This window comes from Eulemur rufifrons, chromosome 7, assembly GCF_041146395.1.
Source record: "Eulemur rufifrons isolate Redbay chromosome 7, OSU_ERuf_1, whole genome shotgun sequence".
In the NCBI taxonomy this organism is placed as follows: domain Eukaryota; kingdom Metazoa; phylum Chordata; class Mammalia; order Primates; family Lemuridae; genus Eulemur; species Eulemur rufifrons.
Window position 1 is genome coordinate 159,486,478 of NC_090989.1, and position 72,089 is coordinate 159,558,566.

Consider the following 72,089-nt stretch of genomic DNA (forward strand, 5'->3'; position numbering starts at 1 on the left):
ATAGATCATGACTTTCTAACTGCTTCTGAGTTTGGGAGATGGGAAATAATTGGTGGGAAGAAAGCTTGAGGTGAAGTTCTAAGAGGTAAGTTCTACCAAAAATCTACCAGGGATGGAGGAATAACACTCGGATTAATCAAAAAGTCACACAACAGAAGACATGGCTAAACATCCAACTCCAGAGCCCAACTACTGTGTTTCAGTCCTGGCTCTGCCACCCACGAGGTAGAAGCTTTGGGAAAGTTATGCATTATTTCTGTGCCTCAGTTTCCTTATCTGTGAAATGGGAATAATAATGGTATCCACCTCCAAAGGGCTGTTGTGGTGGTCACATGAGTTAAGAACACACGAAGCACTTCGGCCAGTGCCTAGCGTGTATTAAATACTCATTATGTCATTTTAAAAATAAAGCACAATATGTTAATTTTCTATAGCACAACTAGTAGGTAAAGGAAAATAAATCTACTTCTCCAGTTTCCAAAGATGATTTTAAACTCCTTGATCCAGAAAAATGATAAAGGAATATAAAAAATTGTATTTGAACCCTAAGTGAGCTTGGGTCTTTTACCTCCCTTCCATCACTTACTATACAGCCCAGTTCCTCGGGTAGGGCAAGAGGCAGCATCGAGCCCTGCACGGTCCCACGAGCAGGGAACATTCGCTACTTCTTCAAACTGAAAGTGACCATATTTCCACTGACACCAAGGCCCTGTGGGAGAAATACCCTGCCTGGGGGTCATTTTCTGAAGAAATGATCTAAAGTAATTGTCTAAACCTCTCAGCACCATTGGCTTCAAGGAAAGTGCCCAAATCCAGAGAGATTCGGCATTTTGAATCATTCAACAAACTGCCCCCAGAAGGCGGATTTCGACAGGAGCTATAACCGACTGTGAATTCTAACATTCATTCATCGGTGATTAATGACATCAGGGAAAACAAGCCAGCAGGCGGCAACGTTAAGAGAGAAAGCTATTTCAAATATCCCCCATTCTAATTAAATATTTCTTCTTATAACACTAGCAACCTAAAAATAGGTTTGATCTGTCCATGGGGGCCACTCAAGTCAACATGGAGAAGTTTAATTAGATTGCCTCAAGCAAGAATGTTATTCTCCAAGGTTTTTGATACTGGCATTAACTCTAGGACTGAAGTCCAACCTACACGTGTGTGTAGTGCCTGCTAAAGTGGAAGACGGCATTTTCTACAAAATCCTGACACCAGAGGAGGCTGGAGGACAGGCCTTTGTAACTGACTTCATGTTTACAACTGGTGTATCAGTATCTTAAAAGTCCAGCAACTGGTGATCATAAATATATTTAACCGTTTAACACAAAAAGCGTTTGATATGCACAGACTCCCATTCAACACAAGAAACAACAGTCGTGTGCGTGGCATACACCACTGCCTCAAGGTGACATCTTGACTAAATTAATGTCAATTTGTCAACCAATTGCCAGGTAATTCACTAAACTACTGGTCATTTGGCAACCTAGACTGTTGATATATTTAAGCCACACACTACTGACAAACTTAAATATGTTTGCATTGTTTTGCGACTCAAAATACTCTACCATCCTTGGTCTATATCTCTTCATATTCATTCAATCATCCATCCATTCATTCAACCAGCTGTTACCAAGCACCTACCGGAAGCACATGAATGATGGCTAAGTCAGACAAGGTCCCTATCCTAATGGTGATGGCAATCTAGGAAACTCTCCAAATATGGTGTGAATCTCAATTTCTAGAACTGTTGAGTCTGGGGCTTTGGATGCATGAAGCAATGCTGCTTCAACAACAGTTGGCCACGCACTGATCATCATTCTTTTTCATCTTGCAAATTTGACAGGAAGAACATGGTATCTCAGGGGTTTTTTGTGTTTTATTACTACTAAGATTAAACATTTTTTCCCCAATATTTGTTGACTAATAGTACTTACTGAGTCATCTGCTTATATCCTTTACTCATATGCCTGCTAACATATTTACAAATAGGCCTCTACATATTCTCCAGACATTTTTTCAATTGTTTTTTTTCTCATCATAGAGTTGAGCATTTTACACATTAAAGAAATTAACCTTTTGTAAGCAAATAATTCTGTCAAGTTGTGGTTTCTCATGATTTTGAGGGTTTTATTTTTTTATTTTTATTTTTATTTTTTTTGGCAGGCGGTGGCTATGCCGAAGATTTTTTTAACACATATAATCAACTTTGTCTTTATATTTATGTTGCTGCCTTCAGCAATATGTTTAGAGACATTCACATCCCCCCAACTATGTTTTTTAAGTGTTCATTAATCTTTGTTTCTTGTTTAAATCCTTATCAGGATTTTGATATGAGGCGAACAGTAGGATCTAGTTATATTTTTCCCCAAATTCAACCAGTTGCCTGAGTTTTTCTTCAACTTCCCAAATGTTTCTACTGGTGTCCAGAGACACAGCCCAAAAGGGGCCTCATTCAGCAGTCCGCAGCATCGAATGACCGCCAATGGAATGACCACAAGGCAATAAACAGGTTCCATCAGAAATGACAGAGGAGAGAGCCAAATATTTTCCCTCTGAGAGTATTATTGAGAAAAGTATTTTGCCTCAAAGCTATTGCAGAGGGGACAAATGCTATTAGAAAAATCAGAGAAATGTTTACTCTGAGCCAGGGGTCCAGAGTGGTGAGGACTAAAAGGGAGATGAGTGATACAAGCGCCAGCTGGGACTGAAAGGTTGATTCTCATTTTTAAAGATGAAGAATAATTTTCTTCATAAAAGTATTGAAATGTTAATGTATTCAGATGTTAATTCCCCATGCCAGGACACAGCGTCCATGACCTTTCCATGGGTTAGAGCTCCCCCAGCCTGGCTGAGATGCTGGTTGGGAGAACTACACACGGGGAGCTATGGCTTCTTGCTTGACTGGGAATCATCAGAGCCTGGGTGACTGATTGTTGTCCTAGATAGAGGCAGAAGGGTGGACTTGGTGTCCAGAGATTCTACTGATGGGTCTTCAGATGTCTCATCTCTAAGACTGTCCTTCCTTTGTTCTTGTTCCTTTATTCCTTGTTTTCAGAAACATGACGGGTCCATGTTTGAGATCTGTCCAATTAGCTCCATGTAGAGTCTCCTTTCTTTAATTTCTCAAATATTGAGAGAGTATCTTTTATGTGCCAAGGCTTCCAGGGTGGGGAAACTGTGGTCTCAAGGCCATATGTGGTCCTCCAGATCCCCAAGTGCGGCCTCTTTACTGAATCCAAACTTCATAGAACAAATCTCTTTATTAAAATCTGTAAAATCTGGGTTCAGTCAAAAGGCCACACTCAAGGATCCAGGCAGGACCTGATCACTTCAACTGCAGTGCTGGTAACACATCCTACAAGAGTAGGACTGGAAGCAGGGGACACCTGTCTAGTCCTGCAGTAAAGGAGAGAAATGAAGGTGGCTTAGACTGCAGTGGTGGTGTGGAAATGCAGATACTGAATGGAGTCCAGATGGATTTGGGAGGTAGAGTCCACAAAACTTGATGCTGGACTGGATGTGGGGAAACGGAAGAGTCAAGGGTAAAGGACAAATTTCTGGCTTAAACTAGGCTGATGGCACCACTGCAGACACGAGAAGGACTGGGGAGTTACGTTTGCATAGGAGTAGGGGGAGAAATCAAGAACTTTGTCTTTAGGATACCCAAGGAAAGATGTCAAATAGCGGGCTTGGGGTCTGGAACTCAGGGGTGAGGCCAGGGATAGAGACAGGAAATCCAACAAGCCTACCTTCTGAGGCTGTGCATTTAAAAAGACTCATCCTGGCGATCCTACTAGTGAACTGGCTGCTTCCCTGCCCACAGCCTATAGGGCTTCCATGGCTAACAGCAACCAGCCGCTATAAGTATGCCCCATCCTTTCCAGCCAGAGGGATGCCTGGTGCACATCCATTTGGCCATCTGACAAACATTTATGAGCATCTTTTGAGTCCCATTATCTCAAGTCACACATGTCAGTCACTGCCTGTGTCCCTAGGCGTGAAGCCATTGCTTAGGCAGGGTTCCTGGAGGGGAGATGAGTTTTTATTACAAGAGGTCACCACCCCTCATTATACAAGGCTCATGAAAAATGTTTCCTGCCCAACTTGAAGCAACCCGGGGCCTGTGAAAACCTACCTCCTACTTTTAGCAGGAAAGCTCAACTTGGAAATACCAGGGTGGTTAGGTAGACAAGAGGGTTCTGTAGACTTCTGTGAGCATTTTGACTTATTTGGGTCACGGAGAAACTATTAGGAAGGTTACCTCCCAGGCAACACTTGCACCAGCTCCCCATCTCCCTGGCAAGCCCCACCCTGCAAGTATACAAGCATAAAATTATCCAGTTTGAAACCCAGAGATCCCTGCTATGTCTTTCAAGCTGCAAGACCCTTCTAAAACCAGTTTTACAGAAGTGTTTGCCAGTTCCCAAGGTCCAGTGCAAACCCAAAGGTATTAAACCCCCACCCCATGGCACTAAGTAGAGACATCCCAAGTAACAGGGAACCATCAAGTGACTATCTTGACAAAATTTCAAGGCTTTGTGTGCTGCCTTGGAAACACCATTAGTTCAAATATAGAAGCTGGGGTTCATGTGCTGGTTCTCCTATCTGCCGGCTGTTTGGTACAGAGCATCCTCTCTGTAGCTTCATCCATAGCTTGAAGGAGCCTATTCTCTATTTCAGAAGGCATTTGATCAGCATGGCAGGTGTGAGCTGGGTCCAGGATACAGATATTGGTAGACAGGTCCCTATTCTCTAGGAGACTGGAGTTGAAGTTGGGTCCTTCCTCAAGGTGGCACAGGCAGAGGTCACATGCAGTTGGTATGCTCAGTGCCAAGCACATTAAATGAGTGGCCTTATTTCACTTAGCAATCCTATGAAAGAGGCACTTTCACTACCCCATTTTAAAAGATGGGGAAACTAAGGCTTAGAGAAAGTGACTTTTGCAATGAGGTCACAGGCAGAGCAAGTAAGATGCAAAGCAGGAGCTCAGTCCTAGGAAGGCTGACTCCTGGTGTCCTTGCCTCTTCAACACTCGAAGGGCCTCTCAGTCAGGCACAGCTTTCCAGAGAGGATATGGCCTGTGATTCCGGTGCCAACATCCAGCAAGCCCGTAACTAGAGGGCTTTCAGTGCTTTGCAAGGTCTGATGAGTACGTGCTATGTCACGTTTTCAGCCTCTCTAGACCAACCTCAGCTTCCCCAGAAGCAGCTCAGGATGGGATGTCTACTATAGGAGGACCCTCGGAAGCCATCAGGCAAATGCTCTCATTCTTACAGATGGGGAAACTGAGACGGGGAGCAATGGAATGGCTTGACCAAAGTCTCAAGAATTAGCAGGAGAGCCATGTCAGCAGAAGTCCAACCTCGGTGTCTTTCTTCTCTACTACATTTCTCAGGCTTTGTTTCTTTTTATTTTTTTATTTTTTTATTTTTTTTTTTTTTTGCGTGTGTGTGTGTGGTCTCACTGTCATTCAGGCTGCAGTGGCATGATCATAGTTCACTACAGCATCCAACTCCTGGGCTCAAGAGATCCTTCTGCCTCAGCCTCCCAAGTGGCTGGGATTACAGGCATGTGCCCCTGTGCTCAGCTAGTTTTTTGTTTGTTTGTTTGTTTGTTTGTTTGTTTTAATTTTTTGTACAGACGGGGTCTTGCTTTACTGCCCAGGCTGATCTCAAACGCCAGACCTCAAGTGATCCTCTTGCCTCAGCCTCCCAAAGTGCTAGGATTATAGGCGTGAACCACTGCGTCTGACCTGTTTTTTCTTTTAATGGAGGAGAAAACGGGGGCTCAGATAAAGTAACCAGTTTATCCAAGGTCCCCCAGCCAGAAAGTAGCTAAGCAAGTAGTGGAACCATCTAATGCTGCAGGCAATGTGGAGACTGGGTGACAGCATGGGCTTTGGCATCAGTAGGCGTTGGGTTTGGGCCTTCCTAGCCACGTGACCTCAGGCAATTGACCTGACACCTGCAAACTGGGAACAAACTGATGAGAGAAGTGGCGCCCTCAACAGGCCATCGTGAGGATAAGGGAGGGAGGCCGGCACACACAAAGGGTTGAGCACACTGCCTGGAAAACAGCAAGCACTCCGCAAATGTTAAACCCTGGTAAACATTTATTGAACACCTACTGCATGCCAGGTACAATTGCAGGTGCTTTTGTCCTTTACAACCCACTGGGTGGGTCTTCTCCTGTGGGACAACTTGTAGTAAGTAACTCATCCCAACCGCTCGGCTCATCACAGGATTCAACCCTGTCCTTGAACCCTTCCTTGCTGAGCTGTACTCCCGTCTGCACCAGCTTTCAGTGTTGTAGCAAGACAGGCCCAGGGAGGGCATGGTCAGCATCCCTTTTACTGCACAGCAAGGCTGTCCTTCAAAGCAAAGCTGTGGGGACACGCAAGGAGACAAAGCACCGACTGGAGGGTGATTCCACTTAGGGAGGTGGGAAGCGGTCGTCCCTAGGGCTGACAGAGCACTGAACCCATCCCTGCCCAGGTGAGGTCTCAACAGCCCAGAAGGCCAGAAAGACCCAGCCAGGATCCCCATTCTCACAACCCCTCTGCTCACAGTGCTTGGGCAAAGCGAGCTCACGTTCGGGCGAGTGTTGCATGTGCCCAACGTTCAGGGAGACCCCAGTTTTTGCAGATCCTGCAGCAGCAGGTTTTACAGGGTTGGAAGGGCCTGCCCTCTCCACCTAAATGACAGCTTGTCTGCTCAAGCTGAAGTGAAGCTGCAGGCCCAGACCCCCTGGAAGCAGCTGGGCTTGGCTGCCACGTGTTGTGTCACCTGTCTTCTTCCCCAGAGCCACGTGGTGTGTGGCTGTTCCTCCACTTCATCCCACTCTCAGGCTCGCAGAGCTTCCGCATGCTTTAAAGAAAGAGAACTGCAGAAGGGGCTTCTCTTTGGGGTTGAAGTACATTTGCATCACATCTCCCTGAAGTGGAAGCGAGGGGCTCAGACATTACAGTTGTACTTTTCCATCTTTATTTCTCCCTCTGGTTTCCTCACCAAGAGGGAAGGATGATCATAGTAGGTGCTCAATAAATATTCAGAAAATGAGTGAACAGAAGTCCCTCTGGTGAACATGAGGTCCACCCTGCATGCCTCAGACAAACCCACCTCACCAGGGGTGGCTGTAGATGCCATCCTGGGGAGCGGCTGCGGAAGGCTTCTCCTCAGAGAGCGAAGGGGAGGAGAAGGAGCAGAGACAACCCCTCCCTGGAATGGCATGCCCACTGGGCAAAACTGTCAGGCCCAAGATGGTGCTAAAATGTTCGACTTCCCACTTGGCTTGGCATTTTCCAGTTTCTCCAAAATGCACGTGGAACACATTAGAAAGGGGTCAGATTGGTTTGGAAAATGCTTGGGTAACTCTGGACTTGGGAGGTGGAGCTAGACACCTGTGGAGAAGAGCACAACCCCTGGCCAAGTTGACGGTTATGGGGGGAGTGCTGCTCCACGCCAGCCCAGGACAAGCTCCCGGGGCCACTCCCACACTGGCTCTACCCACCTGGGGGCCTCCACCTTCACACCTCAGACGCCTCTTCCGACTGACTGCAGCAAGGAGACCTGCTCAGCCCACCTCCACCTTCTCTCTCTCCTGCTGCCTCTCCCGACCCAAGCCACAAGCTCAGCCCAGGCCCTGCTCTGTCAATAATAATGGTAGTAACAGTAACCCATAAGTTATTATTTCCCACATACTGAGCCCTCAAATACCAGGTAAAGAGCTTCACACACATTCTTCCACTTTATCTTTTGAAAAAATCCTCAAATCCTGTCTTCACATTTCCACTTCCCAGATAAGGAAACTGAGGGGTTACCCGATTTCCCCAGGGTCGTAAAGCCGAAACTCAAACCCAGAATTATCTGGCACCAAAGTTTGCTTCGTAACCTCCACACCACACTCATGTTCCAGGGACATGCAATGATCAGTCTAGAAGCCAGTCCCTTTCCTCCCACATCAGGGAGATCCAGAAGCTAGAAGGTGGGGGAAGCTCCTGCCCATGACACCTGGTTACCTCTGACAACTAGCTGATGTGTTTTAAATTAAATCCCCTCTATTCGCAGCTGTAGCTCCCAAATCTAGTTTTCAAATTAAATTTCCAACACTCTCCCCACAAGTTACCATGAGCAGCTATAATGAACTAAAAAACCTACTTCCTCAGCTCACCCCACTTCCCAGAAGACAGGTGTCCTTACGAATAGAAAGAAGTAAATGTTTTTTAAAACAACTTTTTTCCTTTGGACTATCCCTGAGAAATCCAGGGTTAATGTTCAACCCTGGGCTAGCAGTGGAGATCAGCCCAGCCCAGCGACTCAGCAGAGCAGAGAAGAAAGAGGCCGAGGGGCACTTCCCCACTCAGGTCTGGTAGTCGGGGGAGGGCACAACTCTCTAGCCGCTGTCCACACTCCGGGGCAGTAAGAGGGGGACCAAATGGAGACTTGGGGAAAGGGCAGGACTGCAGAGAACTTCACACAAGCTTCCCCTAGGTCTAGCCCTGGGCTGTCCAATACAGCAGTCGCAAGCCACCTGAGACTCCCGGAGCGTGGCGAGTCCCCACTGAGATGTGCTGCATGAGATAGACCCTGGATCTTGAAGATTTGGTACAAGGAAAATATGAAATAGCTTAATAATTTTCACATGACCTACATGTAGAAATGATATGTATTTTTGGTATATTGGATTAAATAAAATATATTCAAATTAATTTCACCCATTTCTTATTGCTGTTTTTAAAGGGCTATTAGAAAATTTTTAAATTACATATATGGGTGGCAATAGATTTCTCTTTGACAGTGCCGCCCTGCATAAAGTGTATGGTCCCCTCTAAATTCCAGGCTCTGGACACAGCCACACCTGGGGTTTCTTCCTCCACCCCCTCAAATGCAGCTGGTTTAGTCACCAGCCCCACCTTCCTCTTCTTTGAAGCCTGCCCCTGCCTTGCTCCAGAGCTCCCCAAGGTTCCCATTACAAGTCATGTCAACCCTAAGCCACTCTCTCCAGCCTTCCAGGCCACCCTGGTGATCCATGGCCCCAGCCCTGCCCTCAGCGAATGACCCCTGGAAGCTGTCTCCATCCTCCTTTCATCCCTTCCGCCTTCCTGGCAAGTCAGGGCCCCAGGTAGAGAACAACCTCCCTCTTGCCCACACTCTTCCTGGCCTTTACCTTCAGAAGTTTGCACATAATTGTTCTTTCTCCTCCTCTTTAATGAGCGCCTGGCTCCCAGGGTGCAGGGAACATGGGTCCAGACTTGCTCCTCCATCTGCAGCCGGCTGCTGCCCAGCCACACCCACCTCACCCTAGTCCTAATGCCCAGCAGGTGTGGGCTCACTGGGCCCAGCCTCTCACCCCAAGCTGCACACCTGTCAGGCAGTGGCATTGGCAGAGCCACAGGGACTGGATGCGCCCTGCTCCTACAAATTCTCCCGAGAACTTCTTTGCTGGCGACCATCTATCTCCCTGGCTGCTCTTCCTCCAAGAATTCAGGCTCTGCTTTCTCCGGAAGCCCTCTCCCAGCCGCCAGGCTTCTCTCCCTTCAGATCTACCATGCCCATGCGTTCACCCTTAGGAACTGCAAAAGCACTTACCACCAGGGCAGAAGGAAGCCCCTATTGTCTAAGGTCATTTGATAATCACCTAGCACTTTCACCTGCAGCATTTAATCCTTGTTGCAAACCCACGTGGTAAGAATCATCCCCATTTTACAGATGGGAAAAACCAAGGAGGCTCAGCACAATGGAGGAACTTACTTGGCCCTCTATACTTCCTTGCTAGTTAGTGTCATGGGAAGAGCAAGGAGGAATGAAGGTTTGAATCCCAGCTCTACCATTTTCAAGGTCTTTGACTTTGTGCAAGCTTCTTAATTCCTGTGTGCCTCAGTTTCCTTATTTGTAAGAGGGAGTAATTATCTTGGAGTTGTTGTGAGGGTTAGTGAGTTGGTGCAGGGATTGTGTTTAAAACAGTGCCTCCAGGTACCATGCAGTAAGTGCCCAGTCAACGGTAGCATATTAACGAGTGTTCAGTCTTGTTCTCCACTCGACTGTCAGCTCCTGGACCATGAGGGACGTGCCCTGGGCCATCTCCGTCTCCCTGCCCAAGTCTCTAGTGATGGTCATGAAGGAGCTGTGACCATGACAGTGTGACAGACAGATTTGAGTGGATGTAGGTGTTATAAACTGAATGTTTTTGTTTCCCCAAAATTCATATTGCACTGAAGCTCTAACCCCTGATATGATGGTATTTGGAGGTGGGGCTTTTAAGAAGTAATTGGGGTTAGATGAGGTCATAAGGGCGGGCCTCTCGTGCTGGGGTTAGTGCTCTTGTAAGAAAAGACACTGGCAAGCTTGCTTACTCCTTCTCCACCGCCATGTGAGGACACAGCAAGAAGGCAACTGTCTAGAACCCGGGAAGACAGCCCTCACCAGAAACAATGCTGGCACCCTGATCTCAAACTTCCAGCCTCCAAAATTATGAGAAATTAACTTTCTGTTGTTTAAACCACCCAGTCTTTGGCATTCTGTTACGGCAGCCCAAGCCGACAAAGACAGTAAGTTGGCCCTGCTTTTGTCCTTGTTTAGAAAAGTTCAGAAAGTGAGGAATGGACTTCCCAGCCTCACAGGAGTCTCCAAACCTCAGAGTTCCTCAGCAGGGAGGCCCTAACGGTTAATGCAGGAAGAGTCTTTTCACCACCTCCCCTGGACCCCTTAACCAAGAAAAGAGTGGGTGGTAACAGTCTGTGTATGAGAAACAAGTCCAGGGGCCCGGCACCCTGGACACTGACCAAATACGGTGTTCTAACTGACAGCTTCACACATCACCAGACCGTGCTTTAAAAACAACCACCACAACACAATTCCATTCCTGATTACAAAAGGAATAATGCACATTGTAGAAAATATTCTTAAGTATAAAGGGAAAAACACATGTTAATCCTACCATCCAGAGACAACATGCCATTAATATTTTGTGCATTTCCCATGTTTTTAAGGTCTGTACGTAGAGAAATACCTTTCAGATTCTTCTCTAGCTGAGCTCATGCTACAGATATTCTTCTGTGGTCTGCCTTTCTCCTTCAATATTATATCAGAATTATTTTCTCTTGTCATTAAAAATTCTTTGTAAACCACATTTTAAGGGCAGAATAATATTTTATCATCTGGTTGTACCATAATTTATTTAACCATTTCCTATTGTTAGACATTTAGGTAGTTTCTAATATCACACTACCATAAATAATGCTGCAATGAACATGCTGCTACATAAATTTTTATTTACCTACCTGTCCCTGATTGTTTTATTTTTTCTCTCTTTTAAATTTTTTATTTTTAAATTTTTTTCTTTTTTATTTCAGCATATTATGGGGGTACAAATGTTTAAGTTACGTATATTCCCCTTGCCCCACCTGAGTCAGAGCTTCTTGTATCCATCCCCTAGACAGTGCGCACCGCACCCATTAGGTGTGAAAATGCTCATCCCCTCCTCCTCCCTCCCACTTGCCCCACACCCGATGAATGTTACTACAAAATGTGCACATAACTGTTGATCAGCTAATACCAATTTGATGGTGAGTACATGAGGTGCTTGTTTTTCCATTCTTGTGACATGAACAGAAACTTTTCAAAAGAAAATAGACTAAAGGCCAACAAACATATGAAAAAATGCTCAACATCTCTCATCATCAGGGAAATGCAAATCAAAACCACAATGAGATATCACTTAATACCAGTGAGAATGGCCTTTATCAAAAAGTCCCAAAACAATAAATGTTCTCATGAATGTGGAGAGATAGGAACACTCATAACTGCTGGTGGGACTGCAAACTAGTACAACCTCTGTGGAAATCAATATGGAGATACCTCAAAGAGCTAAAAGTAGAACTACCATTTGATCAAGCAGTACCATTACTGGGCATCTCCCCAAAGGAAAAAAAGACATTCTATAAAAAAGACATCTGCACTCGAATGTTTATAGCAGCACAATTCACAGTTGCAAAGATGTGGAAACAACCCAAGTGCCCATCAATACATGAGTGGATTAATAAAATGTGGTATGTGTATACCATGGAGTTCTACTCAGCCACAAAAAACAATGGTGATCTAGCAGCTCTTGTATTATCCTGGGTAGAGCTGGAGCCCATTCTAAGTGGCTGGAAAAACAAGCACCACCTGACCTTGCCAGGGAGAAGAGTACTGGTCTCAAGTCACCCACAGGGTGCCTAAGCTGGATCAATGTCTCTCCGCCTTGGGATTTGCCCTGCTCTGCTGGAGTCACCAGGCAAGCAGCACCTAGGAGGGCTGGTGGGTAGGGAGCTCACCATCTGAGTACCCCTCAGGAAAGGTCCCACTCCCTGTGGATGCCTCCAGGTGGTGGCTAAATTGCCTCTCTCAGCAGCCATGGGGAAGGGGAGAATGAAGCAATATGGTGCCTGCCTATGGGCTTGGGTCTGTGGGCCAGGAGGTGCCCTGAGGGAGCTGGGAGCCTGGTGCCCTGTCCATGAGAGGCTCACCACTTACTGGTGGCAGCATCTCTGGGCTGGTGTTAGCAGGTCTCTTCAGCAGCTCAGGAGCCCACCAGCAGGCCCAGATGCAAGGGAGGGGAAATTTAACCACTCCACCTACCCCCGTCACTGGTCTCCAAGCCTCTGGGGGTTTAGACCCTGCCAACACCTTTCTCTTTTCAATTCTGTTCCACAACTTCTTCCCATAGAGTCTCCTGTAGTTTCAGGCACCCTTCCTTCCAACCCTCATCTGATCTATGTTTGTCTGTTTGTTTGTTTTCCCTTTCATCTAAAATCTATCTTTCTTGCAGAGAGACTCTGGCTGGCAGTTTTTCTCATCAGCCATCTTCCCCTGATTATTTTCTTAAGATGGATTCCTAGAAGTAGGATTGCTAGAATTGAGTGCATGAGCCATGTTAGGGCTCATTAGCCATGCTGAGTGGCATACGTATAAGAATACCCATCTTACCACATGCTCATGAGCACTAAGAATTGTCTCTTTTTAATCTTTTGATAATATATTATACTTCGTTGCAAGTTACCTCAAATCCTAATGAGGAGTAATTGGGTTTTGATAATCTGGTTTTGGAAGAAAAACAAGTAGGAGAAATGTTCTATTGACTTTGATGTCAGCCAGGATTAGATATTTGTTTTCAAAAAGTACAATGTTATTATGTTTAACTGCAGTTTGTGACACCAACTTGTGGCTAGTAAAATAAATAAAGGACAGGTTTGAACAGCCCAGCTTTACAGAACAGAGAAGCAAAAGGGGCAGCAAATACCAATATTTATTGAGTGGGTTCAAGGAACCTGCTCTTAATGTGCAATACCGTATTTGTTCTTTAATCCCATGAAATAATATTATTCCAAGTTCCATACACAGGAAAACTGAGACTGGGTCATAATTGACCCAGATCGCTCAAGCAATAGCTGTGCAGCCAGGAGTTGAACCCAAGCCTGTTCCAGAGCAAACACCACTACCCCAGGCTGCAGTGCAACTAATGGATTGAAATAAAGGCGAAGCAGTCTGAAGGTCAGCTCTCTTGTACAGGATAAAATAGCCCCATGCAATCTGCTTATGTTACTACATTCTTCAGAACTTTCCCCCATAGAATAGGAGGAAACCTCATTTAGAAGTCACCTAAATTATCATCCACTGAAAACATCAATGAATCACAAATAACCATGCATGTTTGCATGTACTGACTTTCTAAAAACACACACAAAAATTAAATGCAAAAAAAATTCCACTGAATGACAAATATGTATTAAAGGGGAATTTTATTCACAGAGAGCTAAAACAAAAGAAATCCCATATTTTAAGGCTAGAAGTAGTTTATGAAATCCCTGATTGCTCTACAACATGGACATTATTATTTACAATATACCAAAACATAAAACGCTGGCTCATGGAAAATAAAAATAATTCTCTGAAATAATTTGGTGCTGCAAATCTGGTATTGCATTCATATAATTTAAAGTTATATTCAGAAGATGGAAAACATTGATTCTAGTGTTGAGAAGAGAGATTTGTTGGTAATGATTTAGGATGGACCGAGCAGGGACCTAACTAAAAAGTGGACCAGGAGATTGCTGACAATGGCTTTAATGATTTTTGCCAACTATTTTGAAAAATTGGTTAAGAAAAAAGGTGATTATTTATCTTTCTCCTCTCTTGATAAAGTGAGCTGTAGCAAGCTACATCTCTATCAAGAAGATCCCAGACACGGAGCTTCGATATATTCCTGGCTGCAAAATGTCAGCAGAAAGAGAAAACCTTGATAGTAAGTGCCTTGGACTTCAGGCTGGGTCTTATCCCCTCCTAGGGAATCAAGCCTATCTGCCTACCTTTCTTCTCTCCTTTCTTCAACTGTTCTACTTTGAATTACAAATAGGAATATATCATTTTGGTATAAAGTCCAAAATCTTCAATACAATTTATAAGGCTGCTGCGACCTTCAGCTGACCTTCCCAGCCTAGTTGGCCAACATTCCTTTCATTTTTGGTCATCTAGTCACATCAGCCATTTTCCAGACTCTCAAAGATGCTATCAACTACAGGGCCTTTGCACATGCCGTTTCTTATGCCTAGAATGCTCTCCCCAGCCCCGTTCCTCTCAGCCCTGCTCTTATCAAGGTAACTCCTATTTATTTATGAAGCCTCAGTTTAATCCCCAGCTCAATTTCCATTTCTTGGGGGAAAACATCCCTGTTTCCCCAGGTTGGATCAAGCTTCCTGTTATCAATTCTCAGAGAACCATGAGTCCTTCATATCAGTTACCATTGTGCTTTCATATTTATTTGTGTGATGATTTTGGTTGTTTTTCCAACCATCTGGTTAATCCCAGGATTAATCCTATGTGTCTAACACAGAGCTTGGTGACCATAATATTTGGTGAGCAAAAAGAATGGATAAATAATTGTCTATTTTATACCCAGGAAAACTTTTGTTCAAGACTGATAGTCAAATGAAAACATTTTTAATAAAACAAAAACTGAAACAATTCTCACCAACTCACTAAAGAAACTCCTAAAGGTTGCATTTCAGGTACTAAAGAAAATGAGTCCAGATCACGGAAGGTCTGAGAGACAAGATGTTGGCAAATATGTTGGAAAGTCTAAACAAACATTGACCATATAAAATAATAATTACAAAATCTATTTTAGGAGATTAAACAGATAACATTCTGGTCAAAAAAGAGCACATGCATTAGAAAAAGGATAAAAAAATTATCTAAGAATCTCACATTGCGAATAGGATCAAAATACTGATTAATATTAGACTTTGTTAAGTATAAATGTTTAGGGTAGCCATATTATAAAAAATATGTAGGAAACATGTTTTCCAAAACAAAAAGGGGGGCCATGGACTAAGAAAAAGAAAACAAAAATCCATGCAAAAAGACAAAAAAGATAAAAGAAATAAAAAATAGGACAAATAGAAAGTTCAAAATGTGAATAACAATGATCATAATCAATATAATGAACCAAACTCTTCAGTTAAAAGACAAAGATTGTCAGACTAAAACTCTGGATGTTTAAAAGAAACACTCAAAACCTAAGGACACAGAGCAATTGAATAAAAAGATCAAAAGCGATGAATACCAACCAAAAGAAGACAACAGTAGCCATATTAATGCCAAACCCAATAGATTTTGAGGTGTAAAACATTATTAGGCATGAAGAGGGATACTATTAAATATATAATAATGAATGTTTCCATTCAGCAAAAAACATATCAAGTGAACAATTGAGTGAATTGCAACCAATTCATTTGCATCTTCAAGTCCTTGGGAAACACATGCATAGAAAGGGAAAAGTTCTGTCCAATTTGGTTGAGGATGCATCACCATGCTAGGAGCATGTGATCATCCTTGACCTCCTTCCTCAAGCAGAAAGACCTCCCCAAGCTCAACATGGCTTCATTTCCCTCAGCTGCTAGCCAGACAGTCTGACTTCTGCTACTATGTCGCACAGTTCCTTAAGCACTATCACTTAATTCCCCTACTGTTTACCCAAATGCCAATGGTCTCTTGCTCTTCCAGTCCCAGGTCAGAAACCTAAAGTAACCCAAATGCTCTGTGCCAGATAACAACCTTTTGATTCTCCCTCGTCTCTGAGCTTCACCATGTGAAATCATGAGTCCAATTTAGATTCTTTAGACTCCTAGATTCTTTCTTCATTCATTTATTTATTCATTCTTTAATTCAGCAAACACTTTTGCACACTCACTAGAATCTGGGCACTATCCTAGGTACACAGGAAAAATTCCCTGAGAGTCTCCAATCTGACTCCCTGGAGCTAGCCTAGAAGACGGTTCCTATTACATCCTGGGGGTTGAGTGTGTGATACCAAATTGCCAAACTGAGCGATCCTGGACCCTTGGAAGCTAAAACTTCTCCCAGCTTCAGGCATGGAGGTAGCCCTTAATTAACAGAGATCCATTCCCAAGTTTTCAGGAGGGTAATTACAAACATGTCAATCATTATTTCATTTATACATTTTTATATTTTTAAAAAACCTTTAATTATTGCAAAAAGAATTCATGTTTGTCATAAAAACCATTAGTACAAAAGATTAATAAAATTAAAAACTAATTCTGCCACTTAGAGATAATTACTGAGAATACTTTGGTGCACTGGTTTTTGTTCATACACACACAGGAGTGATTTTACCCATTTATTTCCATTATGAAATAGGACAGTCAGTCTGAATTGAAAAAGAGGATGAAGCAGCCCTCTATTTTGCAATCTTTGCTGTTCATGGGATTAACTATATTTTCATTAAAATGTTACAAAATCAACAGCACACTAAATACTTTCAAATGATTACTCCCAAAAGAAAAGAAACTCTAGCTATTATCTATTGTCGCATAACAAATCACCAAATCATCCCTAGACATCACAAAATAAAGCAATGAGAATAAGTATTACCCCCAAAGGAGACATGTTTGCATGTCTGAATACCTCGTTAAAATTCTCCTCTCTCTCTGGTGATAAGACCACTTAACATGAGGTCTACCCCTCAACAAAATTTTAAGTGTACAATAGAGTGTTGTTAACTATTGGCACAAGGTACAGCTGATCCCTAGAAGTTACTTGTTTTGCACGACTGAAACTTTAACAGCTCCCAGGTTATGCCTCTCCCCAACCCCTGGTAACTACCATTCTACCCTCTATTTCTATGAGTTTGACTGTTTTAGATACCTTATGTAAGGGGCGTCACGCAGTATCCGACCTTCTGTGACCGGCATATTTCACTTGGCACAATGTCCTCCAGCTTCATTCACGTTTTCTCACATGGAAGGATTTTCTTCTTTTTAAAAGCTGAATAATATTCCATGGTATGTACATACCACTTTTTCTTCATCCACTCATCCCTCGATGGACGTTTAAGTTGCTTCCACATCTTCGCTGTTGTGAATAATACTGTAATGAACGTGAGAGTGCAGGCGTCTCTTTGACATCTGATTCCAGTCCCTGCGGATATGTGCCAAGTGGTGGGATTGCTGGGTCACATGGTAATTCTAGGAATAAACCCCCGCGAGTCAGTCTTGAGCTGCAAGACTCCACTCCCCTCCCCACCGCTCCCCACCTCCAAACTGTGCTGATTGGACAATCGGTAGACAGCTGGGCCAATCAGAGCCTCTCATTCAGAAACAGGTGTCCTGACTCTCAGCTCTCACGAGCAGCACGGACCGAGCGCAGGTTTTTAAATGGCTGCCTCAGTCTCACCTGAGGAGCCTGTAAAAAGAGTTCCCAGGACGCACTCCAAACACGTGTATGAATCCGAATATCCAAGGGAGGGCCTTAGAACCTCTATTTTACCAATATCCTAGTCTGAAATTCTGTCAAATTTGGAAACTACAGCAAGTGGGAATTCATGAATTCCCGACCTGAGGTGCCCAGAGCCACCCCACTTCTTCCCTTGGATTCCAGGAGACATGTCAACATTCTTCCAACTAGGTTGTGTCTTGTTTACTGGGGCTGGAGTTGGATTCCGTAACTGCAGTGTAAAAAACAAAAACCAAAAACCAAAAAAACCTTACCTAATAGGGTCCAGAAGCGTTGACACTCCGAACACCTGATGCGGTACAGCCCCCGGTTTTGCGATCCTTGCTCTTCCTGTGGTTCATCTGCCTCTCTCTGGCGTATTTTCCCTTGTTCGGGCGTTTTACATACAAGAAGAGGGGTCCACAAGAACAAGACAACTGATCTGAGAGTTTCCATTTCTAAATTCCAGGGGAAACTGCTCCCTGCATGCTGTATTTCTGACCTAGTTCAAACCACTATTGACTACAGCTGCTTGTACTAGTTAAAGACGGTGAAAGTCACAATTTCTCTTTTAGATTTGTATTGAGCCTCCAGTGGACACAAGCATGGTTCTAGGCTGGTGCTGCCCCGTAGAACTTTCCACAATGAGGGAAAATCTTATAGCTACTCTGTCATTTCAGGTGTGGCTACTGAGCGCTTCAAATGTGGCTGGTTCAACTGGGGAATATTTTATTTCAATTAATTTAAATTTAAATAGCCACAGGTGGCTAATGGCGTCTGTATTGGATGGTGCAGTTCTAGATGCTTTACCTAATTAATTCTGCAAAGCAAGAAGCACCAGCTTAGTTTTATAGATGAGAAAAATGAAATTGAGAGAAGGAAAAATGACATCCCTGAGGTCACCAAGTGAGAGGGTGAGGATTCAAACCCAAACTGAATCCCTGGTACAATAATAACTGCGTCACGCACACACACACAATGTGTGTAAAACATTGATAGGAGATAAAATAAAACTGAACATCCCATCTCTTAGGCATCAGCTCTGTTTTAGTTACAAAGCCAAAACAAAAAGGAAAGCCACAAAGCAGGACACACACTATCAATTCCGCCTAACCATGTAGACCGTCCAGCCAGCGGGCTTGGCTTTCTCCTCCAGCCTCCTGGCTCAACACGGGCTTTGTGGTTGAGCATGTTTTATTGCATTGCCGAAAACTCCAAGATAGCTCAGCCTCCAAGAACAAAAGTGATTGCAGGGTGAAGAGGGAAGGGAGCCAGGGGGCTGTCCCTGCCGTCTCCTAGGGCAGACTCCACGAGTCTGACCAGCCGCATTCAGGCCTTTAAAATACCGCACCGTTGCGGACAGGGCCCTACTGCGCTGGGAAGCATCCCCAGCCGCCCCTGCTGCTCCTGCGCCCAGGGAAAACTCTATTTCTAAGAGTTACGGTCAGCCATTTAAATCACATTACACTGTAAGTGGATATACAAATTGTCAGCCCTAATGAAATTTAGGAGGAAGCAGTGGGAGAGGTGAAAACACTTAGAACTGGTTTTTTGGTTTCTGAGACTCGAATTCAAGTGGTTTAAATTGCTAGTTGAAAACGTGCTTGGAGTGTGGTTTTTCTGCCAGCACGAGGAGGCCACCCTGGGAATTCACAGTTGAGTCTTCATCCCTGGTTCCCCCGGAACTGCAGCACGTATAGACCTTGATCCAGACATTGAGCTCCTCGAGGAAGGAGAAGGTCTTACTCATTTCTGCACCCAGCAAAAGACCTGGCATACAGAGGCACTAGGGAAATGTGGAATGAAAGAATAAACCCACACAGCCCCCGTGCACAGCCTGCATCGTGAAAGTCAGAAGAGGCCCTGGGAAAGGAAATACACCTCGATGCCAGAAATCCCTCCATTACAGACTGCTGAAGCGGGTGGGGGGGGGAGGGGTGAGAACTGCCCTCTTTCCATCTATTCTCTCGGCAAACACAGGCTCATGAGACAATGAGATGAATGGTGTATTAGACTAACTAATGAATTATCTGCCACTAAATAATTTGTCAAGCTTTTCTCTCCAGGTCAGAAGAGGTCCCAGAAGAAGTGAGGGTTTGTGGATTAAGATAATAATATAATAGCTACCATTTATGGAGTGGTTACATGTGCCTGTCACTGCACAAACCCCTTCCTGTGTAATCCTTGCAAAACCCCTGCACAGTGGAGAGGGTTTGCCCCTTTTACAGATGAGGAAATGAAAGCTCAGAAAGGTCAAGAAACTTGCTCAAGATTGTGCAGGTGTTTCTGATTCCAAAACTCATAGTTTTCCTGTTCTCCCGCCCCATGCCGGATAGGGCACCTGGTCGGGATGTGGTGGGTATGTGAGTGTGTACAGGAGGCCACGCCAGAGAGAAGCTTTTGGTACATCATTTGCTATTGCCAGATTTCATTCGCATTCATTTTATTCCCACATGTCAGGGTTTGAGGTCCAATTCTCCACCGTGATATAGCATCAACTTCCTGGGCCATGATACTGCTAAACAAGAAATCAGATTCACCATGTGACCTCATTCAAACCATTGTGCACATGTCCAGGAATGAAGCCCAGAGAGGAGAAAGGGTTTGCCCAAAGTCACACAGCAAAGTGGTGGCCAGAGTGGGACCAGAAGCCCGACAGTGAAAGTCCTTTGGGACAGTTATGAAGTCTGAGTCCAGGATTTCTCAGCCTTGGCTCCTGTACAAGGGGTAACCCCCCCTGGCTGGCATACCCTGGCACCCTCCAATGACACAAGAACAAGAACTTAGAGGAGGAACTCTGACGTAGCCCCAACTGGGAAAATAGGCTAAGTGACTCTGGGTCAGAAATTAAATGTTAAGTTTCTAGCATTTCTACTATAGCTTTCTATTTTTCACTTCCTGTCACCCCTGAGGCACTATCACGTAGAGGTGATATGTAGCAAGCGCTGTCTAATCAGAGACCTGGCTTTGCTTCTTACTAGCTCTGTAGTTTGAGGAAGGATACTTAATCTCCTGAGGCTTCTATTTCCTCATCTGTAAAATGGAGAGACTAACAGTCCCTTTCTTCATATGCCACAAGATCAAACAAAATAATGTGAATAAAAATACTCAACGACAAGCCCAATAGATGTAAGTGCTTAAAAAATGGGAGCGGTTGCTAATAAACCTGTGTTGCAGTTGCACAGGTCTTATTATTTCTATTTTATAGGTGAGAAAACTGAGGCCCAGAGGAAGCTTAATGGCTTGCCCAAGGAGGCACAGCTTGGTACCCACAGGAGCAATGTGGGGTCTAATGACGGGTGAACCTAAGATTCAGGAGCCTAAGCTGCAGTGCTGGCCTTCACCTTCTCAGCAAGGTCATTTCCCTCATAGCCTCAGAATCTTGCTCTGTAAAGAACAGGGAAGTCCCCACCCTGCTTATGTTGTAGGTCTCTCCTGAGACATGGGAAAGCATTCTGTGGCGTTTCCCATGGAGGGGGGAGGAATTGGCATGTCTGAGCTGAGGCTGAGCCCATCCTCTGCCTCCCCACCCTCTGCTTCTCCAGCCTGAACCTCATCAAGAATCTTCAGGAACCCCCTCTTGGTGCCTTGAAGGGAGCGTCCTGCAATTTGCTGAATCAGGGAGCCTCATGAGTCATGGAAAGCTGGTGATGGAAATGTGGCTGGTTCCTCCCCGATGCCAGTAATGGCCACCATCATCGTCCCTACTATGGCTTGAGTGACTACTCTGTGTCAGGCCCTTTACTTACGTGATGAGCAATCCTCACCATTACCCTATAACATTATAATACCCTTGTGTTACAGATGACACTACTGAAGCTCAGAGAGGTTAAGTAACTGGTCAAAGGACACACAGCTAATAAAAACAAAGCTTGGAGCCAAGTTTTCTTGACTGGAAATTCTTTGTTCTGCACCATGCTTATGGTGGGTGTATGGGGGTGGGAAAAGCATACACTAGTGTAGGTGCTATTGTACTGGAGAGGAGAGGTAGAACACCACATACACACTGTGGAATCTTGGCCCAGTTGGGGAGGATGTTTGCAAAGGTGGTTGCAGCAATGTCTCCCCTCCTGTATGGATGCCCCTTTGCAGTGTGACTTTGTGACTCCTCCCGTTGAGAGGTGGAGTCTATTCTTCCACCTCTTTGAATCTGGGCTGTCCTTGGGTTTGCTTTAACCAATAGAATGCAGTGGAAGTGATAGAGTGTAACTTCCAAGCCTGGGCTTCGCAAAGCTTTGGAGTTTCCGTTCTCACCTTCATGGAATGTCATACCACAATGTGAAAGAGCCCAGGCTAGCCTCCCTAAAGATGAGAGACCATATCAAGAGTAAGGCCCATCCAACAACCAGCATTATCTATTGACTTGTGAGTTAGCCCCTAGCCTACTTGCCAGGTCCCAAGTAATAGCAGCAAAAGCAAGCCCCTCCCCACTGACCCAGCCCAAATTGTTGACCCGTAGAATCATAAGCAAACACAATGGTTACTATTTTAAGCCACTGTGTTTTTGTATGGATATGATGTGTTCTTTGACAATAGATAATGGATAAAGTGAGTGACTTAATTTCTCCCAGCCTCAGTTTCCTCATCTGTAAAATGGGAATAATGTTCATTCCATATTTGATAAACTCTGATTATAAAAAATAAATGAGATGAAGCCTGCAAATTGCAGAGCACTGAGTCCGGCACAGAGTTAGCAGCATCAGCACTGGGGGGTCATCACTGGTGCGAGCAGCTCTGGTTAGGGCTTCTGAGGCAAGGCACAGGAAGTGAGCCCTTTGGTGGGGAGCAGGAACGTGTATGCAGAGGGCAGCCATGGGACAAGAGTATGAGGCAGAACTTACAGCACGGCCAGGCATGGTGGCTCACACCTGTAGTCCCAGCAACTCAGGAGGCTGGGGTGGGAGGATTGCTTGAGCCCAGGAGTTCAAAGTTACGGTGTGCTGTGATTGTGCCACTCACTCTAGCCTGAGTGACAGAGTGAGACCCTGTCTCTATTAAAAAAAAGAAGAAGAACTTATAGTGTAACACACTGGTGGAGTGGTGGTGGGCCATCCCAAGTTTGGCTGGAAACCCAGGATGGGGGAGTTTTGAGCCAAGCCAATGCAACGCCAAAATGTTGCAATGAAAACCCTGAGGTTCTGTGGCCAAAATGAGGGTCCAGGAACTAAGGAATTGCAGAGGTGAAAGTGTCTCCACGGGGTCTTTAAAGGTCAGCCCTGAACATGCCCCACCCCTGCTGAACACCCTGCACCTTCAGGAGGATGTCTAGGCTCCTCCCCACAGGCCCTGCCTGCCTGCCCTGCGCCCAGCCTCATTCTCACCACTCCCTCCCCATCACACCCCCACGTGCCTCCAGACTGCCAGTTCCCATGATGGGCCCCACCCTCGCCCACCTCCAGGCCCTTGCACCTGCTGTGCCCCCTTTCTTGAATGCTCCCACCCACCCTCCCCCACTTAACCTGGATGACACCTACCTGTCTTTAAAAGCTCAGCTAAAGAGTCCTTTCTCCGGAGAGTACCCTTGATTCCCCAAGTCCGGGTTGGTGTCTCCTTCTTGAGCACCCATGGTACCCTGTCCTTCCCTGATCCCTGTCACAGTGACTACTCATGACCAGAGCATGTGCTCTGGGAGGACAGGGACGGAGTTTGCTTTGCTCACCTCTGTAACCCCATCCCTTGAATCAGTGCCCAGACACAGTAGGTGTTCATTAAATACTCCTTCCTACTGTGTAAATGATAAATAGATAAATGAGTTGGCTGGGTCCTTCGAGAAAAAAAAATGACAACAACAAAAGGAAATTGGAGACTCAGAGAGGGTGTCACACAGGAGTTATGTTAGAATCAGGACCAGGGCCTGCCTTGCTGAAATGAGGCCCATTTTCCTATGCAGCTGGAGGTACCCTGTTGATGCACGGAGGAGCCCTCTGGATAAGGAGTGTGGACTAGTCAGGACATGTCTGAGTGTCCCAGGGCATAGAGCTATCTAGGTGAAATGGCACGCTTCTCAGGGGACTGGGAACTCTGTGAGTGGAGTGGGATGGCCTACAGGGGACATTCCCAATCGATGAATCTTCCAGCTAGGGGACCCCCATTGAGTTTGGGGACTTAGTGACGACCTTGGGAAGTACCAGGAGAGGCAATGTGTTGGTAGAATTACTAATTTCTGTATCAAACTCCAAAATATTACTGACTTAACACAACAGGATTTTATAATGGAGTCACACAACAGTCTAAGGAGAGAGTTCCTGGTCAGCACTAGGCTTTCCTCCGTGTGGTGACTCAAGGACTCAGGTTTCTTCCGTGTTGTGGCCCCATCGACCCCTCAGACTTCAGAGTCTTCTGCTCACAACTGGTGGAAGGGCAAGATGCAGTGGGGAACTCACACTGGCTTCTCAAAAACCTGGGCTCCAAAATTGACACACAGCACATCTATTCACCTTCCATCGGTGGGAGTCAGTCCTCTAGCCCCAGGCAAGAAGGCCTGGGAATGGAGTCTTTGGTTAGGCAGCCATTTTCCCAGGATTAAGGCCATATTGATGAGGGGACAGCATGCATTTCTGGTGGCCAAAGAGGCTCTTGAGTCAGACTTAAGCTCTCCAAACTTCCATTTCTTCATCTATGAAATGAGGGTAACAGTATTCCTCAGAAGATTCTGGGGACTCTTACTGAAATGCGATGAAAGATAAAACCCTTAGCAAGTGCCAGCCACAGAATAAATGCTTGTCAATCTGACAAAGCATTGGTTCCTAAACCACTTTTATTTTTTTAATTAGTAGAAATGAGATTTGTCTGAAGGGGATGGTCAGAGAACAGCTGTATCTTCTCATTCTTTCATTTGCTGCCTCTGCATTTTACATCTTTCTTTTTCCCCTTTCTATCCCCTTTCTGTTTTCCTCTCTTTCTTCTCTCTCCTGCCTTTTGGTCTACCTAAGCCTCAGGACTCTTCCTTGTTGCCTCCCAGAGAACCCTCTTCCCCATCCCAATCACCCAGGCTGTAAAGCAGATTAACCTCGCTCAGAACCAGCCTCTCCATTAAAGGAACAGACATGTCACCAGGTAGCACTCCCTACCTTGGCAGCCATAAACCTCAAGCCAGACAGCTCTTGCTCTCAAGAGAGCACATGCCCACAAAACCTACCAGAGATGAGGTGCTCCACACCAGGGCTCCCCAACTTGCCCAGAGGATGGTAACAGTAACAGGTATTCAATGAACAGAAGACAAAAACATTCAACAAAACTCAAGAGTTAAACAGCAGGGTTCTTTCCTGCAGCCCTTTGATTTTAACATTGCCTAGATATTAATGAGCATTGCACCTCTCTCAGTGGAGCAATGATCCATTGTTCTTCATTTCCCAAATTTATTTGGCCACGAAACACTTCCCGTTGAACATCTCCTGAATCTATGAGTGATGAAATGCTCTTCAGAAATTGCAACTCAACAACAAGTATCAAAGAACCGAGCTCATTTGGCTATGCAGGGGCAGGCTGGCTAGAAAAATTTAGCTGATAATTTATCTTTGTTTTTAAAACTAATTCCACCTCTTTTTAAGTTGCTATTACTGTTAGGCTTTGGAGGTGGCCTTTGGCAAGTTATATCATGTAATTTAAATATCAAGCCTCATTGAGCAGTTTGTCCCCATGTTCCAGCTGAGGACACTAAGATCAGAGCGATTCAAGAATCTGCTCAAGGTCACCCTGCAAGTGAGTAGCAGGACTGAAACCTGGGAATGGTTGTGTTTTTCATTCACTCGTTAAATATTTATTGGGTTCTTGTGATATGCCAGGCATTTCTTTATACCTAGAGACTAATCTTCTTTTCTGTTTTATTTCTTCATTTTAGCTTCATTGGCTACCTTATAAATATGTGCAGACCTTTTTGGTTTAGACCAGTGGTTTTCACCTGAGGAGATTGTGCCCCTCCAGAGGACATTTAGCAATGTCTGGAGACATTTTTGGTTGTCACGAATGGGTAGGTGCTTTTGGTGTCTAGTGGGCATAGGCCAGGGATGCTGCTAAACATCCTACAGTGCACAGGACAGCCCCACACCAGACTATTAGCTCGCCAAAATGTCAATAGTGGTAATGTCACCACCCTGGGAGTGGAGGTTTTTCCAAGCTCTTGGTGTTCATCAGGAAAAGAGTTTCAGGACATACCACGTAAGCCAAGCAACTGACAGATTTTATTGAAAGCAAAGGTACACTCTCAGGAAAGAGAGCAGGCAGGCTCGAAAGAGAGCAGCTGCACTGGAAGGAAGGGATTTTAGATCCTTTCTAGTTTTTAATAACTGAGGGGAGGAATATTCAAGGACAAGAGGTTGGCTTTTACTAAGAATTTTGGTAGTAATTCCTAGAATTGGGTTCCCTGCCATGTTCATACTTCATATGGTTGTCTCTGAACTGTCATGGTGATTTCAAGAGTGGTGAAATTTTAAAACCATAATGTAAATGATATTGTAATTAGCCAAAGTTCATGTAAGGTTACAGGGACAATGGACAAGCCAGTTGAAGCCAGTTCTCAGCCCCTTTTGTTTAAGGTCATTCACTTTAACACCTGCTCCTAGTCTTCAGGCCCTTGCATCTGGTCTCAGCCCTGTCTCCTAGTCTAACAATAAGGTTGAGAAACTCTGACCTAGAAGGAGAACATTTTTAAAAACCTTTACAAATGCAAAAGCCTGCAGGGGCCAGTTAGGTGACATGAGTAACTGGCTAATTGGACGTGCCTAGTCCTGTCTAAAAAGGAGGCGCAGCTGCTTGGGTCCAGCGGATTGTTGCTACGTGGGACCTCTGACACATGCACCTAGGCGGCCTGCTCTTCCTTTTTCAAACCAAACCCCCAAATTTTAATGTGAAGATACTCATTTTTTAAATGTTGGCAACTAATTTTATTATTTTTTTAATGTTATACCAGTCAAACAAGACACATCTGGAAGTGTGACATAGATAGCAGGCCATAAGTTTACAACCTCCCCAAAACACTGAGGGTGACTTCCCAGCATCGAGCCAATAGTATTAGGTGTTAAGAACATAGGTTTTGGAGCCAGACTGCCTGGGTTGAAATCCAAATATCCCTTTCACCTTGGGAAAGTGGCACAACCCCTCTCCACCTCTGAGCCCTTTGTCTTTAAAATGAGATATTAAACAGCACCCACCCCACATTGACTTGGATTAGCCCTCAGACTTACTTTAGCATGCCTTTCCGCATAACCTAGCTAACATTTATTGAGCTTTTACTATGTAGCAGAACCTACTCTAGGTAGTCCATAAATGTTAGTTCATTTTATCTTCACCACAACCCTAAGAAGTAGGTAGTAATACTCTCTCTCATTTTGAAGATAGAGGGCTCAGAGGCAGAGAGAGGTGGTACAACTTTCCCAAGGTGAAAGGGGTCCTGGGGTTCCAACCCAGGAAGCCTAGCTCCAAAACCTTTGTTCTTAACTGCTAAGCTAGGCTGTCCTGTAGAACTGCAATCCCCAACACCCAAGCCACAGCAGCCCAGTATGTCCGTGGCCTGTTAGGACCCAGGCCACGCATCACCACCCGAGCTCCACCTCTCAGCCCACCCCTCGCCCCTCTCCCCATCCTGGCCATGGAAAAATTGTCTTCCATGAAACCAGTCCCTTGTGCCAAAAAGGCTGGGCACTGCTGCTGTAGAAGATGCCACATCTCCATACTCTACACAGTGAAACTCACAAGGGACGTCTCTCACTCATCAGTCAACCCAGCAAGTAACAGTCTACCTCGCTGGTCAGCCTATAACTCCCGCTTGGAAATTAAAGCTGTTATTTTCCAACGGGGGGTGATTTTGCTCTCCAGGGCACATTCGGCAATGTCTGGAGATGTTGTTGGTTCTCATAAATGAAAGGATATTATTGGTTTCTAGTGGGCAAAGGCCAGGGATACTGCAAAACATCACATAGGACAAACTCTCACAACAAAGAATTATCCAGCCCAAAATATTAATAGTGCCAAGGTTAAGAAACTCTAAAGACCTCACTGGCAATTGTTGTAAGATTAAAAAAAAAAAAAAAAAAAAACGACCACCAGCAGACTATTCCAGGTGATTCAGTCTTCTTCAACTTGAACATTGTTTTATTTCTCTCTTAAAATCATTCTATCTTTGTTCCCTTGCCCTGAAATTTCATGGTAATCCCATCTCGCTGTGCTAAATGCCTAATCTCTTAGTACAACTCTTACATATTAGCAGCAACAGAGCAGATAAGAAATGGAAAAATTTGCATTAGGCAAAAGAAAAATGAGCATTAAAGTACAAAATAAATCATTTGAGATTCAACCGTAATATCATCTACATACCTGAAATGTATGTGTTTTTCCGGATGCCTTAACCATAATCCACGCTCGCATCAGACTTTGATGAACACTCTCTGTGCTAAACACACACACGTGACTGCACTGAATTTCATAAAATGATTTTAATAGAAAAGTACAAGATATGAACAAAAATAAATAATCTTTATCTCATTTCTAGCCCAGCAAATTGTACACTGCATATAAAAATGGTCTAAGATGCAATTTTCCTCCATTCTTTTTTTGCTTTTGAAATACTGAGACAGCATTTTAATTTAATGTTCTAGATTCAAACTGATACAATTTTTAAAAAGTCATACCAACCTTTAATTATTCTATATCCATTTTTGAAAGTTTTCTAACAAGATAATGTTTCACTAAAATATTATCCAATCATCAGATTTAAGTGTAAAGTTTGTGTGAACAGGTAAATTAGAAGATCCTTTTTCTAAGTTTTAATTCCTATATTACTGAATGTTTCCTGAATTAAAAATTCATTTCATCATCTTACTTTCAAAACATGGCATCTCGTTTCCACCATTCCATAGAGAGAGAGAAGACTAGAAAATATTTCTTAAAAAAATAAATATTTTAAAAGTATAGTTTACAGTGATAATGCAGTATTTTAGACCTGTGCCTTGGTGCGTATTTGCATTAAATATATGCTTCAAGTTATAAGTACCTTTTCTATCTATCTCTCTATATATTTATATTGTGGACCACTCAGGTACTGTTTTTGCTAATGATCTCTTGGAGTTAGCTAGTACTAGTCTTTATTCGGATACTTATCCTGCTACAGCATCATATTTGATAATTCCAGTGGCTTGAATAATGTTTCATAAAAACAAATTGAAAATTGGTATTTGCAAAATTGCCTGAAAAAAGTTTCGGTAAGCTACTAGCACATATGCAGTGCCAGTCTCGGGAGGTCAGAAATTCAAAGAAATGAACAGATAAACTGGACTAAAACTTAAAACAATCTGTTTAGTTGAGCCCATAATGACTATTTTGAACACGGCTATGTTTGCCGCTGTCTATGTATAAATTTTTTGTTAATTTTCCTGTATTAGGAAGATCTTGAATGCACTCCAGGATGAGAAGAAAAAATATGCTGACACTGCTAAATCGAGTATATGTTTTTGCAATAAAGAACACTGGTCAATATACAACTGAGGAAAAACTGAAACAGATGTGAGTCCTAGAACCACAAGCGTTTGAATTTGCCCAGAAATGCTATTTTAAACACTCTATATGTTGGTCTACTGTTTTTTTGTGGAATAATGCATTCTTGGCATCCTTAAAAGGTTTCAATATGTTACAAGGTTATCCGGAAAGAAAGAAAGCACAGGGCTAATGTATCAATCTGTGCAGCACTGTCCAGATTTCCGTGTACATTTTTGTAAAGCACAAGAACCTGTATTAATTGCACTTAACACAACGAACCGTTAGTTTCCAATGAGTTTTCATTCTCTGCAGACTGAGGCTTTCTTTTTATAAAAACTGCTTTCAAAGGGCATAGAGACACCACACGTGGTCCACAGTAAATTCAAATAGAGAGGTGCAATAGTTGCAGTGGTAAACACAAAGATACATTTTTGGGAACTAAAAATCTGGTCATGGATAAAAGCATGCGCCTTTTCGTTCTTCTCTGGGCTGTTACAACAGCAACACGCTCTAAAACAATTAAGTTACATGCATAATGCTAAAAGAATGTGAGCAATCCTATAACCAGCTTTAAGCCATCTGCTTGATTTCTTTTTTTGAGGAACATCTATAGGAAAAGAGAATTCCCCTTTTGTTCCGTTACGTATAGAAACCTTTTGAAGCTTCCAAATAGTTTGGTTTTGGTAAAATCCTCCACTCTTCTATTATTTTGACATGTAGTCATCCTAAACTATCCCTCATGGTTTCTCCAAAAATCTCCACATGAATTATCTGAAGGACAACTGAAACCACTTACCAATATACAAGTAACATTTTATTTTATATTCTATCTTCCATTTGGCATAAGCCTTTCGATGTTTGTTTTTTAAACCAGTGAAATATACAAATCACACAAGAAAGAAATATGTACATTAAAAGTACAGAATAAAGGCCATAGAAGATATACATAATATCTGAATGACACGTAGAATATTTTACATTAAATAGTTTCTTTTAAAAGCTAGGATTGTTAAACTCAACTCTCTTCATAAACATGAATCACTAAAAAGGAACAAAATCTGATTTAGCAAATAAAAAAAGTACTTCATGGTTTTTGTATAATAAAAACCAAAAAAGTGACATTTTTAACTAATTAGTGCTTTTTACTTTCTAGATCTTTTGCTTGCAATTCACTGCAACTGAGGGGAAGTGAATATCCTTGTGCAATAAATTAAGAGCCACACCTGGCTGAGGTGACATGAAGGCCACCAAGCCTATGAAGGGTACAAGAGATGTGTGTCTTTCCAAACTTTTAAAACAATGCATGTCTGAGATAAGAACACATTTGATGGCACATTTTGGAAAGAGGGGTCCCTGTTTAAAAAAAACTTTTTAAACTAGCTATCTATATAGTGGGCTGGATTTTCCTTAGGGACTCAAATAAGTACTACCAAATCTAATAGGCACTAGTATCCACTCTGCAGAATGAACTAAGAAAAGAGAAACATTGCTGATGCCTCTGAGTTTTGAGTATCTCTTAATGTCCATGTCTATGACGAACAAGTAATGCCCTCTCCACAAAGTGTACAGAAATGGAGATTAGAGAAAAGGGGGTAAGGTGGAAAAGATAAATCTTCAAACCAACATGCATTTCAGTGAGTCAGAACTTCAAGCTTCCTCAAAACCAAGGTTGCTTCGTTGTGCTCAAGGTACGATCACAGCAAGGCCACAACCCAAGCTCAAGACTCAAAAAATTCTTGGAAAACTCCCAATTGGATTGCAGTGAAGGACGACAATGCTCTAGACAGAGAAACAACCCCAGAGTAAACTGTAAATCTAAATCACTGGCTGCACTGAGATATTTTTATATTTATATTTATATATATGTATATATATATATGTTATGTACAAAAGACTTTGAGATATCAGGCACCATTAAACCACATTTCCCCCCTTATAAATGCAACTGTTCAAGTACACTAGGAACAGTTTTAGGGTACACCTGCAGTATAATAAGAAAAGCTTGAGTGGGTAGTCTAAACACAGGATCATAATAGTGAAATGCTGTAACACCTCTGTGAACTCCATTAGCCAAGTAATGTCATTAAAACATATAGAACTACTGCTCCTCAAAATAAAAGTTTGAGAAAAAAAAAAAATCCCTAAGTAGCGCACTGTTTTCCAAGCAGAGCTCCTAATGTTTCATTTCCTGTCCTACAACCAAAGGGGACCCAGTGGAGCTGCCGTTTGGAAACGTGGCCAGCATCACATCACAGCACTGAGGAATCAAAGAGGGCTCGGGGTCAAGGAGGAAGATGGATTTCACTGTTTTTCCTCAAATAGCTTTTTTGCTTTAGTGCAGTGCTGAACTGCATGCAAGTACCTTGTCATCTGGGCTGAGAATCCATGAATGGAATTCATGTATTAGTTTCATTATTATCATTTATTGACCAAGTATCTCTAAGAAAATCATAGGATATTTTCCTTTATATTCAAGCCATCGCCCCTGTCCCAAACAAAAAGTCTAGTGTCCAGAGTCATCTGGGGATCCTTTTCCAATCTGAAATCCTAATTTCTATAACAGCTTCAAATCACCATCATCTTAATTATAGGCGTTTTAAATTTTTTAATTTCTGGGGACTTTCCTCCCTGTTCTCCAAGTTTCTACTAGAATAGGACCATCTGCAGATGGACTATTTGAAAAGAATGAGACACAAGATATACCTTTTTACTTTGAGGATATGAGATTTTTGCTCTTACATTTTAGCATTTTGAAAATGTAAAAAGCAGGCTGACAGCCCCTGGGAAACGTCTTATTTTTTGGTTTTTGGCTATTTTTCTTGAGACCTTTTTATCTTGCACTAGAGCATTTACAATTCATTTTGGGCACAGAAACTGAATCATGCATAGATCTCACCACCCTCTTTCTAGTGGCTCCTACCCTCCCATATGACCCCACATTTGAGAGAAAGAAAATGTATTTCTTTACCTTCTGGATGTGTACTATGTCCACACAGCTAAGTTAGGGTATGTGTTAGTTCCCCCTCATCCTATACTATCAAAAGAAGACTTGTATTATCTTTTCAAAGATCCACACAATAAATATTTTTCTTGCTTCCCACCCCCCATTATTGCCAAATAATAATTATAATATTAATAATAAACCACAGAGTTCTTAAATGGTAACAGAAAAAATGGTTCCGGTTGCAATGGTGGGGGTAAAATAAAACATATTTAAAAAAAAAAAAAAAAAGGAAAACCAGAATCACTGTACTTTCTATAAATAAGTGGGTCCTGGGAGCGGGGCTGGGTGCCAGATGGGCGCCCACTATTTGCACACGAACTGGTCCACGATCTCTGTGCACTTCTTGCACTTGACATAGCAGCACCAGTGGAACTTGCAGTGGCAGCGCTCGGTCTGCACGGTCTTGAACTGGTCGTAGCCGCGGCCGCAGCACATGAGCTCGCAGCCATCCATGCCCTCGGACGTCTTGTTGCACAGGCGGCCCTGCGTGCCCAGCGAGCCCGTGCTCTCATTGCGCACGCAGTAGTCGGGGCTGGGGTCGATGTAGACCAGGTCCTGCGTGGTGGGCGAGTTGAAGCGGCTGTTGACCTGCACCAACTTGCCCCGGCTGTTGAGCCGCATGGCCGCAGCACTGTCGTACTTTTCCTTCAGGGCGTCGCCCACTTTGCGGAAGTCCGCCAGCTGCAGCCAGCACGTCTTGAGACTACATGAGCCAGACACCCCGTGGCACTTGCAGGCCACGTCTGCCAGGTTGTACACCGTCTGTGGGGAAACAGGGACAGTGAGTGTACAGGTTCATGGAGGAGGCGAGACGCAAGCCTGGGCTACCTCAGCAAAGCGCTCCTCGATCTCCGTGATGGAGCTATGTTCACCGGCCCAATTAAGGGCTGCGCTATTTCCCCTTCACTCTCCACTACCAGAAGTCTTAAGTTGTCTTCTTTAAAAACTCTTCCAAATAAATACATTCTGAGCCCCCTCATATCACATCATCATCAACAACACCCACACAGTTTTGAATGGGAACAGGAAAAGATTCGTCCCAGTGCTGCTTTTTTTCAGGGAAACATTAGCAGCAACACGTGCACATTCATCTCACAGGTCGTTCACATTTCCTGAATTATCCCCCCAACCAGCTATAAGGGAAGTGCTATTATCATCCCCATTTCATGGAGAAGGAAAGCAAGGCCCAGAGAGATGAGCAACCCAACCACTGGGAAGTAGGGGTGCCAGGATTTGAACCCAGGCATTCAGACTCCACACCCATGCTCAGAGACTTGCCCGTGGCCACACAGCTGGTAAGTGTAGCATTGGGAGGGGGCTGAGTCCCAGAGGGATGGGATTCAAATCTTAACCCACTACTATTAAGACTATTATTGCTATGCACCAGGAACTATCACAAGAGCCCTTACATTCTTGGTCTCACCCCTCTAGGTCAATGCACCCACCCTGGAGCCAGGCAACATGGATTCTGTTGCTGACTTTGCCCTTGAATTTAGACAACTGGCTGTACCTTTCAGAGCCTCTGTTTTCTATCTGTGAAGTGGACTGTGATGGAACCAACCTCCCAGCACTCTTATAAAGATAAAACTGGGGGGAGACATGGAAAGCACTTGGCACCCGGCACACACTCAGTAAATCTGGTCTTTCTCCAGGGTGATGAGGGCTTGGTGTCTGGGCCCTTGCCCAGTAACCTCCCAGTAGCAATGCCCATGGGTCTGGCCCCAGAGCACTGTGCCCAGCAGTCTGGGAGGTGGTGGTTGCCTATTTATAGTCCTTCCTTCCCACAGTTCCTTATGCCAATGACCTTCCAGAGTCCACATGCAGCGGGCATGCTGGAGAGCGCCTGTCAGGACTGGAAGCACTTCCACCCAGAACTGCTACCTTCCTCCTCTAGGGATCCATAAGGGACTTTCTTTTATAAGGGGACAAAGTATACTCTCTTGGCATAAAAAGTTTCAGGCACTCAGCTACTCTGAGGAAGGGTTTTGCAAACATATTTAACCTTTGCTCCCCTTCGAGAAATACTAAAAAGCTATATACCCCGAGGAAATTCTAACAAAATTTCCTGGTGCAGTGCCCAACTTTCCACCCTTAATTCCCACCATCCTAGACAAAAACTTTCTTCTATGTAACCTCACCCACTAGGATCCAAACTCAGCTCACTGCTCCAAGGATAAAATTTACCCCCCAAAATCTCACTATGAAAGAAAATGCAGATTTTAAATGAAATTTCAATATTAAAGATGTTTTTCAAATTCCCCCAAATCTCCTCTTGCCACTTGGAAGTCCCTTGAGCCCCTCTCCTTGGTAGCCAAGCCTCTGATGATTTCTCAACATAAGAGAAGGCTAAGAAAGTCCCAAAGATGAGGACAGTCCCAAATATAAGCACATCCCTGGACAGGACCCAGAAGAGTCAGCCACCTCTCTGTCCTGTAGGCATTTCTGGTCTGAGGCGCTGGACACAACCTATGCACAGAGGCAAGTGATGTATCCCTGATGAGGGTGGGAGCAAGGTCTCATGGGCTTCCAGAGAGAATGTGGCTGAACCCCCATTACGTGGCTCTGGGTCTGCCAGTCAGGAGAGAGAGTCAACCCCTACTGCAGGCACAAGGGTAGTGGGAGGCCTGAGAAAAGGAAGGTCACACTCCCTTGGGAGCAATTATCTGACCCCTCAGGGTAGCACAGGCAAAATTCTACAGAGTTTAGTCCTTCCTGGACACCCCTAAATGCTTAACATCAAATTTGAGGAGAAGATAAGTTAGTTGGAATTGTCTACACCATCTTTGACTTCTCTATAGCCTCTGCTCATAATGTTTAGTAGCTATTTATCACAAGCACTTACTACAGCAGACACTAAACTAAGAGCTTAGACTAAATGAAATAGTTATTTTGTAGGTCAAAGATCAAGTGTTGGCAACTTCATATGGTTTGACCTACTATATGATCTCATTTAGTCCTCACAATAGCCCCAAGTGGTAGTTATTGCCACGGCCATTTAATAGACGTGGAAATGTGGGAACTGAGGCTCCGAAACAGAGACCAACAATGGATTCTAACCTAGATTTCTCTAATTCCAAAACCTCCAGCTCTTCATTTGCCCCTAAGCTGTGATGCATGAGTTTAATAAAATGCACTAGGCTTGTATTTCAATCTATTAATTTTCTTCCATTCACAAAGTAGTCCTCTAGTCCTCAGTTTCCCAATCTTTAAAATGAGGGTGTGGGGCCAGAGTATTCTAAGGCTCCTTCCCGTCCTCTATGGTTTACTCTGTGATTATCTTCCTTCTTCCTCACCCCAAAATACAGAAGAGTGAAATCTCTGACCAGAAAGTTCCTGGCACCTACCTTGGGTTCTGTGAAAAAATAATGGCCCTGGTTTTCAGTGCTGCCAAAGTTAAGAAAAGTTTTCACCCCTTCATTTTAAAGCAGCCATAAAGTGCCATGTGTTTAACCGCAGGAAAAAAAGGTCTTTTTAACTATTGAGAAGTAGCTTTTCATATCCCTACCAGGGGAAGAAAAAAGCGGGAACTGGGAGACTCGAGAGGGCTGCAAAGACGGTCCTCTCTGGGCACTCCTGTTGCTCTCTCTTCTCTCAGAGCCACCCTGTGATTGGCCTGATGGTCAGACCTATAAAATTCCACACCGCTAAAAGTGCTGTAGTTTTGCTAGAGAAGCCCTTAAGAAAAAAAAACAAAACCCTCAGTCCATCAGGCCTGCTATCTAATGACAAAGAGGGGCAGGGAGAAAAAAGGAGGGAAAAGAGAAGGCCTGAAAGCTGGGGTGAGGGCTTTCTCAACTAGGCACCTACTAGGACAAATAGCTCTGTCTCCCAAATTGAAACCCAACCACAGACATGGTCCAGGGAGGAGGGAGAAAGTTATTAACATTTTCATTTCAGAGCTCTGCTAGCCAGTAGCACTGGGGACTAATTAAAAAGGCAGGGAAAGATCTTCTCAGATAACCGCTGGAGCACCTTGGCTGGGGGTGCGGGGGTGGAGACCACGGTGCGATGATGCACCCCAAGAACACTTTCTGGGCTGTGCACTCCTCTCCAGGAAGGCCTGCATGTAGACAGGACTATGAGAGAGAAAGAGACGATGGGGAGAGAGGGACACAGAAGAGACAAACAGGGAAGGAAGAAAGGAACGGAAGAGAGAAAAGAAAGAGAGACAAGGAAAGAGATGACAAAGACAGGAAGACAGGGACAGAAAGAAAGGGAGGGACAGAGAACGAGACGCAGAGACACAGAGACACAGAGACAGGACCATATAGAGCAACAAGGAGACACAGGAGGTGGCCGGGGGCAAAGGGAGGGGCAGACAGACGGGTGGGGACAGAGACAGTGGCACTCACCCTGCGGCCTGCCTCGTTATTGTGCAGGTTCATGAGGATGCGCGCGCTCTCGTACGAGCCCTTGGCGTGGATGCGCTCCCGCTCGCGCGCGTCCACGAACTCCTTGGCGAAGCGGTAGCCGTAGTCAATGTTGTCGCCGCAGCCGCCCCAGAGCCAGTCCCGCGGCAGGTCCTTGGGGCGCGCGGCGCGGCTGCAGCCGCAGGTGGACAGCTCGCCCTCGCGGCACGCGCGGCTCATTGCGTTCACCACCCCCGCGGCGCTCACCGCGTACGTGAAGGCCGTCTCGCGGCTGCCTGCGGGCGAGGACGCGGGGTCACCGGGCCGCCTGCCCCACGCCCCAGGCCTGGGCCCGCTGGGGTGGGGACAGGGAGAGCCCTCCCACACACACACACACACTGCGCAGCCTCCCCGGGGGCTGGGGAGCCCCTCCCTGGTGGGGACCAAGGAGGGAGGCATCCCTGACACACACCCAGGCCCGGGGCCCACCTTGAGGGGAAGCCAAGAGAGATCCCCCCAAACACACAGAAGCAACAAATAACAAAGGAGCAGGAGTAGCAGAGTCCTGATACCATTGCTCTGACATTAAGAGTCTAAGGCAGGATTCTTAGCAGTGCAGGATTGATTTTCTCCACAAGTCTTTTGAAAATAGCCAAAACTCCATATTTCCAAAAATGCACATGAAAGAAATCATTGAAGGAAAACTCAGAATCTGTGTAGATTTCCTTGCACTTATTTTAATGTTTGGTATTATTTTCATTCCAATTACATATAGGGCAGGAGCGTAGAATTTGCTAGGCTTAGAGCCTCTGAAACCTTGGGTCCCCGAATCTAAGCAAGACACTGCCAGCAGCCGCACCAGTTTCTGCCACACTAGTTTTTGCCTTGCAGCCCCTTCTCCTTTGGCAGTTGTAACCTCTCCTCCCTCTTCCATCATGCACACAAAATCTGTCTGAGGCTCTTCACTTTCCCAGAGGTCAATTCTAAACCAGTTCATAGACAGTTATAAGTGAAACTCGCCTCTTCTTAAATTCCAAGCTGACTGGCCTGATACTTCTCATTCAAGAGTGAGTGCCTACTTCGAAAACAGCCTGCTGTCCTTTAATGCCACTTGTGCAACCACCCCATGGCCACTCCCCCAGAGACAGACCGATCCTTTGCCTCAAAGTGTTAGAATGGCAGCAAGAAGGAAAAAAGCACAACCTAGGAAAAACGGAAAAAATTTTTTTTTCTCCTTCCCCAAAACTTGTAAAGAATATCTCCTTGTCAAACAGTCAAAGGAGCGATATTTGTCAGGAGAAAAATGGAGGCAATCATAGATGACCCTAACTCTACTTGTACATGAAGACATTTCTTCATATAACAAGAAGCCACTTAATGAAAGTGTTGTACTATGAGAAAGAAAGGGTTAACCCCCTGCCAGTGGAAGCTGGGTGTAGGAGTGGGATGAGGGGGCCCTCACTTTCCTCAACTGTAAAATAAGGGTATTGAACTAGATGCCTAGGAAATAAAGGCCCCTTCTGGTGCTGAAATTCCTATATCAGAATCAGTTTCTCCTATGCTTACTTTGAGAGCTTGCTAACATCTTTTGGGGGCAGGGGGCTGGAGGAGCACAGGAACAGCTGACAACAGGACTGGGCCCCAACCAGAGGGTCATTCTGCAGGAGGATGGAGGTGCCAACTTAAGCAGCCAGTAAGCCACCCTCTCTTGGATTTCTGCTACATGCAGCCATTTGTAGTATCCCCTTCCAGGAACTGCGATGGTTCTGATTTACCAAGCACCCTCCCTTTCCCAAATTTTAAAAACGAATGACTTTAGGAGGGTGCTGGTGGTTGGCAGGAGCATCCAGAGAACCCCTGTGGTGCTTCACATCTATCTAGCTCTAACTGGAGAGGCAGAGAAGGTCAGGGAGTAGAAAGAAAGGAGGAGAACATAGAGCTTCCAGGGAGTTATATGAAGATTAACACTGACAGTATAGAAAATACTGTGGCCCTGGATGGGAGACTTGTAGAATAAAAAGGTTGTAGCTAGAGGAAGAAGAGATCAAACAATCCTCTGGGGACAGAGGAAAATAAGACACTGTCCTTTGAGTATACAGAACATAAAAAGGCTTTTATACAAAACACAAATAATGCTGCTTTTTTTCTTGAGTCTATCTCGAGCATTTCCTTTTTTGCCCCAGAATACAAACCTGGTAGAATTCTCTAAGTTAATTGGTCACTGCAGGGAAAACGTCAGTTTGAAAAGTATTCTTTGGCTGATAGCCTGAGGATACAGTCTTTCGGGTTGGAATATCGCTGGTTCAGTTAGGTTTCCCTCTGTGAAAAATCTACATCCACTTAGATCCCCACACTCCTTAAAAATGGTGCCTTCCTTACATATCTTTTCACAGCATAGAAACAAAGAAGAGTCAGACGGAGACAAAAGCTGGAAGGAAAGGGTAGCATGATGAAAAATGAGAAAGTTTCCCAAATGAAGAGTGGGCCCTTCATGAGGCAATTGTGCACGGTGACTCCAAGGCAATCAGCACCTTAGAAAAATGAGTTGAGGAGGGGGTCAGAGGTGGCAGCCTGAGTTTCTCAGACACTGGCCTCATCATAAGGTCAGATTCTCACAGACAAGAATGACTCTCAATATCCCTGGTGTTCTAATAGCTCTGGGGTGGGCACACATACACCTTTTGACATCAAAGGTGGTACAAATTTTCCCTTAGCTCATTCTTTTCAAACATACCCATAAGTAGAAAAGCGAAAGCAAAGTAACTATCCCTCTATTAGAGTTGGGTCCATGTTCCTCTTCATAAAAATATATTCTGTTTTTTCTTCCCTCCATCTCTTTTTAAAATAAATACAAAACAGAAGACCCCATCAGCATCCCACCACAAGCCACCCAGCAGTGGCTTTCTGCTTTAAAACACCAAGCACTTGGGGGACCTTTGGCAGAGAGGATGAGGCATGTGCACTCGTATCACCAGGGCATCAGCTGACTTGATGATAGTATCTAAGAGGGCTCCAGCGGAGGCTGTCAGGAGGTACCACTCCCACCACCTCGCATCAACCCAGACAGTAGTACCACACAGCTGAGGAGCGGAACGTGTACTTTCGGGGGACAATTAAACATAGGCCTGTGTACCAACGGCTCTGCTTATTCCCTGAGGAAGCAGCTCTTGGACCACATTTAAGATAAATCTCCAGCAGTACTCAAATTCACTTAGCAAATGATAGCTTATTCTGAACACTTTGGGCCCAAACAGGCTATGTATGAAGATGGGAAGAAGATCTCAAATCAAAGCTGTGTGCGAGGGACTACACAGAAAAACATTCCAACTGCTATTTTCCTTCCTAGTTACCATCAGAGGTGTATGGTTTTTGCTAACTCACATACATGTGGAAAAAGTAGTCCCACAGTTTGAGAGGAAGGCAGTTTAGAAGGAACATATAAGGAGGGGGAAAGCTGACAACATACCATTCTGACACAGTTTGTAAAAAGCTTTAGATCATTCACGATAGCAAAATGCAGGAGAATTAAATCTCTAGTACACCCCCAGTTAACTACATAGGACATCCCATATTCAGGGAAAACTCTTGTGTTCCCGAAGCTTAACCCCTATATTCAGATCCCAGTCTATACATTAGCACATTTTAATCATTAATAGAAAGGACAAAGCCCTGTGAAACTTTGCAGGCTGAGGCTATAGGCCACTTTCCCATTCAATCAGAAGAACGGCTTCTAGTCTTGTATTATTTTAGTTTATGAAGCCGCTTGGCTGAAATATCCACTGACAACTCTTTTTTGTTCTCAATGAATGCAATTTTCAGGGTCTTTTTTTAAAGTATTTTATCCATCCTTGATGGATATTAAGCCAACTTTTATCTTCAGTTAATTGCTTTGATAAATTGCTTCTTATTTTAGAAGTCACTACAGGCATATTAATTATAAGGACTCATTTGCATAAAAGTAAATAAACCTAAAATATTCACACTAGAAAACACACATAGGAGCATATCTGTCAAATATCCTACATTATTTAAACCAAACCAGAGGTAAAAAGATTTTTCAAAATCTTTGACTCTAGCCCAGTTTAAATATCATCTCCTCCTTGAATGAAGTAACAAGTTCAATGACATATTTAAAATTTAAGAATTGGACCATGAGCAATACACAAAAATTTTTTTTTAAGTTTCTAGGTTGAGATCCCAAGTATGTGTTTTCTTATCAATTGCCAAAATGACAAACATAAATTGGATCACTTTTAATTAAAATTCTTTCTGGAACTAAAGATAATGCTTTTAACATATATATCTTTATAGTCTCAAGAAATATCTATATTAGGAAAATGAAAACCTTGTTCATTTCCAACACATCCAGGGTTCTAAAAGATGATAATTTTTAGTTTGATACTTGGGCCATTTGAATTGTGGCTTAAGAAACTTCTAACAGACAAGAGTTTTGAAGATTAAAAGGGTACAAATGACTCGGCTTCCCCCACCTACTTATGAGAAACCAAAATAAGTGTTCTTTCTGCTTCTATTTTAAACAAAATGCTTTAAGGAAGAATTAAGTGTTCAGAAAAATGACAGTATCTACGACATGCCCCTTCTGATTTGATTAAAGAAGTCTAAAACTTGTAATCAGGTGAGGGGAGAGGAATTAACATTAATTGCTATCATGACAAAAATTCCTAAGCCATCACCCAAGTTGGAAGGTGCCCTCCTTATCAAGCATGTAAGTAAACACTAAAGACTTTCTCTAGGAAAAAAGTTAATATATATTTTAAAATATGTTAAATGATTTCCTACCTATCTGCATAACCCTGCCAAAAACAGAGGTGTTATCCACGGTACTGCAGTTCCACCTTCGATGTCGGAATTGATACTGGCATTCTTTGATGCCTGTCTTCGCGCCTTCTCCGATGTACTGCATGTGGTCCTGATATAAGTGGCACAGTTTCTTCTGTCCTTGAGAAAGTCCTGCCAGTTGGCTGCAGAGAGGCTGTGCTCCTATGATATATACTTCTGACATCTGAACAGGGTTATTCATACCTAGCGACCTGCAAAGGGGGGGAGATGTGCATTCAAGATTTACGTGAACTTTCGAGGTGGGCCCCCAGAAAGCATGTCAGCAATACATAGTTTTAAGCACACAGATGCTTTTTCTCTCCTGCTTTCCTCATGACAAAGTATGAGAAGGGCTTCATAAAACTCCTCTGTTTAAACTCCACTCAGAAAACGGAGGTATTGTGCAGTCCCCATCCTGCCATCTGGCTCCTCAGTTAGCGTTTTCACTCCCTTGCCCCTGTTGCTGCCATATACCTGAAGCAATTATTTCCAAAATCCACTCTGAAAAGGGGGAAACAGTGGTTTTGGGGATGGGCCTCTGACATTAGAGAAAGTGACTCACTTTGCCCCATAAATTAGACCGATCTGCTTGGAAAACATATGAATGCCGAAAGTAGACACAATTAGACACGGGTAGGAGATAGCAGTTCCTTTTGACTGATGGAAGAACAGAGGGACAAGTATACAGACTGAAGAAAATTGACCATGTTTCTGGACATTTTAAAAGGGCTCCTTATGTAATTGTGAGGGACCCAAGACAGGCTATCCAGTGAACAGAAGTCATGTTTGACAGTCAGAAAAATGCTGCTCATTTACCGGGAAAAAATATCCAGAACGCCGTCAAAAATAATCCTCTGGATATATTGCAGTCTATCTATAAGGCCCCTACCAGAAAGAAACCCCCATTTAGAGACATTTAAGTTAACCTCCTTTTGATCAAATTTCAAGCCCCAAATAATTCTCCACTTGGAGTTTAGCTGTCCTCCTAGAACTCTGCCTACTTCAGACTCTGTAGGTTAATAACCTCAAGTGACAGAAAATAAAAGTTGAAATTCACTTTTACTACCTAGAGGTGGCAAAAAGTAAATTTTATAGATGGGCTTACAATTATTATAGAAGTGAATTTCTGTTCCCTTTTATTACATGATGTACTACAAGCACACATCTGAACAAGGGCCTCACAGAAAAAGGCCTAGATTTATAGGTACCCATTCCCTATGGAGCTGAAGATAAGCTTTACAATACTAGCAAATTATTATAAAAGAAAATTTTGACTTAAAAAGATACATAAATAAAACATTTTGCATACATATGTATTAGATAAATGCACACGCACTCACTGTTAAGCTTTAAATATTGCAGCAGCATACAAACGAATCTTTACCACCACCCCCCCAAAAAAGGAATATGCACATAGAATGAACTTACCACCAAGAATTGGCTTCTATTACAACCTGGGTGAAGGAGAAAAATATGGCCAAAGCCATTAGGAAGAACTTGGAAGACATTGCACTTCCAGCCGTCCCCAAAGCAACTCCTGGGCTTAATATTCCAATCGACTTCTGGAGAGGGAAGAAAGGAGCAGATGTTTATTGCCTCTCAGATAATTTTCAAGCATACAAGTTTAAACAACGGAAGCATCCGGGGTCTCTCAAGTTTACTGTTGATTGACTGTGCTTCTCCTCCGAGAGTTTTTTTTTTATGGCAAGATATAGGCAGTTGCTTTTTCCAAATTAATCCACCCACGCAACCTCACCAGGAAATCTGATTTCGCTGGGATCCTGTGCGCGGGGCACGCCAGCGATTACAAACATGTCTCAATGCTGTTGAGTCAAAGCCCTGGTGCCAGGCGCTGCCTCCTTCCTGCTTGCTCGAGTCCCGCACCCCCTTGCTCCCCTCTAGTTCGCGCTGTGCTGGGTCCCTCCTCGGTAATTCACTCGGGAACCCGCTGCCACCCTCGTCCTCTCTCCGACCTGGGCCGAGCAACAAGTGGAGCCAGAATTAATTCCATGGGCGAGAGGAGCGCGAAGGCGAGTGGAGTGCGCCGCCGGCGGCTGCGGAGGAGGCGGGGTGGCCAGCGCGGGGGTGGAGGGTGGGGGCAGGACGCAGGAGGGAAGGGCAGGGGATGGGGGGCGAGGCCCGGGGGACCAACGCGCGGGAGAGTGCCCAGCTGGGAAATGCAACTCCGAATTAACATCGTATGTTTCATAATCAGTTTACGGGCCGATTTGGGGAAAGCCATTTCCAGATGGGGAAGAGCAGCCCGGGTTTCCTTTAGGACGCTCTTCAGCCAGATTGGGGCGGGGAGAAGGAGATGGGGGGCCTAGGGGATAATGGAGAGGTCTACTCTCCCAACCAAGAAAACCGGAAAAGAGTGACGCCCCCCCCCCCCCCCCTGCGGCCTCCTCGTTGGAGTGAGTAGGGATGGAATCCCAGACGAAAGAAGGGAGTCCGGGTCCCACTGACCCGGGCGAGGATCCCTTCTCTCCTCCCCACAACTTTCTCCCAAATTCTGATTTTTCACTCTCCCTCCCACCCCTACGCCTGGCAGCTGTCTCAGAGGGAGGAGACGGGAAGCCAAGGGGGACTCCAATTTCCCTTGGTCCCGATCTGGAGTTGTCAGCCACTTCGCCATCGCGGCACTGCGAGCTTGGCTTTGGAACACTGTCACCCCGCCTCCAGCCCGGCCTCTCCAACCCAACTCAGACTCGGTTCGGTCAGTCCTGAAAGGTTGGGGTGCCGGGCGAGGCCAGGGCCGGGGTTGCGGAAGAGTTCCCCGGGCGAAGTCAGAGATGCGCTGGCTCCCGAGCCCAGCTGGGCCCCTCGATTCCAGAGAGCAGGCGGCCCTGGGCGGCGAAGGTTCCCTTCCTGAAGTATTTCGGGGGCAGGAGTTGGCCTGGACGCTTCCGCTGCCGCTCCTCCCCACTGGTGACTTCTCCACCTGCAGGCGGCGGAGGAGCTAGGCAGTGGCGGGTGCGGGTGGGAGGAGCGGGTTTCCAAAATCCCCCTTCACATCTCTGGTAAGTGTAACCCTGCCGCGCTTGTCTCCTTTAGCCCATAAGGGAGCTCCTTCCTCAAAAAAGGAAAGAGAGGTGAGCTTCTTCCAGCGGGCAGGCGGACCCGGCCTGGAACCTGCGCCGTAAAAGGGACAGAGGGAACCCAGGCAGCCGTGGAAACGCTAAGGGGCTCTCGAGCGTGCCACGGCTTTTCCCTGCGAGCCGCCCCTTTGGCCCTGACAGGGCTTCTCGGAGAGGAAATGCTTATGTGGTCCCCAGCGCCCGCTAACCAGGGCTCCGCGCCCTTGGCCCAGTTGTCCCCAAAGCGCTGCAAAGCTGGGGGGTGCATCCCTGAGAATGGAAATCTGGGGTTTCCCCAACTTTGGAGGGAGAAGGCTGTCTCTCTCCCCACCTCCGCCCGAAGTGTCAAGTTTCCTCCAGGGGAGGGGGTGGGCTGCAAGATCTGCCTTCGCGCACGGCTCAGGCTGCAAAGTCAACTCTCCCCAACGGCGGCTGACGCCGCGCGCGCACACACCCATACACACTCACACCGTGCACATTTACACACTCACATGCGTGCACAGACACACACGCTCCGACGTGCTTCCGAGTCGGCGGTCCAGATCGCAGCCGGCCGCGCGCACTTTCCGAGCTTCGCTGCGGGCGGGGCGCAAGGGGCGGGGCGCCGGCAGCGCAGAAATTGATAACAGATTCGGCGGATTACAGCGGATCTCTTTGTTAGAGCCGAAACCACACAAACCGAACCCATTCCCGGCCCGACGCCCCCAGGGAGAGTCCACCAGTTCCCAGAGCCCGGGGCCAACTGGGAGTGGGGCCAACCGGTCTCTGCGACTCGGGTCTCCCTGCCTCCAGGGTAGAGGTAGGCGGAGGTGTCCCAAAGGGGATCGGCCAGGAGAGCCCCATGAGTCGCGTCTCCACTTAACCTTGTGCGCTTGCCCGGAAACACCTTGGCCTTCTTCCATCCTGGTGCAACCCAGAAAAGGCCTCATAAGTTTGAGAGACTCAAGGAACCCACAGCGTACTCACTAATAAATACATCGACTCTGTAGGGTAAAACATCCCCGCCTGTTTACCAAGAGATCTGATCCGAAAGACAGTGTGAAATGAGACCTCTCATGAGACAGTCACACCAGGGCTAAAACGAAAGTTCTGGTTCTCGTTCTTCGCTTTCCCGAAGAGCGAGCTAAATGTTTTCCAACACTTTCGGGGCCCACGGAAGCCAACTCTTTAAGGACCCGGGAATCTGTTCCTCGCGTGCCTCGGGGAGAAGGGCTGGGGGCATTTGAGAGGTTCAGCGCAGGAGAGGAGTGAAGTGGGGGGAGGGCGTTCTCAGACCCTCGTTTCCGATCCTGAGCAGCTCAACGACGCGGCTACCTTTATTATATCTCTCCTCGCAAAGCCTTCGCGTAGGGTTAAAGGTGTTCCTAATCCTTTACCAACTGCAGTGTGGGCCGTGGTGATGAGGGGTGAGGGAGAAGAACTCTTAGGAGTGAAGCTGCTCAGAGGACCTTCGGCGGCGGCGGGGATCATCAGGGGCGAGCACGCAAACCCCACGCAGCACCCAGGTCCTTGGCGGCGGCCACTTAACAGAAATGACTAAAAGGCCCGGCAGAGGTCCTGGGCTCTCGGCCACTCAGGATAGGCATCCCCTTCTGCTAGACTCTCTTCGCCTAGGGCCCGGGTCTCTGGGAGTGGAAATGATGAGGAACGCCAACTAGGCGGAAGAAGAGTTTGACGCAGACTCGCGGCTGCTAAAAAGAGAATAGGAAAATCCAAGAAGAATCTCTTCCGCTTTGGGGGGAAAATAGATTGATTTTCCTGCGTGGATCTCTCCCTAAAGCAAGGAAAGAGATGGAGAAACTAGCGGGAGAAAAACTCTGTTGCAGCCACAAACGTGGGACGTCCTTCCCGGGCATACGCAGGGAGCAGCAGGAGGAAAAGAAGGAGGGCCAGCCAAGGCCGGTAGGAGGTCCGCGGTGGGGGAGCAGATGAAGGAGCCATTGCTCCCCACACCTTGCTCCTGGCCACGAGGGAGCCGCGGCGGCCCCACGCTGCGGGTGTGTATCCACAGCGCTGTGTGCGCGCGCGCACGGAGCAGGGGTGGGGGTGTAGGGAATGGCCAGATAGAGAAGGAGAAGGTTGCTCCTGGAGCCAGAATCAGTGCAAGGAACGTGAACAGCCTCTGGCCGCGCGGGCCTCTCAACCGATGGCAGGTCCTCGAACAGAAAGAGGCTCCAAGGGAAGAATGGTCTGGCCTGGTTCTCGTCTGCTTCCTGCTCCCCATCCAGCCCCGACACAGGCTCTCCAGACACCAGGACAGACACACACATACATACACACACACAGCACTTACACCTTTTCACACAGGACGTTTAACTCTCTTGGCACAAGCTCAACTTTGTCCAGAGATGGAGCAGTGTTGGTGAACGGAGAAAGACAATTATAGTCCAACCTCCACTCTTTAAAGGTAGTTTCACCCCCAATTTTTAATAGACAAAGAAACTGACTGAAGCCGAGAGAGAGAGAAAGCAACCCTTGTCCTCAACCGCAGAGAGAACTGGTGAGACAGCTGAGGCCAGACCCGAGGCCTCCTAGGGCGACACTCTCTTTCCTATGCGCAGGAGAAGAGGTACCAACCCTGCGTTCAGTTAGCCGAGCCCCATTTGCTGGGTCAGACCCGTGGCCCCTTCCGTGTCGCAGCGGCGTCGCAGTGCAGCCAGTCCTCTGGGGGTCTCTGAGGGGCCCTGCTGGGAGAGTGGGGTCTGGTGGTCCGGAGGGATGAGCCAAGCAGAGGTGGGAGGGAGAGGGGAGCAGCTGCCCGCCCGCCCCAAAGACCCGCGACTCAGAGGCGTCCTACCTCAAGGCGGCCAACAGGGGGCAGCCGGCACCGCACCACGGGTCAGGAAAGGCTGAGGGTACGGCGCCGAGTTGTGCGCGCACAGGGCTAACCCCTTGTGCTCCAGAGAGCTGGGGGAGGGGAGGAGAAGACCAAGGACGCTTGGGCTGGGCCTCCTGGGGAGGGTCTTGCGTGGAAAAGGTCGGAGGGGAGAGTGGGGGTGGGAAACTAAGGCCAGCATGTACAAGACCCGAGAACAACTGATCCTTGACTCCTCTCTACACACACGCAGGGCAAGGATCCACACGCTCGGACACACACACCACATTCGTCCGCCCCGCACTCTAAGCGTTGCCCCCTCGAAACTCCCCCGGCAGAGGCCGTCTAGAAACTAATCTCCGCATCTGGCTGGTTCAGCAGTGAACGTGCTAATGTTGGCGGGAGGGCAGGGGCTGAGGAGGTGCGATCCCACCGCAGGGCCCAAGTTACTTCCAAGCAGCGAGTTGTCCATTTAAAGAGAGACGAGAGAGGAGAAGGGGCCCCCGATGCCAGACAGGGATCGGAAAGTAAAACAGGGCCGTAGAGTCTCCAGATTTGGGCAAAAAAAAAAAAGAAAAAACAAAAAAACTTTTGAGGGGAGGGAAGAGGGGTTGTTTGCTTTTAAGAAACATCTTAATTCCAATTCCAACCTTGTTCTCTAGGAAACTGAAAATAGGAAAGACCAAGAAAAGTGGAAATAAGGATCGAAGTTTGGAGGACAGATAAGAAAAGTTGTTTAGAAAACAGCAAGTTATATAGCAGGAAGAAACGTTAACTTTCCGTAAAAGTGAACTCTCAGTGACCCTCGGAGTGTGTGACTCGGCTTTAACATACAACTGACAATTAAAACAAACACGAGTTCACAAACTGGCCCCCGCCCGCTCTCCCAACCCGGAGGCCCAAGTGTTTCTAAAGGACAAGGCAGACTCCGCTCAGGGGGTCGGGAGCGCTCTCCCCGCGAACAGGATTAGAGCCACTACCACTACTGCTCCCCGCCCCCACCACTGCTGCAAAGTGCCTGAGCTCACTCAGTGGCCGCTAATAATGCTAATAACGCGACCCAGCTCCCCGAGCCGGGGTGCGCGCTGGCCCCCCGCCAGGCACTCTTAAAGGCACAGGGGCCTGCCGCGCTCGGTTCACCCGGCCCGGAATAGCCTGCAACCTGGCCTCGGTCGAGGGGGGAGGGGGAAGTGCGTTGCTCCGGGGTGGTTGGCCCCTAGTCCCTCTGCCAGTTCTTCCAACCAAAGAGTCCCTTTCCCCTTTCCGAGGCCCGGCCACACACCCTCCTGGTGCCTGCGCAGTGGGCGCTTGGTAAATATTTGTTGAATTGAATCATTATCCTGTTACTGAAATATACATAGTAAATTACACTCGAGGTTCTCGGGGTAAAAGGAAAGTCGTCCGTGAACCACACTCAGTTTTCTGCCATCGCTCTTCCCCACTTTTTCTCCAAAGTCTAAAAGGTGCAGAACGGTTTGTGCGACGAGAATAGACCTCCTGGGACGCAGAGGCAGTGCATCAGGGGTAGGGGGCGAAGGGGTAGGGGTCCCTGCCGGCCACGCTAGAGTTCCAGCTTCTTGAGGCGGTTGGAGAAATGGAGGGATAGGAAGAAGTGGAGGGAACTCAGTTAACTTCCAAAAGAAAAAAAAAAAAAAGTAAAGAAAAAAAAGTGGCGAGCGGCTGTAGCGCTCTGAACACCTACCTTCATGGCGAGGGGGAGGGGGCAGGGGGAGGAAGTCGCCACCCCTGCGAGGGCAGCCGAGGAATCCGAGTGGAGCGGCCCGGTTAAGCCTGGGGGGACGATCGGGAGCAGGGCTGCGAAGTTCTCCGGGGTGCGTCGGGAGGGCGCAGTGAACCAGAGCCGAAGCGGGCACTGGTGCCCCGGCCTGGGCTCCCGAGTTGGCACAGCGCTGGGATGCGCCCAGGAACCGAGGGGGCTCCGAAGCGCGCAGATAGGCAGTAAGAGCAGGGCCCAGCCAGGGCGCAATTGGGGAGCCGCGGGTCCAGAGAAGGCGCGCAGGCGACTGTTCCACGGCGAGGCGCTCCCTTTCCAACGTCCATCAGCGACGGCGGTAATTAGGGCTTTCCAACCCCAAATGTGGGCGTGATTGTGCAAAAGACTTTACAACAAATAATAAAAAAATTCTTCACAAGAGGGTGAAAAAAAAAAAGCCCCACTACTCAACTCTGGCCTGGGGCGGAGGAAGGGGGGCGATCCGTGCGCCCAGGTGCCCCCAGTTCATTCACACCACAGATTCTGCAAAGTCTGGACGGCTCACGCCTTCTGATCTCCAGCTCCTCCTCTCTGAGTCTGTGGCCGAAACGTCTGCTTCCAGCCGCTGATCCTGCAGCCGCAAGTTAGTGTGGACGTCTGTGTACACACAGACACACACCCAAACACACACACTCCCACTGCAGCTTTGGGGCCACAGAACAATCAGGCGCGCATGCCTTTTTCTCCGGGAGATGCCGCTGGAAACGCACAAGTCGCCATCTGAGCTGCAAGAGTCAGCGCCAAATTTTGTCCTTTCATTTTAGGGTTTGGCAAAAATGGGGCGCTAAAAGGATGAAAGTCGCCCCCAAACTTTTTGCTGGGTGGTAGGTTGAGGTGGCGATGGGCGACTGCCCCAGGGGAGACCTTAGCTCCCTTTCTCTTCACCCCCTTCTTTTTCTCCGGGTTAATCTCTCTCTTTCCCCCGCCTTTCCTGGGCGAAGGGCGAAGGAGAGGGCACCGCGGGCGCGGGGCTGGGGAATGGCGAGAGCTCGGGGCTCCGCAGCGGCGACTCAGCTCCGGCGGTCCATGGCCAGCAAGGCTGCCCACCTCCTCGTTTGGCGCCCGGGTCCGAGGGGCGGGAGAGCGGGCAGCGGGCGGTCCCCAGCACAGTGGCGGCGGCGGAAGGGCTTGCTGGGCTGCTGCCGCACGGAACCAGGCTCTGGGCGACGAAGGCGGCGCCGTGGAGCTTGCTGCAGATTTCCCCGCGATCCTATGCCCCGCAGACAGACTGACCGACCGCTGGGACCGCGTCCCCCCCCACCCACCCCCCGGCCCTTCTGGCCAACTGCCTTACTCTCTCCCTCCCTCTCTCCGGACTCCTCTTTCCCTTGGTGTTCTCAGAAAAAAAAAAAAAAGAAAGAAAGAAAGAAAAAAAAAATCTTTAAAGTTTCAGAACCAAAGGCGGCTGGAAAGGGGGGTGGGGGGGAAGAAAGAAAAAACTCAACTTTGCCTATGCGCATGCGTGTTCAAGCCGGCCTATGACAAACTCCGCAGGATTTTAAAGCAGTACTACGGGCTGGGGTGCCGGGAGGCGGGGTACACTTCCCCATCCCCCAGGCATCTGCTGAAAGAGAGAGGTCCACTCCGCAGCCGCTGCCTGCCTGCCGCCTGGCTGTCTGCGCTCCTCCAAAAGCCGCGGATCCGCAGGAGGCTGAACCCCAACTTGCCAGGCTGGACCCCTTGGCTCGCATGTCCCGGACTGCTCCCGCTGGGGCTCTTGGGAGACTGCAGCCCTGACATCGAACCTCTTGGGGGTCCTCCTCTTCATTCTTATCCCCGGGGGAGGGTACTTAAGCCCGGAGGCTGGTGGATAGGGTAGACGCGCACATCCTGCAGTTCCCCCAGTGTAGTGGGGGCTTGAGTACTTGGGTACACGATTGCTAAGTCTGGCTCTGACCCAGAGCATCCGCGCGCGATGCGTGGTCCCGCATGCGGATCTCAGCGAGTATCCTCAAGTGAAAGACTGTGAAGTTTGGCAAAACCGGGTTCGGACCGCCAGAAGTTCTATACGCTTCCAGATGCCTGTGCTTTGGGGGACTCCGGCGGGGCAGGGTTTGCTGGACGTGTGCCCCGCTCCACCTCCAGCACGCCTGGGACGCCACCCCCAAACAGTGTCTCACACTGGAATGCTGTTCTTGTTTTCCGTGGTCTCCATCCGCTAGCCGTCAAAGGTTGAAGACACACACACACACACACACACACACGATTCAGTTTCCGCCGTGCACTGGCATACACTTGACCTTAAGGCGAAAAATCCGTGGCCTAGGTACTTCAGGTACTTTGGGGTGGTAGGTCTTTTGTTTTTGTTCCTTCCCTCTTCCCCCCACCCTCAGCTGATCACCACAGGAAGCACAGGCAGAGGCTCCAGCGACGCTGTCCCACCCTCCACAATCCCTTCCCAGTCCTTACTTGTCCTAGCTGGCTGGACACTTCCCCAGCCCTGGCCTCCTTTCTGGCGCGCAAAAACTGCAGCGTGAACGTCCCACAAACTCCGAGAGATGGATGCTCCCCCCCAACCACTTATTCTGGCCTCGCCTTGCTTTCTTTCATCAAGGGCAAAGGCAGCCTTAAGGAGCGGGTAGCCCAGGGTTCTCAAAGCTCCCCTTGCGACATCTCCCCTTCACCTCCTGAGTCCCCTTTCCTCTAACTCTCTTTAGGCCTGACTACTTATCGAGCAGTGGGTATTTTACAATTTTCTAAACTAGCCTGAGATCTTCTCGGGCAGGGTGCAGGGTGGGGGTTTGTGTGAAGGGAGCTATAAAAGAGGGGTCAAGCACGTGTCCGCTGAGCAGGAACCCCCAGCTCCACCCCATGGTCTGTGTGGATCTCAGGGACCAGCCCATGTGTAGCAGCACTGAGAAGATCCAAGATGTAAGTTGACGATGAATGGAGCTCCCAAAGGGCGCTCCCAAAGGAAGGAAGGAGCTCTCATGAGGAGTGCCCCAGAATCCAGAGGCAGTTTGCACAGAGGATCCTATTCTATGACTAGAAGGGGCATTAACCTGAGAATTTGCTCCACCCATACAGCCAGTCTAGAAACACTGGCTACCTAACTACAAAATTTCTATTTTCTGAGTTATCTGGATAATCTCGGCTTCTCTCCAATTACCTTTGCTTGTGTAGACACAGCTCCAACATTTCTGCTTCCTGTTTTGCAGTCTTTCCTCTCGTGGCAGACGTTGGGTAGGGGTTGAGAGTGCCAGCTCTAGAGTCTGGAGTTCCAGTCCCGGTCCTACCACTTTCTAGCTGTGAAACCTTGGACAAGTCATTTAGCCTCTCAGCCAGCACCGCAGAATCCTATTAGCAGAAATAGCATGATGGATCCCGTAGACTTGCAAGGAGAATGAAGTGGGATGACCGTGGAAATTAGGGAAATGGCAAGACTGAACCATGATATCCATGGACTCACTTGGGTCATGCACTTACCTGGCACTCAATACCTGCTCTTCTTGAGAAAACAGCTCTGAAAACAGAGGTTTTCAAACTCCTGTGGTGACAAAACTGGACCTTATATGACAAGATCATGTAGAGTGTTGATTGATTCCACTTGAGGTGAACACTTTTCACTGAAGAAATATAAATGCATTTCATTATTTGGTAATTCCCCAGACCTCACCAGGGCTGTTTGCAAACTAGTAGTCATATACTCCACTTTATTATTCCAAAAACTTTCAAAATTTTCAACAAACCTGTCTGGTCCCAAGGATTTCAGATAAAGAGTTGTGCATTTTATCTGATGATATCAGTAATGGGTATGCTGAGATTATGCCCCATGAGCATTAAACTCTGTGTCAGCAGGACCTCATCTGTGTTTTCAATGGCTGTAACCCCAGTCCTCAGAACAGTGCCCCACACTTAGTTGGTGCTTAGTGAAAACCAAATGAATGGGTGAATGGGTGAAAGAATTAATTAAGAGTACCAGGTCAAGGCGGACAAACTAGAAACCTCCTTTGAGCTTTCAATGGGAGGTAGGGGTGGGGGCTGCCCTGGAAAGCCAGGCTCAGTTGTAAGAGCGAGTCTCACTGTGGTGTTGATTGGTTTGGCTGGGAAATGAGCAGACAGTTGGAAGGAGATAAATCGATGCCTCTCCATCTGTGAAGGTGTGTGCTCCACAGACCTCCACTTTGTGGAACTCCACCTTCCCCCTTGCTAACTGTGCGAGCATTTGGGTGTGTGCCTCAGATTGAGTCATCTGAAGACACACTGGCAAGGCATCGCCATGCTCCACTCATTAAAAATGCGTTTGATTCTGCGGAACAAATAAATCAATATTTTTGGCTGCTCTCCCAACAGGGTTATTTCACAAAGCAGAGTGCAAGATAAGGAATTCATGAACGATTGCATCCGTGTGCCGCCTTTCCCAGCGGGAGAAAGCAGGCCCTGTGTTGTTATTCTGGGAAAATCTACCCCCCTTTTATGCCCAGCAAATAATATTTTATGGCCCCGGGTTTATGGTGGTGTTTTAATGATCTGCTGTAGAAAGCGGGTTTTCTCTCCAGTCACTAGAATTTGTCAAGAAGGGCTGGAGGCCATAAAAGAGGGACGGGCCCCAGGGACAAACAGGCTCCATCTTCTGAAATAAACTAATAAAGAGCCCCAAGATGTTTACTTCTTCGCCTCAGAGTCAAGACCAGCAGGGCTGCATGCGTGAGCGGGGCCACAGATGGAGCACTAAACAGCACAAAGAGGCCGGAAAGGAGTCCGGGGCTTCCTCACCGCCACATGGCCACAGTCAAAGTAATACCATCGCATTGTGCTGCCACTGGTCTGTGGGGGACAAAGGCTCCCTTGAGGTTAGAGGACATTTTTGGACTCTGGGCTGATTCAAGGAGGTTCCTTGAGATCGCGAGCTCTCCTTGCACCAGACCTGATCACTGTGCCCTCCCAACTCAGAAGCTCCCTTATTTCACAGTTAATGGTGCTTTTTTAGGGGGAGGGTGCTGAATGGGTGCTTTGATTTTGTTTTGTTTTGTTTTAAGGGAGATGAGGGTCAGACAGATGTGCGTTTGAATCCCAGCTCTGCCTGTTGCTGACCGAGTGACCCTACAGCCGTCACTTACTCTTTTGAGCCTCAATTTCCTCACCTGTAAAGTGAAGATAGGAAAAAAACATACTAAAGTTGTTCTAACAATTGAGCTAATGTACAAAAGACCTTGGTTCAGCGCCACTCGTGGTGATAGCTCCATGAAAGGCCACTGCTGTGATTATTTCTGCACTAGAAATGTCAGTCCCTGGGTTCCCAGGTGAAATTCTGAAAAAAAAGGAGGAGGCTGAGGAGGGTAGGGGTAGGGGCATGGAAGAGGAGAAAAATGTGGGAGGTGATTATATGATTATCTGCCATGTCTACGTGATAGAATTCAATAAGGAAGAGACAGATAAGTGCTGAGATAATAGTGACTAATAAGTAATAATGATAATTGCTGCTGACATTTTCTGAGCTCTTATTATGTGCCAGATGCCAGCCCTGGCTAAACTCTTTACATCCATCACCTTATTTTGTCCTCACTACTTCAGGAGCTAGATCCTATTATTACCTCCACTATATGGAGAAAAGGGAAGGTTCAAAGAGGTCACAATTTTGATAAACCCAAGCTGTTCTAGCGGGGCAGGAGTTGTGAATCCTGACAGCTTCTGATTCACTCCACTGAGCACCAAGCCTGCGTACCACCAGAATCAGCCACACCAGGCACGCCCGATTCAAGTCCACTGCAACAGAGCTGTCAGAGATTTGCTCTTATTTCATTAACTGGCTGGCTTTGAAGCCATGACTTCCCTGCCCTCGTCCCCCCCAACCACCATCAAGAATGATTGCATGCACACTCAGGGATTCACCTTGAATTCTTACTTCGTATTGGGCAGTGTCCTTGAAATTCCCTGCTCTCATTTGTCAATATTGTGTGTCTAAATCTGTGTATTAGGGCTTTGGAAATCTGATTGCACTATTCTCAATGATAACTTCTGTTCTCAAACAACCCATTACACAGCCATACTCCTAGGGATGTAATAACAAGTTTTTAAGCTGTTCAGCTAAGTTTCATTCTCTGGAAGGGAAATCTAGAAAATTAGAATACTTTTCCAATTTTTCAGACTTAAGCATGCTGTGAAACCAGCTGGCAGAAGTATAAGGGCTCATTAGAAAGCAGCTGGCTAATGCTCAGACTTGATTCTAACTAGATTCTAATATAGATTAAATCTCTCGCTTCCAGATAAGAAACAATGAACAGTCCTCCTTTTATGACCACCTGGAAAGCTGACCTGGGGACACATTTGGATGGGTGTTAAAATAAACTTTGCCCAAAGAAGAAAAGTGCACCCTGGAATCTCAAGACTACATAAGAATGTGAACATCTCTCTTTGTCAATTTCGGCCATGTAAAACAACTTTTTAAACAACTTCTATAACTAAAATTTATTTTGAATTGGCAAATAAAAATTGCCCATACTTGTGGTGTACAACATGATGTTTTGATATATGTATACATTTTGGAAAAGCTAAATTAAGCTAATTAACATATCCATTACCTCACATACTTAACATATTTTTGCCATGAGACCATTTAAAATCTGTTCTCTTAGCAATTCTCAAGTATATAACACCTTGTTACTAACTATAGTCACCATATTACACAATAGATCTCTTGAACTTATTCCTCCTGTCTAACTGAAATTTTTTATCATTTGACCAACATCACCTCAAACTCCTCCTCCCCCCACCCCCTGGTAACCACCATTCTACTCTCTGTTTCTGTAAGTCCAACTTTTTTACATTTCACATATAAATGAGATCATGTAGTATTTGTCTTTCTGTGTCTGGCTTATTTCACTTAACCTAACACTCTCTAGGTTCATCCATGTTGTCCCAAATGACAAGATTTTCTTCTCTGTTAAGACTGAATAGTATTCCATTGTGTATATATTAATATACCATATTTTCTTTATCAATTCACCCATTGATGGACACTTAATCAATTCCATACCTCAATATTTACTATGTAAATAATGCTTCAATGAACATGGCAGTATAGCTATCTCTTCGATACACTGATTTCTTTTGGATATATACCTAGAAGTAGAATTGCTGGATCACATGGTAGTTCCATTTTTTATTTTTTTGAGGAACTACCATACTTTTTTCTTAATGGATGTGTTAATTTACATTTCCACTAACAGATGTGCCACAATTTTTAATAACAAACCAATGATGAAGAAAAATTTTAAGAGAGCAACACAATAGCAACCTTTCTAACTGGAAAGGACAGAATTCAACCATTCAGTAAGTTATTTGGTATTCCTGACACCAAGCTGTACACAAAACACCCAAGAAGCTTACTTCATTTTTTAACTTTTTGAGAATATTCTGACTTATCATAGCAATTTTACATCTTATTGAATTTTAACTTGAGTTACCCTAATGTGATTTTTTCTCTTATGCAAATATTCCCAAACTCCTTAAAAGGATCTCAAATAATTCTAAATCACAGAATTAAATCCCAAGCCCTTTTAATTTTGTATACTTTGCTGCTATCATCATCAATGCCAAATAAAATGACTCTGTTATGACTTCCCAAATATCTCTCAATCAATCAAGGAATTTTAGATAAAAGCTTTTTTTTTTTCTCTACTCAGTTTAATCCTCAATTCAGTGATCTATAAGTGTTCATTAAGGTCAAGTAACAATTCATTGACTTTGAAAAATATGAGAAACACTCCCAGGGTAAAAGATCCCAATGTCACTGAATGTATTTAAAGTAAGTGGTTTTGACTTAAGCAAAGATTTCTACTTAACCCAGAAGAAAAGCAGTCACTCTTTGGAAATACCACAGAATTCAGAAAAGTGAAATGAATAATGGCAAAGGATTAAGTTTACCTATTCCAGCAGGTACATATATCTACTGAGTATATACAGGAACACGATGGCTCCACTCACAAGTCATTTGTGGACAACCCTCTTCTGCTCAACCCAAGAGTACGATCTTCCCCCCGTGGCCCTCAGTCCTCAGTCATGCAGATATGTCATAACAGAGATTAGCTGGTACATAAGCGCCATCCTGCCCTTGTTCTGCACCATGTTCAATTCAAGGAGGTTTGGAAATATCTCTTTGCTATTTGAAAATGGGATTTAATCCAGAGGATACCAACATCTATTTCAAAATTCACCAACAGAAAATAAAAACAAATCATAAATTTAGAGAGTCAGTTTATTGGGACTAAATTATAACTACAAAAAATAAATCAAAGAGCAGTTAAAACATATGGAAAGTAATGGCCATAGACATGACTGATACGCTATTCATTCATTCACTCGTTTGCTCATTCAATGAGTATTTATAATCACCTACTGTGGATCATCAACCATTCATTTCACAAGCATTTATGGCACACTCATTCATTCATTCATCAAATTAGTATTGTATATGCCAGATCATTTTGGTTTGTCCATTTTAGTCCGTGGATACTTACTGAACACTTGCTAAGTGCCAGACTTGAACAGGCTCTAGAAGAAATTCTCAAAGCATGAGTGAGGTGGGAGCTCCCAAATGGGGCTGTAAACATATCCTGGATGTTATAGCTGCTTGGGCAAAGTCATTGGATCTGTGGCCTCTTAGCCAAGTAGTTCTAGAACAGGGCTAAAAGGGCTTACAGCCCAAGTACAGCATTGGGGATACCTCCTTGTGCTGCTGGCTAACTCTAGACATCTGTCCAAAGGGGGTCTATCAGGAGAGTGGGTCAGTCAATATTAGAAGACAAACACTCCACAGTTATTGTTGGGGCTTCCAAGCACTGTCATGCAATATGACACTCCAGGGACAGAGGCACTCTGGTTTGAGAGAGGGAGAACTTATAACCAAAACAGTCTCTTTTTTACAATCTTGGCTATCCCAAGGAAAATAAAATTTTCCCCCACTTCTCTCCCAAAGAATTCAATCTAGCTTGTGCTGAGCATTTTACATAGATAATATCACTGAACCTGACTGGAATATTAGTAAGGGATATTATTATTCCAATGTTACAGACAAGGAAACTAAGCTCAAAAACGTGAAACAAGGTCACATAGGCAGAATTTAAATGAGCTCTGTAAATCAATCCTGATGTCTAAGGACAAAAGCAGAGGGAAGAAGTAGAAAAAGAGGAGGAGAAACAAAGGGAAGAAAGCAGAGGAGAGAGATGGGAGGGATGTCACAAGAGAGGCAGGAAGGACAGAAGCAAGGGATGGAGAAGGGAATCAGGGAGAAAGAAAAGTGCTGAGACAGTTCTCCTAGAAGAGTACCGATAAAGAATTGCATTTGCTCTCTACTCTTTGTCTACAGAGATTGACCCTGCAGGATATCAAATACCATACTCATGTTTAAATCAAAATTGTAATCATTTACATGTTGCCATGCACTTGACGAAGTGTTCACAAGGCCAACATTAGATTGCTTCTTTGTTGGGTTTGAACCCAGATGTGTAGTTTCACAATGGTACATTCTTCAGTGTGCTTTCAGGCATATTCCTCATGTGACATCTGTCACTTCAGGATGGAGTTTTCATTTGGGCCTCAACACCATGTCGATCCTTTGAACAGTGTCACCCAAGTCAGGGACATGATTCCTAGGTGGCTCATCTATTTCTTCCTTTTTGGCAAACTTCCCCAGATTATCTACCACGTGCCAGGAATTATGCTAAGCATTGGGGATGCAGAAACAAATGAGCCACGGCTACTGCTCTTGAGGGCTTACAAGAAAGCAGGGTATGCAAGCACGTGCAATAAAGATGATAACAGTAACACTGTTAATGCTGCACAATGAGGTATGTGAGACACAGCAAAGAGGAAAAGCAGACCCACTACTAAAGAAAGAAGGCAAAGGATTATGTCAGCTGTGGAGACAGGGCAGCTAGTCTGGACACCTGTCCAGCACCAATTCCTCCTTCCTCTGTTAAGAGCACCTGATTCTCCTTTGAGGACTCACCTATACTCTCCTTCCAGTTTAGGGGATTTGGTGGGGCCAGCTCCACGCCCTGACTCAAGGTAGGGGCATGTGACTCAGTTCTGGCCCATCTGAAAAGAGTCATGTGACACAGACTAAAGGAGCTAGTCCAGGCCAGGAAGACAGTCTATGAGGGGTTTCTCTTGAAACAGAACACTCTGACGGATGATGCAGTCTGTGACGTATCTACATCTACAAGACATCTGGCTTTGACATACTGGGGACTACAAGTGGGAAAGCCAGCAACTGTCTTTTAAAAATAGACCTGAATTCTGTGGTCTTTCTGATGCTATTTCATTTGGAAACATAAATTAAATGGTTTAAGTAAACTAAATCCATTAGGGTTTGACATTGGGTCTTAAAATCTAAATTCTCTAAATTCTCACAGGGGAGAAAGAAGGACTTGAGATTCCCTATGCTCGTTAGGAATAAAATCTAAAATAACTAGCTTCTCTATGTGGATTCAGCAATTTTTTTCACCAAAAAAAAAAAAAAACAAAAAAAACAAAAAAACTTATTGCAAGCCTGCTATGTACCAGGCAGGGCTACAGAGCTGTGCAAAAATTAGAGAAAATTCCTGCCCTTTTGGAGCTTCTACATCTTCCCTGCCTGACAGATCTTCTTCCCTCACGGTGGTGAATATATTCACTCATTCATTCAATTATTATAGGCAAAAACTTGTATAAATGTACATAGCACATATGACAAAGTAAAAGCTCAATAGCAGCATGTTCTAGGAAAGAGCTATCTTTAGAGAGTAAATTGGTAACTCCAGAATGTAAACATTAACATGTTAAACTCCTACTACATATCTAAACATCCTCTTTTTATTATTTTTGTTGAATGTGGAAAATCTAGTCATGTTTTCCCCAGTAAATAGAGTCTGGTAAACCCAGTTGCCACAATCTTCAAAAATGATACAGGGGTCAGAGCTACATTATCCAGTACAATGGTCCTGAAGCACACACGGCTGTTGAGCACTGGAAATGTGTGACTAGTTCACATTTAGATGGGCTATAAGTGTAAAATGCAAACTAGCTTTCAAAGATGGCACCAAAAGCAAGATTGTAAAATATCTCATTAACAATTTTTATATTGATTATGTGTTGAAATGATAATATTTTGGATATATGAAAGGAAATATATTATTGAAATTAATTTCTCCTGCTTCTTTTTCCTTTCTTAAAAAATATGACTACTAGCAAATGTTAAATTACATCCATGGCATGCATCATTTTCTATCAGACAGCACTGGGTTAGGACAGAACGCCAGAGCCACAGTGAGGATTAAAACCCAGTTTCTCTATCTAGTAAACATGTGGCACTGCATAAATGACTTAAAGTCACCAAACTTTGGTTTCCCCTTCTGTAAAGGAGATCACTAATAGTACCCACTTCACTGAGCTGTTGTGACTACAAAATGAGATGATATATTCAGTGTTTAGCATAATGCTTGACATGTAGTTTGTTCTTAGTCAATGTCACTCTTCGGAGCTGCTCTGCAGTGTTGCAGCTGGAAAGGCAGGAGATTGGGCTAAATCAGTGATGACGGAAAAATGTACTCCGGAAATTTGCATAAATCCCTGACACAAAGTTGTCTCCTTTTGATTTGCCATTGTCCTAAATCCAAAGTGCTCACAAAATGAAGTTATTAAGAATGGATGGCTGTGCTAGGTTCTGGTTAAGCACAAGCTCTAGTGAGTTAAGTTTTGGTTAACTAAGGACAAGTATTCATTATAATTCTTCATGTCACTAGAGAATAAATGCAGTTACCATGACACATACTATTCAAGTGGATAATATTTCCCGACAGCTTTTCATGTGTTGGACATTGTGCTAAGTATAAAGGTAGTACAGGAATGTTGAGCGATTTGCTCAGGGTCACCCAGCCAGGAAGTGGCAGAGACAGGGCTCAACTCATGTCTGTTTGACCCCAAAAGTCTATGAATTACTGAGTTAATTCCCTGTGGCCATGAAATCGTAGTTACTTCCTCAGAGCTCCACGTTGTGTTTAGACAGAAGAGAAAGCTTGGTTTACCACAGGAGTTCCAGATTGTTGCACCAACAAAGAGAATTAGAGATTTCATAGCAAAGAAAAGCTCTGCTTTCAGAAGGGGCCATTCCTTGGTTATAAGGAAGCAGAGAACATTCGTCTGTAATAATGCCTCCATTAAAGGCAGCCCTACCCACCTATGGCCCTAAAACATTACCAACCAGAATCGCAGAGGAGGTGGAACGTTTTCTCACTTGAGAATTTTCCAGGACTTTACAAACATGACCCCATTAATCCACTCAATACCCGGATGAGATAGGTAGTTGGAAGTTATTATTATTCTCATTTTCAAGATAGAAAATCTGAAGCCAAGAGAGATTAAGCAATTAGTCCGAGGTCAAATGGTGAGCCACAGACAGACCTGGGAATGAAACAATTATCTTCTGAAATTCCAAACAAATGCACAAACTGATTGGCTAGCCACCACCATGTGCCAATATCCAGTTATATGCCCTTAGCATGAAACAACTGGCCTTAAATGAAATTTCTGCAGCTGCATCTGGGTAGATTTATATGCATTGGTTTAATATCAATGTCCAAACCAACATTAGATTTTTCCAAAGTGCTGGCTGAAAAAAAATAAAGCTCCTTGTTCCTTGCTCCAAATGTGGTATCCATTTTACCTAGCTCTGTTACATTTAACCATACCTACGAACACAGTTTTGGAGGATAAAGGGAGGATTGTTCTACTAAGAAGTCCTGCTTGTGTGTTCTTTTCTTTAGATAATTTGTAGAACATAAAAAGATTTAGGGAGCATCTTGCAATTTCTCTGATGTTGAGACTGAGAAAACATGAACATAAGCTCTCTTTCAATTGTACAAAATCTGGAATCCAATTACTCACCTTTGAGCTCACCGTCACTCTTTAGTCAAATACTCTTTACTTTTTTCAGCTGTATACTTTTGACAGTAGGTGAAGCTGCATGATCTAAAGTCATAGGTTAGGAAAAGAGAAGACCTCCAGGTGAGCCAGGAGAAATCTATGCTTTGAGCTAACAATTCCAAGGGCATATGCACAGAAAATTCGTCTACTGGAGAAAATTCTGCTAATGATCTCTCTCATCCAGTTTTGCAAAAGGCCCTGCCCCTCCAAATATTTGGAGCAAATTTTTGTTCTTTTCTGCCTACTTCAGTCTTTGATGATTTAAAATCAACTACTCTGTTATCTATTTTGACTGGTTTGGGGCAAAGTAAGATTTCAGTGAAACTTTTATTCTCAGAAGGAAAATAAGGCCCTATTTCATTAACTTGGTGGGAGGACATCCACACTTTTACAAATGGCCACATGTCATGCTATGAGCTTGTTCTTTAAGAATTCACAGTGGCCACTTTTGGATTTATTGAATTTCAGTTTCTTTGAGAAGCCAAATCAGACTCTTGGAGAAATTCTTTTCCCGTGACTTCATAATTTCTGGAAGAATAGGAGATTTGGGACTGGTTGCCCTAAGAAATTCCAGTTTTGTCCCATATCACTGCTCAGTCTGCTCAACCTGTTCTCCACCCCTTTGGTCCTGTTCCGATGTGGTCAGCTTCTTCCAGAAACACCAAACCTACTGCAGGAATGATATCTTGCTAACGCACTGACCCTACAAGGGAAAAAAATAAAAATAAAAGCTTATCAATTTTCTTCTTCCTAAAAATCAAACATTTTGAAGGAATCCAAAGGCAAGACAATTCCTTCCCCGCAACCTACTTGCATCTCCTTTTTTGTAAACTGAAAACATTATGCTCAGAAACCAGAGCATAATCAACTAGGGTTTGGGGCCCAAATTTAACACCTTACAAAGGTCTAGCTTGAGTATCTCCAAATGGAGTTATGGTGTATTAATATTTCCAACAGTCCTAGTATGTTGCTTGGGATATTTCCATAGAAGCCACTAAGCTACCTTGTTTGAAAGATGTTGAACAGCATCATGCCATAAAATCAACTAAGAAAGGCAACTACGTTACAAAAGGAGCATTAAAAACCAAAGCCATGGATTTTGGCCACAGGCAAAGGTACTGATTCCCAACCAACCCATGGCTAATCCTAACACCTTAATTCACCTTACAGATGTGTGAATATGCAGCATTTTGGTGAGAAAGAGGAAATGGTCCTATCCAAACCCAAGGCTTCCAGTAGTGCTTATGTCACACCACTAGACCTTCTTCTGTTTTTCTAACCAGACACACATTCCTTATCATACAGGTTGGGCAGGTCTTTCCTGAATTTTTAAAATCTGGTGTTTTATTGTCCAAAACCCTTGCTCTCGACTTGAGTTCATGTGTTTTGTGGAAGTACAAGTGGTAATTACACAAGTCTTTCCTTCCCTGTCATTGGCAACAGTAACCAGGGAAATTTACAGCCCCCAATATCCAGATCTGGAAACTGGTTATTAAACGTGGTCGAGAAAAACCCTGACGTGGCAAACGGATCTGAACAAGGACCAGCTCGGCAGCAGTTCTTGTGAGAGAATCGCCGGGAGGCAGCAAGCAATAGTCAGTCTCATTTCGTTAAATATTTTCATTATTTATGATATTGGTACGGCTGATAATGGCACTAATCACTTCCATTTGCTCAGTATCTAACGTGGCTGGCATTGTGTTGAATGACCATTTGATCCTTGTTAAAAAAAAAAAAAAAATCCTGAACCTTCTGGGACTGTATTATAACTGCAGAATGAGGAAACAAACACAGAGAGACTGAGTGACCAGCCTTGGGTTACTTGTTTGGCATATTTTGGAGTCAGGATTTCAACAGGGGTTATAAATGCAAATACATTCAGAGGTCAGGCAGGGCACACAATGGGGTGAAGTTGGCCAGGTGTAACATTTTAGGGGGACGTGGGGACAACAGAGAAATGGCAAGCATATCTAACCCTTCCCCAAGCTCCCAGACTCCACACTTACCTTTACTGCTCTGTCAAAAAATTTTAAGACACTGTTCTGGCCAAACAAGAAATACCTGAAGCCAAATTTCTTCCACAGGCCTTAGTTTTCTAACTTCTGTGATTTGAAACTGAATTAAAGCTTAATGGCATTAAACGTTTTTTTAGGGTAAACCTTTCAAATGAAATACAACATACAGAAAAGTATACAAATCAGACCATATCTCTTGATGGATTTTTCACAAACTTAATGTGACCATGTAACTAATTCCTAGGTTAAGAATCTCGACTCCTAGCCCTATAGATTAATTTTGTCTTTTTCTGAGCTTTGTATGAACAGAATCACGGAGTATGTCCCCTTTTGTATTATATATCTGCTTTCACCTGGTATTATGTGAGATCTGAACATGTGGTGGCTGGGAGCAGTGATTCCTTCTGAAGAGCTTTTCTTCTCAAATCTATTGCTTGATATGTTCCCCTGAATATCTTATTTGAGCAACTAAGGAGGTCAGAAATACTGATGCCCAGAAACTGCGGGCTTAGAAGAAATACAAGAATCCCATGGGTCGCAGGGTTAGATCCAATGCAGTAAGCTTCATCTAGGCTCCCTTTTCACGTGTGGCTTGATTGCCATTGGGATACACAGCCTGACAGTGTGGCAGTCCATTCTCTTATAATACGGGCCAGTCAGTGATGAAACCACCAGTTCTAGCAGGCCCTGTAAGCTGTGTGCCCGTGCTGGAGACCAAACGCAAATAGGGACATGCTGCCAGGTGGACACAAGTGACATTCAAATCGCAGCCTCTCATGTGTCACCTGTCTGACCTGGGGCCCAACACATCCCCTAAGCAGAGGGGCTCCACCACTTACTATCTGGGGGCCCCCGAGTGAGGCATGCAAGCTCCCTGGGCCCCGTTTTCCTTGTCTGTAGAGTGAGGATAATGATAGTTCCTGCCTCATGGGATTACTGTGAGAATAAATGAGCTCATGTAAGCACAGCATTTAGCACAATGCTGGCACCAAATAAGTGCTCTATAATTTCATGCTGTTTCTGGTCATCTCTGTGGGCCTCCATTTCCTCCACTGTAAAATGTGGCTCATGACAGAACCTACCTCGTGGAACTGTTGTCACGAATAAACAGAAGCAATGCAGAGATGTCCTTAGCACCACGGCCTGGGTCCTAGCAAATGCTTGGTAATGTTCAGCGATTTATTATCTGTGAATAATAAGATAATCATATTATTATGCATCAGAAATTCTAAGAATTAGAATGTCTCTCCAATCTTTTGTAAAAGCAGTTTACAGACACTAGAAGCAGCCAGGATATATTTTTAAGGTCAAAACCTCAAGTGTACTAAAATTAAGTCTATATGCTTTAGTGGAACTAAAGGTACAGGTTAACCTGCAGTTTGAGTCAGCAGTGTGTGGGTTGCTACCTTTCTCACCAAAAAGACTGGTTTGTGGGTAAAGAAGCAGAGGTTGGCCAGGTGCAGTGGCTCATGCCTGTAATTCCAGCCCTTTGGGAGCCAGAGGTGGGAGGATCCCTTGAGGCCAGCAGTTTGAGACCAGCCTGAGAAACATAGCAAGACTGTCTATATAAAAAATTAAAAATTAGCCAGGCATGGTGACACGCACCTGTAGTCCCAGCTACTTGGGAGACTGAGGCAGGAGGATGGCTTGAGCTCAGGAGTTCCAGCCAGGGCAACAGAGCAAGACTCTGTCTCTACAAAGAAAAGAAAAAAGAAAAGAAAAGAAGAAAAGAAAAGGAAAAAGAAAAGAAAAGAAAAGAAATAAAAGCAGCCTAGGTTCCATCTGGCCAGCTGGGTTTACATAACCAGGCCTGAATGCAAGCCACTGCTTAGGAAGTTCTGTGATGTACGAAATTCTTGTGCAACAAAAGTTCTCTTTCTACAAACAGGCACTAGAATAAAAAGTGAAAACAATTTTTCAGGTCCTCCAAAAGTACCTGACTGTGAGGGTATTTCACACCCGGTGACTTTGAAGCCATAAATCACAGAAACTGCATGGTATTTCCTCCATGTTGTCAAGGGTTAGCTGGAGGGAGATTTGTCCCTTCCTCTCCTTCCCAAAAAGCATTCAGGGGCACATATTCCTGTTCCAGAGCTCTTGGATTGCCATGAACTTACCATGTATGTTTGGATCAGTCACTTGACTGGGCCTCAGTTTCCCCAACTGATAAAATGAGGGTGTTGGATTACATGACATCTCACATGTTAATACTTTCTATCTCTGACAAGCACTCATTGATTTTAATCATGGTAAGAATTGGAAATTCATCCCCTGGAATATAATTCAAACCTTTAAGAGAACCAGGAGCTGGTTTTGTAGACTCAGAAAGGATCTCTAGCAAAGAGGCTCTTCCTTGTGAGCCACAGGTAGGCTGCGAAGGCTGGGGAGCCCTCGCGAGGACCATTGTGTGTGCACCCAAGTGGTGGCAGGGCTAACTACTATTTTCACTTGCCCAGCTCTCTTGTCTCTCTCTTCCAGAATAGACTCAATTTTTCCCTATTGGAAGCTGCCCTTCCCATGACCAACGAGGCTGTCACTCACATGACCTCAACCTCTCTACTTCCTTGGAAAAGGTAATTGGATGCACAATCCAAAAAAGAACCAATAAGTGTCCCTTTAGGGGCCAGATGTGGATGCTGGGAGAGAGGGGGTCTCTCCTTTAAAAACCAGAAATACTCAGAGCTTCTGGGATCCACCTTTGCCACCAAGTAGAGAGAGCTCAGCAGAGAGTAGAGCCAACTCAGTGGAAAGTGCAGAGGAAAACAGGGAGAGGAGGAGGAAGGGAAAAGAAAAAAAAAGGGAGAGAGGGAGGAAGAGAGAGAGAGAGAGAGAGAGAGACAAAAGGAAATGGAGAAAGGGGAAGAGAACCACAGAGAAAGAGAGAAAAGTAAAATGGGAAGGGAACAAGGGAGAGAAAGAAGAAGGGAGACACCACCAATGACTTGAATTTCCCAAATTCAATCTCTAGGTCCAGCCATACATAAAGAAAGATTTATGTCTTGGCTTTTCCAGTTAAGTGAGCCAGGAACTTCCCTTTTTTCTTCAAGTCCATAGGGATGCATCCATGACCCCCAAAATATTAGAAACCACCACAACTGGAGCATTTATTGCAGATAGAATGAACTCACGTCAGAAAGAAACAAGGTTTATTTGATGAATATAAATAAGGCGGTCAGCACAAAGTACTTCTCATACACATGATAACAAATTTATGAACTGTACATACCATGTACATTGTTCTTCTACTAGACACGAGGTTACAATGACTGGCTAATACATGCCCACTGGTAGTTTCAAGGGTTCCTTAGTTTTATTTATTTTTTTTCATATCGATGTCCATAATCACATGGTCAATATCACAACCCACATGCCACTCACTTGAAGAAATGTTACAAGAAGCACTATCAAACGAGGGTCTTGGGGAATTAGATACACTGACCCCCGGCAGCATTCAATCGCCACTCTACACAAAAACATCGCAGATAGAGCTTATGTCAACACATTGGAGGTCTCGTCATAAACACTGTTTAAAAAGTAAATTGAAACCCACTTTCAAATGAAAGTTGACACGCTGTTAACGTGCATACTGGATACACAAAAATCATTAAATACAAAATTGAGACTGTACATCAAAATCAAATGGGGTATAAAGTACAAGCCTGCTTTTGCACAAAATAAGACCAACTTCTCCTAAATGTTAGCCTGAACTTTTTTTTCAACTACATTATGATTAGAAGGAAACCTGCTAAAGTTTGCGCAAAGGAAATATCCTCTCAACATCACAGTGTTTGTTGTAAACCCAAAGACTATTTTTAATAGGTGAAAAGGGATATTTTTTTGGTAACCCCTAAACATCAGAGAATATCACATAAAATGGAAAAAGATGCTATGTTAGATAGAATTTAATTTTTAAGGGACCAAACCATGTGCCCCCATAAAGGTAAGCTCAATCATACTTTCAACCAACAAAAGCAGGGCAAAAAATGATCCCCCAAACAATAGCTGTGACAAAATTGGCACATATGTAGAAACAGCTAACTATACATGGTTGGTTATTTTTTCTGTTTCAAGGACCCTATTTTCCCTACTGGATTTCCTACTTCCTACTTCAAGTATTCAGTTCCAGAGTTCAGGTCAGGACCTGGTTTAGGAGGCAGTGAGGACCACCCCTTTGAGGACATCCAAACTGTTCATGGGATGCATTTATGGCCTGTGCTTTCAGCGGGATGTTGTGTCAAAATGTGCTAAATGAGCTTGCAAAGAACTCTGCTCACTTCTCCAACCAAGACCTAGATCCCTTAGATAGTTAAAGGACAAACTTTTAAAACATGAATGTATTTGGATTGTTTATGCAACACGTAAGCTTTACATAGTTCGTTATACTTACTGACGACAAGAACAAAGCCAGAAGCAAGAAACCTGCTTGAATGTACTACTCCTAATGCACCAAGAATGAATGGTGCAACTCAGAGACAGTTTCATCTTCCTCAACAAATAAGGTATCTGTCTTTTAAATATCTCTATGGCTCACGAGAGAGGTACAGAGTTAATTGCACCAACATTTTAAAAAGTAATAATAACTAAATTCAATGCAAGACTTCAGGAATATATGTTTAGAATCCTTTCCACAGCAGCAAAGAAAGACAACTATATTTATTAAGGCCACTCATGCTTAAATTCACTGTTTGTCCTTTAAAAATGCAGGTTTTCATCTCCCACTTGCATACACATGGAAGAGTTTCTTCCATTGACAAGAAAATGAATCAATACGAGAGTTGCACGTGTTTGCCAGACTCAGTTGTGAGTTTTATGAAGTTATAACAACTTTAAATTTTTTTTTAATATTCCGAAGAAGCAGTAGGAGTTTAATTCTCCTTAGTACCATGTCACTGTATGTAAAAGACCTCAAAATTTGGTCTCTTTCCCTGGCATGTGCTTTAAATAATGACTCTGTATCCACATACATGTTGTGTAGAGCTATATACAGATACACAGCTTTTGTGATTGTTCCTCATTCATCAATGTTTTCATGTTTGATGCTGAAAATGCTTTGGAATCCATGTTGCAGACATTTAAAAAAAATGAGAAATGACCCTTCATTTACAGAAGATCTAAGCTTACACTGTTTGCACAGCATTTGGATTTTGAAATGTGAATGAGTCCCAGCTTCTTCATGGAGACCTGCATGTATGGGAATGGTAAGAGTCTGAGGCTCGGTCACATCCGGGCTGTGGGAATGTATGGAACACGTGGAACAAAGATATGCAGGTGCCTCAGGCTTTTGCCACTCCCCAGTACATGACCAGGGTAGATAAAATTATGAATGATTAAGTTAGATGTGCCATGCATTGTCAGAGACACACACCATGTTCTCATAAGGCGATTTCTTGGCAAGTATTAGTGGTTTAAAAAATTGATTTCATTTCCAACCTGGCCCAGAGGTAACTACTGCTTACACCATCAAAATGCGGTTCTTCAAACAGCAGCTTAAAGAAATAGAGGAGGGTAAAGGCTCACAAGTTTTGGTGTTTTGGTTTCTTTGTCAAACGCTCCATGCATCGTGGTACACAAACACTGCCAACACCACTCACTCACAGCAAACTGACACTTTTTGATAATCTAATGCTTTCGGAATGACCACTAAGACTGAACCAGCAGAAGAACTGGAGATGAGGCTAGTTGCCCAACAGAAGCTGAATCCATAGTTAAAATCCCATGGAGTTCGAATTTATCCAATGATACTTAAGTAACATAAATAAAATGTTATCCCATAGTGACATTCAGGAAAGATGATCACATTTTGAATGCCCAAATCCCAACAAAAATGGAAGATCTGTCATTTTTCTCCTCCTCTGCATTCTTCCCTTCCAACATATCTGAATCCATGAGGAATGACAGGAGGTGATGAAGGAAATATCAAGTAGAACAGAATCCTGCTCAGTAATGAAAGTGAAAACTCCCCTTCAGCGCTGATGAGCTGCTCCAGGTGGTGGTGGACAGTGATGTGAGCCGCACTGCAATAGATTATCAGAATATTGCTGCAGAGCTGCATTTTCTCTTTATTCAGCCCTTCTGATAGCTGCAACAAAAAAAAGCACATAATTTAGCAGGTAGAGAAGCTGGCAACACTATCTGAGATCATCCTGGCAGAAGCCCTCCCACTCCTTACCCCTGCACCGGCCTCACGCCACCACTCTCATTGATTGGGATTGGGTGGGAGTCGGGAGGGGACAATGAGGAGATGCACAGAGGAAGGACAAAGTGAACAGAAAGTTAATTATGTCCTGCAAGAGCATATGAGAAGACGCCTTTTTCCAGATATGTCTCGTCTATCTATAAACGTCTCTCGATATATGAAAAGAAATCAAAGGGAAATACGCCAAAATATTCCATGATTTATTTCCATGTAATCAGATTATGTGTCAGTTTTTTCTCTCCATACTTTTCTACCATGACTATAGTTTTAAAATTATTTTTTAATTTGACTTTATTATATTAGGTAGAGAATTAAAGATGATCGAGACAGCAGAAAACTTAGCATTCATTTAAAAACCATCTAAGAGCAACAATTTAAAAGAATACTGGACCCAGCAATTTCAATCCTAGGTATATACCCTAAAAAATGAAAACAGGGACTCAAACAAATACTTGTACACAAATATCCATAGCACCATTATTCACAATTGGCCAAAAGTGCCCGTCAACAGATGACTGGATAAACAAAATGTGGTATATATAGACAATGGAGTACTGTTAAGCCCTAAAAAGAATGAAGTTCTGATGCGTGCCACAACACGGATGAACCTTGAAGCCACCATGGAAAGTGAATAAACCAGACAAAAGAAGACAAAGACTGCATGATTCCACTTATACGAAATATCCAGAACAAATCTATAGATGCAGATAATAGATTAGAGGTTCCCAGGGGCTGAGGGGAAGGTAGAATGGGGAGTTATTTAACAATGGGTCCAAAGTTTCTGCTTGGGGCAATGAAAAGTTTTAGAAATGAATAGTGAGAATGGTTTTACAACCCTAGGAAGGTACTTAATGCCACCAAAACGTATTCTGAAAGGTAAAAATAGTAAATTTTACGTTATGCATATTTTACCACAATAAAAAAATTTTTAAAAGAATATTGGCACCTCCTTAAATAGAGCAGATGGAAGCAAAGTTGGCTTTCATCCTCACATCGAAATGCTTGTGCATATGCTTAATGCTAAACATAGATGCAACAGTCAGCCGTTTGCACATTTCATGCCCCAGCGAACAGGTTTCCAGAAGTGCCCCAAGTTTTCTCACTGTCCCAGTGGGGGGCCCCGTGTGTAGATGCAACTGCAGCCTGGGAAGAAACAGTGCAATGGGTGAGAAGAGGGGACCATCCCACATCACTGCTTCAACTGATGACTTTCTTCCCGGTTGACGCTCACCGTTGTGTGATTCTACCATTATCATCCACATACGGCCTTTGAGTGCCTCAGGGTTTCTAGGCACAACAGTGCAGCTATCTGGGGAGTACAGCAGGGAGGGAAAAGATCAAATACGTACACACACTCAAGCACACGCAAGCCACTTTTTATATATAGCCTGAGGTGTCTGGTTTGGTGGTTGATACACGGCGTTTCTTGAGTCACACCAACGAATGAGAGCCAAAGATCCCAGTGTCTGCACAGGTAGGTAGCTATTTCAAGCCATCGTTAAGTAGTGCAAATGAAATATGTGGCTTGGATGAACTCTGCTAATTCATACTCTGAGGAGTTTGGTGTAACCCTTTTGGTTAAGAAATTTGAATCGGGGCAAAGAAAAAAAAAAATGACTTTTGCAGAGCCAGAAAGTTAGGGAGTTCCTAGAGCAGATCATATTACTCATTCTGGCACATAAAATCTCTGCAAACTTTGTATGAAAATTGTAAGTCAGAGCACGCTTTCTGTTTCATGAGCTGTGCATAGCTCTAATTCTTTTGTGCATTAAGCATTTCTTAATCATCCTTTTAAAGGGCTGACCAATATATTAAAAGGCCACATAATTAAAAAGTAAAGAGAAACCCAAAGCAGTATTAAAATATACAGGTCA

At 44.8% G+C, this 72,089-nt stretch overlaps 2 protein-coding genes across 6 annotated transcripts in view; both read right to left on the bottom strand.

Moving 5' to 3' along the window:
* Positions 1–28,188: 28,188 nt before the first annotated feature.
* Positions 28,189–49,356, bottom strand: WNT5A (Wnt family member 5A). 4 transcript variants are annotated; one of them, XM_069473713.1, is made up of 5 exons: positions 49,030–49,356; positions 42,864–42,997; positions 41,397–41,647; positions 36,600–36,892; positions 28,189–33,009 (listed from the first exon to the last, which is right to left on the bottom strand). In XM_069473713.1, the coding sequence occupies exons 1-5, from the start codon at positions 49,033–49,035 to the stop codon at positions 32,551–32,553; spliced, it is 1,143 nt and encodes a 380-aa protein (XP_069329814.1). In that variant the 5' UTR covers positions 49,036–49,356; the 3' UTR covers positions 28,189–32,550. The 4 variants fall into 4 exon arrangements, with proteins under 4 accessions (XP_069329814.1, XP_069329816.1, XP_069329815.1 ...); XM_069473715.1 differs by lacking the exon at positions 49,030–49,356 and adding an exon at positions 47,310–47,346; XM_069473714.1 differs by lacking the exon at positions 49,030–49,356 and adding an exon at positions 47,090–47,207.
* Positions 49,357–67,148: 17,792 nt separating this feature from the next.
* The window catches only part of ERC2 (ELKS/RAB6-interacting/CAST family member 2), an 887,395-nt gene continuing 882,454 nt past the window's right edge, over positions 67,149–72,089 (bottom strand). For both annotated transcript variants that reach the window (XR_011233902.1, XM_069473718.1), the window contains one exon: positions 67,149–70,098. The gene's annotated coding sequence lies outside the window, so the exon portion shown is untranslated. The remainder of the gene's footprint in view (positions 70,099–72,089) is intronic.

Excerpts from the sequence above, each read along its gene's own strand:
- WNT5A (XM_069473713.1), bottom strand. Across the intron at positions 36,893-41,396 it reads TGGCAGGGTTATGCAGATAG|GCAGCCGCGAGACGGCCTTC; the intron begins GTAGGAAATCAT and ends CCTCGCCCGCAG. Across the intron at positions 33,010-36,599 it reads ATAACGAGGCAGGCCGCAGG|ACGGTGTACAACCTGGCAGA; the intron begins GTGAGTGCCACT and ends GTTTCCCCACAG.